General features: G+C 50.8%; 2 protein-coding genes, 3 non-coding genes and 2 pseudogenes across 5 annotated transcripts; 6 read left to right on the top strand and 1 right to left on the bottom strand.

Moving 5' to 3' along the window:
* Positions 1–4,617: 4,617 nt before the first annotated feature.
* Positions 4,618–26,120, bottom strand: LOC120028166 (retinol dehydrogenase 10-A). Its single transcript, XM_038973371.1, has 6 exons — positions 25,296–26,120; positions 23,916–24,151; positions 12,158–12,256; positions 9,534–9,679; positions 7,247–7,378; positions 4,618–7,046 (listed from the first exon to the last, which is right to left on the bottom strand). The coding sequence occupies exons 1-6, from the start codon at positions 25,594–25,596 to the stop codon at positions 6,923–6,925; spliced, it is 1,038 nt and encodes a 345-aa protein (XP_038829299.1). The 5' UTR covers positions 25,597–26,120; the 3' UTR covers positions 4,618–6,922.
* Positions 26,121–31,631: 5,511 nt separating this feature from the next.
* Positions 31,632–36,973, top strand: LOC120028167 (60S ribosomal protein L7-like). Its single transcript, XM_038973372.1, has 7 exons — positions 31,632–31,684; positions 32,172–32,271; positions 32,692–32,858; positions 33,514–33,651; positions 34,914–35,023; positions 35,634–35,852; positions 36,904–36,973. The coding sequence occupies exons 1-6, from the start codon at positions 31,671–31,673 to the stop codon at positions 35,840–35,842; spliced, it is 738 nt and encodes a 245-aa protein (XP_038829300.1). The 5' UTR covers positions 31,632–31,670; the 3' UTR covers positions 35,843–35,852; positions 36,904–36,973.
* On the top strand, positions 32,423–32,515 carry LOC120028180. Its single transcript, XR_005473407.1, has one exon. It is a non-coding gene; the product is annotated as a small nucleolar SNORD12/SNORD106 (small nucleolar RNA).
* On the top strand, positions 33,326–33,417 carry LOC120028179. Its single transcript, XR_005473406.1, has one exon. It is a non-coding gene; the product is annotated as a small nucleolar SNORD12/SNORD106 (small nucleolar RNA).
* Positions 34,345–34,439, top strand: LOC120028181 (annotated as a pseudogene).
* LOC120028177 lies at positions 35,273–35,366 on the top strand. Its single transcript, XR_005473405.1, has one exon. It is a non-coding gene; the product is annotated as a small nucleolar SNORD12/SNORD106 (small nucleolar RNA).
* Positions 36,223–36,317, top strand: LOC120028182 (annotated as a pseudogene).
* Positions 36,974–71,441: the final 34,468 nt, after the last annotated feature.

Here is a 71,441-nt window from a genome sequence, read left to right on the forward strand (position 1 = left end):
TAGAATGGTGTTTATTATAGACGAGTGTTTACTATAGACTGGTGTTTACTATAGACTGGTGTTTACTATAGAATGGTGTTTACCATAGAATGGTGTTTACTATAGAATGGTGTTTACTATAGAATGGTGTTTACTATAGAATGGTGTTTACTATAGAATGGTGTTTACTATGGAATGGTGTTTACTATAGAATGGTGTTTACTATAGAATGGTGTTTACTATAGAATGGTGTTTACTATGGAATGGTGTTTACTATGGAATGGTGTTTACTATAGACTGGTGTTTACTATAGAATGGTGTTTATTATAGACTAGTGTTTACTATAGACTGGTGTTTACTATAGACTGGTGTTTACTATAGAATGGTGTTTACCATAGAATGGTGTTTACTATAGAATGGTGTTTACTATAGAATGGTGTTTACTATGGAATGGTGTTTACTATAGAATGGTGTTTACTATGGAATGGTGTTTACTATAGAATGGTGTTTACTATAGAATGGTGTTTACTATGGAATGGTGTTTACTATAGAATGGTGTTTACTATGGAATGGTGTTTACTATAGAATGGTGTTTACTATAGAATGGTGTTTACTATAGAATGGTGTTTACTATAGAATGGTGTTTACTATAGAATGGTGTTTACTATAGAATGGTGTTTACTATGGAATGGTGTTTACTATAGAATGGTGTTTACTATGGAATGGTGTTTACTATAGAATGGTGTTTACTATAGAATGGTGTTTACTATAGAATGATGTTTACTATAGAATGGTGTTTACTATGGAATGGTGTTTACTATGGAATGGTGTTTACTATAGAATGGTGTTTACTATAGAATGGTGTTTACTATAGAATGGTGTTTACTATAGAATGGTGTTTACCATAGAATGGTGTTTACTATAGACTGGTGTTTACTATAGAATGATGTTTACTATAGAATGATGTTTACTATAGAATGATGTTTACTATAGAATGGTGTTTACTATGGAATGGTGTTTACTATGGAATGGTGTTTACTATGGAATGGTGTTTACTATAGACTGGTGTTTACTATAGAATGGTGTTTACTATAGAATGGTGTTTACTATAGAATGGTGTTTACTATAGAATGGTGTTTACTATGGAATGGTGTTTACTATAGAATGGTGTTTACTATGGAATGGTGTTTACTATAGAATGGTGTTTACTATAGAATGGTGTTTACTATAGAATGATGTTTACTATAGAATGATGTTTACTATGGAATGGTGTTTACTATGGAATGGTGTTTACTATAGAATGGTGTTTACTATAGAATGGTGTTTACTATAGAATGGTGTTTACTATAGAATGGTGTTTACCATAGAATGGTGTTTACTATAGACTGGTGTTTACTATAGAATGATGTTTACTATAGAATGATGTTTACTATAGAATGGTGTTTACTATGGAATGGTGTTTACTATGGAATGGTGTTTACTATGGAATGGTGTTTACTATAGACTGGTGTTTACTATCAAAGTCCAACTAAAACCGGCATTCAATCTGATCCCGCTATGTCCCCGCACTTGCCGAGACCACCTTCATGTTTAACACTGCGTACGTCGGCTCAATCAAAAAACAAACTTTAAATATCAAGTGCGCTTTAAAACGTGGATCTACTGTTGATTGGATTGAATCACGGTTTGATACTAAGAAATCAGGTCAGCTTAGATTAAAAATGAGCCAAGGGACACACACACACCACATAATAATCTGAAATCACTTTATTAATTTAAGTTAGGTACAGACACTAAACATAGGAACCACATCTGCTCGACTAAAGAGCAGTCTTTCAGAAAGAAGAGGAATATGTCATACTGTCAAACGAATGGCAAACGAAGAGGTAGAGAATTTAGGCTCATCACCGTAGCTGGAGGAATGAGGCCTATTGGAATGTAGTTGTAATACAATACATAACTCTGCAGTTGTGTTCTTCCCTAAAGTAGATCAAATATATAAACAAATAGCAAATACAGTGGAGACTAGGGTTGCAAAATTACAGTACATTTTCCCAAATTCCCAGAAATCCTGGTTGGAGGATTTCCTGCTTCCCCCCCATCTTGATTCCTGGAACCTTTTAACCAAGATTTATAGAAAAATCTGGGAATTTTAGGAACGTTACCGGAAATGTGCAACCCTAGTGAAAAATCATTTCCATGGAGGGAATTGTGGGTAATGTAGTACTGTACTCAAAACAGCTCAACCAACGTTTACATTTTCACCTTCACTGGACGCAAGTAGTGGACGACGAGAGAGAGAGAGACTAATGGATGTAGTGGACGACGAGAGAGAGACTAATGAATGTAGTGGAGGACGATAGAGAGACTAATGAACGTAGTGGAGGACGATAGAGAGACTAATGAACGTAATGGAGGACGATAGAGAGACTAATGAATGTAGTGGAGGACGATAGAGAGACTAATGAATGTAGTGGAGGACGATAGAGAGACTAATGAATGTAGTGGAGGACGAGAGAGAGACTAATGAATGTAGTGGAGGACGAGAGAGACTAATGAACGTAGTGGAGGACGATAGAGAGACTAATGAATGTAGTGGAGGACGATAGAGAGACTAATGAATGTAGTGGAGGACGATAGAGAGACTAATGAATGTAGTGGAGGACGATAGAGAGACTAATGAATGTAGTGGAGGACGATAGAGAGACTAATGAATGTAGTGGAGGACGATAGAGAGACTAATGAATGTAGTGGAGGACGATAGAGAGACTAATGAATGTAGTGGAGGACGATAGAGAGACTAATGAATGTAGTGGAGGACGATAGAGAGACTAATGAATGTAGTGGAGGACGATAGAGAGACTAATGAATGTAGTGGAGGACGATAGAGAGACTAATGAATGTAGTGGAGGACGATAGAGAGACTAATGAATGTAGTGGAGGACGATAGAGAGACTAATGAATGTAGTGGAGGACGATAGAGAGACTAATGAATGTAGTGGAGGACGATAGAGAGACTAATGAATGTAGTGGAGGACGATAGAGAGACTAATGAATGTAGTGGAGGACGATAGAGAGACTAATGAATGTAGTGGAGGACGATAGAGAGACTAATGAATGTAGTGGAGGACGATAGAGACTAATGAACGTAGTGGAGGACGATAGAGAGACTAATGAATGTAGTGGAGGACGATAGAGAGACTAATGAATGTAGTGGAGGACGATAGAGACTAATGAATGTAGTGGAGGACGATAGAGAGACTAATGAATGTAGTGGAGGACGATAGAGAGACTAATGAATGTAGTGGAGGACGATAGAGAGACTAATGAATGTAGTGGAGGACGATAGAGAGACTAATGAATGTAGTGGAGGACGATAGAGAGACTAATGAATGTAGTGGAGGACGATAGAGACTAATGAATGTAGTGGAGGACGATAGAGAGACTAATGAATGTAGTGGAGGACGATAGAGAGACTAATGAACGTAGTGGAGGACGATAGAGACTAATGAACGTAGTGGAGGACGATAGAGAGACTAATGAATGTAGTGGAGGACGATAGAGAGACTAATGAATGTAGTGGAGGACGAGAGAGAGACTAATGAATGTAGTGGAGGACGATAGAGAGACTAATGAATGTAGTGGAGGACGATAGAGAGACTAATGAATGTAGTGGAGGACGATAGAGACTAATGAATGTAGTGGAGGACGATAGAGAGACTAATGAATGTAGTGGAGGACGATAGAGACTAATGAATGTAGTGGAGGACGATAGAGAGACTAATGAATGTAGTGGAGGACGAGAGAGAGACTAATGAATGTAGTGGAGGACGAGAGAGAGACTAATGAATGTAGTGGAGGACGATAGAGAGACTAATGAATGTAGTGGAGGACGATAGAGAGACTAATGAATGTAGTGGAGGACGATAGAGAGACTAATGAATGTAGTGGAGGACGAGAGAGAGACTAATGAATGTAGTGGAGGACGATAGAGAGACTAATGAATGTAGTGGAGGACGATAGAGAGACTAATGAATGTAGTGGAGGACGAGAGAGAGACTAATGAATGTAGTGGAGGACGAGAGAGAGACTAATGAATGTAGTGGAGGACGATAGAGAGACTAATGAATGTAGTGGAGGACGATAGAGAGACTAATGAATGTAGTGGAGGACGATAGAGAGACTAATGAATGTAGTGGAGGACGATAGAGAGACTAATGAATGTAGTGGAGGACGAGAGAGAGACTAATGAATGTAGTGGAGGACGATAGAGAGACTAATGAATGTAGTGGAGGACGATAGAGAGACTAATGAATGTAGTGGAGGACGATAGAGAGACTAATGAATGTAGTGGAGGACGATAGAGAGACTAATGAATGTAGTGGAGGACGAGAGAGAGACTAATGAATGTAGTGGAGGACGATAGAGAGACTAATGAATGTAGTGGAGGACGATAGAGAGACTAATGAATGTAGTGGAGGACGATAGAGAGACTAATGAATGTAGTGGAGGACGATAGAGAGACTAATGAACGTAGTGGAGGACGATAGAGAGACTAATGAATGTAGTGGAGGACGATAGAGAGAGAAAGACTACTGGATGTCTGAACTAAGATGCGAAAACAGTAGAGTTTCTAGATCAGCTAGCTACACAGTTCCTCCACTCATAAATCATTCACTGGTAGATTTGTATTTTACTAGGCAAGTCAGTTAAGAACAAATTCTTATTTTCAATAACAGCGGGTTAACTGCCTTGTTCAGAGGCAGAACGACAGATTTGTACTTTGTCAGCTCGGGGAATTGGAACTTGCAACCTTTCGGTTACTAGTCCAACAGCTCTAACCACTAGGCTACCCTGCCACCCCATAAATAAAAAGGGCTGGTCATTGGTTGGACTGGAAGTATGTCTTATGGAAAAAATGATAGAAGACAGTAGTAATCAATCAATCAATCAGTACTCATATCAGAGTTCAGAAGGGTATTGAGCCTTCAGGCTGATTGACCTCATCAGTTCAACCAGAGGAACTAGGGTTGCAAAATTCCAGTATCTTTCCACAGGTTGAGGTTTGTCATGAATCTTGCCCTGAAGGCAGAACTGAGCCATTTCTGTTAGATTGGGGAAGGTTAGCGTTTTTCACCATGAATCTTGCCCTGGAGGCAGAACTGGGCCATTTCTGTTAGATGGGGGAAGGTTAGCGTTTTTCACCAAGAATCTTGCCCTGGAGGCAGAACTGGGCCATTTCTGTTAGATTGGGGAAGGTTAGCGTTTTTCACCATGAATCTTGCCCTGGAGGCAGAACTGGGCCATTTCTGTTAGATTGGGGAAGGTTAGCGTTTTTCACCATGAATCTTGCCCTGGAGGCAGAACTGGGCCATTTCTGTTAGATTGGGGAAGGTTAGCGTTTTTCACCAAGAATATTGCCCTGGAGGCAGAACTGGGCCATTTCTGTTAGATGGGGGAAGGTTAGCGTTTTTCACCATGAATCTTGCCCTGGAGGCAGATCTGCACAGTGGTCACTATCTGGCATAGCCACAAAATCAGATTTGAACCCTAACTTCAAATTAAGACCAAAAAGCCCATTTGTTTTTATGAACGTTTACAATATAGCCAATTTTGACTTTGCAGCTGGCCCATCTAGCGGAAATTGCTCAGTTCTGCCTCCAGGACAGGACTCATCCCAATAAACGTCAACTAGTTGGGCGAGCTGCAAAGTCAAAATTTGCTATATTGTAAAAATGCCTGAAAACAAAAAAAAAGTGTGCTTTTTGATCTAATTTAAGGTTAGGCATTAGGGTTATCAGTGTGGTTAAGGTAAAAGATTTCATGACTTTGTGGCAGATTCATGACATAAAAACCTGTGATTCCAGGAATCTTTCAACCAGGATTTCTGTAAAACCAGGAAATTTAGCAAAATTTGTATAATTCTTTTTTTTTTACCAGAATTTGTCAACCCTAAGTTGAACTCAGACAGGACGATTCATCCAACGGACTTGGTTGAATTCACACAACCCTTATATTTACATTACATCTGGATGTTCTGAAATGTGTCACCCGATTGGATAAGCCTCAGGTAAGCCAGCCAATATGCTATCTAAGATTCCAATATTCTGTACCACTATTCTCGCAGGAGGTAAATAGAGCATACAGCTGGGAAACTGAATAGAAACATTCTCTAGAAGAAAAATAAAAAATAACACGATCTACAATTCAATGATTTCCTGTTTTGGATTTTCCATGGTGACAAAAACAAATAAAAAAGTGAATACAAAAACGGAATGTTGTGATCTTAGGACAACGTTAAAAGGAACAGTTTGAAATAAATGGAATCATCGGAATATCTTCAAGAGATCTGCGGAATTAAAATACATAAAAAGGCAAGCTAAGATCGCTACAGTATGATTGGATAACCATTTGGAGCATCACGTTGTGATTGGTTAGACTGAGCCTCGGGGGTTGCTGGGTAGTGTATTTCTGGAAAATGCCATGTTGAACCGTTGTTTCGACAGAGAGACTTGGTCATATAGAGAGAGTCAGTATTACAGTGCATGTCTACAAATTAAAACAACTAAAAGTGACAAGATTTTACTGTACAGTAACATACTGTATATTTTCCACCAAGACGCTACATAAAAAGCTGGTGACTACATTATGTAAATAGTTAATTATTGAATACCTTTTTTTTTTATCATATGATTTCAAAAAAAAAACTATTGACACAGTATATAGATAATTGGTTTCTTTAAACAAACGAATCCGTTGTGTAGTACACAGCTGGCATTGTTCCAGAGGAACGATATGGTCAACCTTTGTATCTGTTCAATGCAAGTGCACCAGTCTAGATTCAGTCTTATTTCTCTTCATCCATGCACCCTCAGTGGTCTATCCTGGTGCCTCCAGGCCATGTGCCCCGCCCGGTCCCGACAGCGCCACCCCCCACCACCCCTTAGATGTCCTCCTTAGCCTCGTTGTTGTTCATCAGCTCCTTCCTCTGGGCAAGGAAGGGATACATACACTTATCAGCACCCAGGAACCTGTACATACAAACGATGGCCTCGAAGGGCAGGATGCTGGAGAGAGAGAGAACAGAGGTCAGAGTTTAGATCCACACAGTTAATTCACAACACAGAGAGAGAGAGAGAGAGAGAGAGAGAGAGAGAGAGAGAGAGAGAGAGAGAGAGAGAGAGAGAGAGAGAGAGAGAGAGAGAGAGAGAGAGAGACAGAGAGACAGAGAGAGAGAATCAGTTCATTCGTAGAAAGAAGGACTGACCTTTTCATGATGTTGACCATATATACGATACGTGGCGTGCAGATCATAGCCTGATCGGTGAGAATGGCCCTCATAGACTGTGTTACGCAGAACTCTGGCTTCAGGGGAGGCAGGAAGGGCTCAATCTCTTTCCTGTACAGACAGGAAGTGACATAAGTTGGAGACAAGGCGAACACGGACCGATCAGAATACACACACACAGGGAAAGATATCCAGGGGGCTGTTCGGTGGCTCGCAACGAACAGTGTTAAGGCTGTAAACAGACAATCATGTCTGACCATTTCTTTCTCGACAAGCTCCTAGAACAGGGCAGCACACACACACACAGTGGGGGGGGAGGGGGGGCATTGAAACTGAGGAGGGGAACAGTATCCAGGGTGCACCTGTTTAGCAGAGGGAGGGGATTCCTTGTGAAAGTGGAGCTCTGTAAAGCATTCATTGTTTAGGTGAAACACTGAGATTAAAACAGACAGGTCCGGGCACTAATCAACAGACAGGTCCGGACACTAATCAACAGACAGGTCCGGGCACTAATCAACAGACAGGTCCGGACACTAATCAACAGACAGGTCCGGGCACTAATCAACAGACAGGTCCGGGCACTAATCAACAGACAGGTCCGGGCACTAATCAACAGACAGGTCCGGGCACTAATCAACAGACAGGTCCGGGCACTAATCAACAGACAGGTCCGGGCACTAATCAACAGACAGGTCCGGGCACTAATCAACAGACAGGTCCGGGCACTAATCAACAGACAGGTCCGGGCACTAATCAACAGACAGGTCCGGGCACTAATCAACAGACAGGTCCGGGCACTAATCAACAGACAGGTCCGGGCACTAATCAACAGACAGGTCCGGGCACTAATCAACAGACAGGTCCGGGCACTAATCAACAGACAGGTCCGGACACGAATCAACAGACAGGTCCGGGCACTAATCAACAGACAGGTCCGGGCACTAATCAACAGACAGGTCCGGGCACTAATCAACAGACAGGTCCGGGCACTAATCAACAGACAGGTCCGGGCACTAATCAACAGACAGGTCCGGACACTAATCAACAGACAGGTCCGGACACTAATCAACAGACAGGTCCGGACACTAATCAACAGACAGGTCCGGGCACTAATCAACAGACAGGTCCGGGCACTAATCAACAGACAGGTCCGGGCACTAATCAACAGACAGGTCCGGGCACTAATCAACAGACAGGTCCGGGCACTAATCAACAGACAGGTCCGGACACTAATCAACAGACAGGTCCGGGCACTAATCAACAGACAGGTCCGGGCACTAATCAACAGACAGGTCCGGACACTAATCAACAGACAGGTCCGGGCACTAATCAACCGACAGGTCCGGGCACTAATCAACAGACAGGTCCGGACACTAATCAACAGACAGGTCCGGGCACTAATCAACAGACAGGTCCGGGCACTAATCAACAGACAGGTCCGGGCACTAATCAACAGACAGGTCCGGACACTAATCAACAGACAGGTCCGGGCACTAATCAACAGACAGGTCCGGGCACTAATCAACAGACAGGTCCGGGCACTAATCAACAGACAGGTCCGGACACTAATCAACAGACAGGTCCGGGCACTAATCAACAGACAGGTCCGGGCACTAATCAACAGACAGGTCCGGGCACTAATCAACAGACAGGTCCGGGCACTAATCAACAGACAGGTCCGGGCACTAATCAACAGACAGGTCCGGGCACTAATCAACAGACAGGTCCGGACACTAATCAACAGACAGGTCCGGGCACTAATCAACAGACAGGTCCGGACACTAATCAACAGACAGGTCCGGGCACTAATCAACAGACAGGTCCGGGCACTAATCAACAGACAGGTCCGGGCACTAATCAACAGACAGGTCCGGGCACTAATCAACAGACAGGTCCGGACACTAATCAACAGACAGGTCCGGGCACTAATCAACAGACAGGTCCGGGCACTAATCAACAGACAGGTCCGGGCACTAATCAACAGACAGGTCCGGGCACTAATCAACAGACAGGTCCGGGCACTAATCAACAGACAGGTCCGGGCACTAATCAACGCAGTAGAACAGTGCAGTACATCACTAAACTAAGGGCATCTCTCTCGCTGTACAGTCCCATTACTGCACTGTTAACTGTAGATTCCCTGGTGCATTTGATCTAATTATTAACCTCAAAGTATATTTATAACGGAGCATGTTAGATTGATTGGTTGATGGATTGAAAATATATGATGGATCACGTCTGTCTGATTGATTGATTGATTTCTCACCTTATCCTGCAGCCTTTGAACATGCCCGTATCCACCAGGTAGGGACACACCAGCGTCATCTTAATGCCGTCCTTATCCGACGCCTTGATCTCGTGGCTCAGCGACTCGTGGAAGCCGATGGCCCCAAACTTACTGGCGCAGTAGTCCTATAGGGGTTATGAGAGGAAAAGGTGTCCCTGTTAAATCCTGTGTAGCTATCACAACCGTAGAATTACACGGAATAGAACGGGCGTCACCATTTAGGTCAATGACGCCATAATGAGTGGACTGGCGGCCATTCTGACTGTCCATATGGGTTTACTAGTCAAATTGCCAAGGTCAGAGGTTCCGAGTCTGTTCTATTCATTCTCTCTCTATGGACACAACAGGTACCCCCTTTAAAACCCTGCAGCAACAGCTTGGCTTCCGTTGTGGCGATCGTGCTGCAAGTGGTTGTCTGGCTAGGTTCTTCCAACCGGGCCCAAACTGGTTGATTCAACGTTGTTTCCATGTCATTTCAACCCCCCCCCCCCCCCCCCCCCCCCAAAAAAAAAAATCTGACGCCGTTGAATCAACATGGAAAACTGATTGGCTTTGAATTTTTTTCCTTTTTAAAAAAAAATCGGTTTATATATTTTATTAATTATTTCACCCAACTTTTAAACCTAAATCCAATAACATGGTGACATTTGCTGATTTCACGTTAGTTGACCAACACAACCAGATGTACATCAAAACTAGACGTTGAACTGACGTCTGTACCCAGCGGGTTATAGCTCCACAGGTCCCTCTGCTTCTAAACAGAGTGTATTTAACTGCTACACCTGACCGCACTGCAGTAATGACAGAACGTGATCACCGTCTCCCTCGCAGGCCGGATTCTACTTCCTGTTAGCTACACAGATACGTCCCAAAAAGGGTGCCCTAGTCCCTATATAGTGCACTACTTTTGACCAGAGACCTATTGGACTCCCTATGAGGCCCTAGTGAAAAGTAGTGCACTATATAGGAAATATAATGGCATTTGAAAACACACCACAAAAACCCTCCCCACTCCTCCAAATCTCTACAGTCCTCCTTTCTACAGTTTCATTAGCATTCTTTTGCCCTTCATCAGACAGACCAGCGTTGGGTTAGGGTATGGGCCCTGCAGGCGCTAGGCTGGGAAGGTTTGATGTGGTTCAACCAGGAACTAATCTTTAAAAAACAAAACAGCTTGGGCCAACACAGATGCGTTGTGGAGAAACACAGAGAGGATATGGGAGATGTGACTGTGCCCACGTGACAAGCCTGGCAGACTATGGCTCCTAAATAAATACTCTCTCCATGCCACAAAAAGCACGTTCAAGACATTTCTAGGAAGTATAATAGGGGTAGCAAGAACCTGGACTGTGTTCCAGTCTCTTTTGAAGAGAGACTTAATCATTAAGGACGAGAACCTGGACTGTATTCCAGTCCCTTTTGAAGAGAGACTTAATCATTAAGGACGAGAACCTGGACTGTATTCCAGTCCCTTTTGAAGAGAGACTTAATCATTAAGGATGAGAACCTGGACTGTGTTCCAGTCCCTTTTGAAGAGAGACTTAATCATTAAGGACGAGAACCTGGACTGTATTCCAGTCCCTTTTGAAGAGAGACTTAATCATTAAGGATGAGAACCTGGACTGTGTTCCAGTCCCTTTTGAAGAGAGACTTAATCATTAAGGACGAGATCCTGGACTGTGTTCCAGTCCCTTTGTAGAAAAACTAAATAATTAAGAATGAGTGCCAGCCCACGCATTACAAAGAGGGAGTCCATGTGTTCTAGAATATTAAACACCATTCTAGAAGGCTTCTCTGGAACACGTCACAGAGTGACGGCTACAGCCTCTTCCTATTGTCCCCAGGACAAATGACCACAGAAAATCCTTTTAACACTGACTCAGATAACACACAAAAAGAAAACGGTGAGGGGCCTGGATGAAAGAGAACCAGAAAATGTAAAAAAATATATATATAAAAAAAAAGCGAAAACAAAATCACCTCCATTTACAGTGAATTGACGTGATTACTGAGAGAGCTGCGATGGTTTCACAAAGAGCCTGATGAAGATGTCTCTCTCCCGCAGAGACCTGTCAGCTTGTTCTTCACTCAGAGCCAAGGGCCCTATGGGGGCCCGCCCACACCCCCCCCAGCTACAGACAGAGGGCCCCGTAACAGGCCCCCCACACCCCCCCAGCTACAGACAGAGGGCCCCGTAACAGGCCCCCCAGACCCCCCCAGCTACAGACAGAGGGCCCTGTAACAGGCTCATCTGTTACTTTATTTTCCGGCGGTGGGAGGGGGGGATGCTACGAGAAAGGCAAATCTCCCTGTGTGAGGGTCAGTGTGAGTGAGGGTGAGGGTCAGTGTGTGTGTGTGTGTGTGTGTGTGTGTGTGTGTGTCTGTGTGTCTGTGTGTCTGTGTGTGTGTGTGTGTGTGTGAGCAGTTGCGCATGTAATTGAATCTGCTCGCCAAACTGTGCTAGCTAGGATACGGAGTGTCCAAAGTGTGTTTTCCACCCGGGTTCCTGGTTGTGTAGACTAGAGCGATACTGTAGATGCAACTGCCACTATATAGTATCCCTAACTGCAGAGAGTGTGTCTCCATCATGTGTAGTAACTCACCTCCACGCCAGCTGTGCTGAATAGCCCCAGAGAGCTGGCAACCGTCACAATGTGACCGTGGTTCAGCTCCAACATCTTGGGAAGGAATGCCTTGGTGGTCTGCAGCAAGGAGAGGGGAGGGGGAAGAGGAGAGGGGAGGAGGGAGAGGGAGGGGGAAGAGGGAGAGGGGAGGAGGAAGAGGAGAGGGGAGGAGGGAGAGGGGAGGGGGAAGAGGAGAGGGGAGGAGGGAGAGGGAGAGGGGAAGGGGAGAGGGGAGATGGGAGGGGGAAGAGGAGAGGAGAGGGGAGGAGGGAGAGGGAGAGGGAGAGGGAAGAGGGAGAGGGGAAGGTTAGTTTACTGGTGCAGTTTGTCTCTGCCAAAGCCCTTTGATCCTCACCCTCTCTCTCTCTCCCCATGGTGATCAGAGAAAGAGAGAGACTTTTTGAATTGACTTTCATAAAACAGGCAGAGTGATGTCACTAGAGCTGTAACTTAGTGAGTTTGGGTATTAACGGCTTCCCTGTGAATTTAATGTAGAGAGAGACAGATATTCAACGACAAGGAGAGAGAGGAAAACAGGAGAAAAGAGAGAAACACACCCACAGAGGAGAGAGACACAGATCACACACCCACAGAGAGAGATACACAGATCACACACCCATAGAGAGAGATATACAGATCACACACCCACAGAGAGAGATACACAGATCACACACCCATAGAGAGAGATATACAGATCACACACCCACAGAGAGAGACACACAGATCATACACCCACAGAGAGAGACACACAGATCACACACCCACAGAGAGAGACACACAGATCACACACCCACAGAGAGAGACACACAGATCACACACCCACAGAGAGAGAGACACAGATCACACACCCACAGAGAGAGAGACACAGATCACACACCCACAGAGAGAGACACACAGATCACACACCCACAGAGAGAGACACACAGATCACACACCCACAGAGAGAGACACACAGATCACACACCCACAGAGAGAGACACACAGATCACACACCCACAGAGAGAGATACACAGATCACACACCCACAGAGAGAGATACAGATCACACACCCACAGAGAGAGACACACAGATCACACACCCACAGAGAGAGATACACAGATCACACACCCACAGAGAGAGACACAGATCACACACCCACAGAGAGAGACACACAGATCACACACCCACAGAGAGAGATACAGGTCACACACCCACAGAGGAGAGAGAGAGAGACAAGAGAAGAGAGATGGTTTACTGTACGAGTCTGTTCTTTTCCCACACAGATCCAGTACCCAACGCCGTGCCCAGCTTTAAAAACCTCGCTGACAGAACCAATCACAGGCCCCCCCCCGTTCACTCACCAAGGACCACAATGCAATTCAACCTCTGTCCACGCTCTGCAGCGGTCCGGGGGAACAATACTCAGAGCGATAGGGGACAGAGAGTGAACAGACTATTGCCACGTCAAGGTCTCAGTAGGTACAGAAGCTAATTCAATGACAGTCAGTGAGGTGCTGTGATGGGGGAGTAGGATTAAGTTGCCCCCTAGAAGCTGATCTCAGGTCAGTTTCCGATACTTCCCTCTAACGTCTAAGGTTAGGATTTAAGGATTAAACTGATCCTAGATCTGTGCCTGGGAGGCCGGGTCTCAAATAGCATCCTATTTCATTCATAGCGCAACGGGCCCTGCTCAACAGTAGTGCACTATATATAGGGAATAGGGTGCCATAGGGCCCTGCTCAACAGTAGTGCACTATATATAGGGAATAGGGTGCCATAGGGCCCTGCGCCACAGTAGTGCACTATATATAGGGAATAGGGTGCCATAGGGCCCTGCTCAACAGTAGTGCACTATATATATATACACACTGCTCAAAAAAATAAAGGGAACACTTAAACAACACAATGTAACTCCAAGTCAATCACACTTCTGTGAAATCAAACTGTCCACTTAGGAAGCAACACTGATTGACAATAAATGTCACATGCTGTTGTGCAAATGGAATAGACAAAAGGTGGAAATTATAGGCAATTAGCAAGACACCCCCAAAAAAGGAGTGATTCTGCAGGTGGTGACCACAGACCACTTCTCAGTTCCTATGCTTCCTGGCTGATGTTTTGGTCACTTTTGAATGCTGGCGGTGCTCTCACTCTAGTGGTAGCATGAGACGGAGTCTACAACCCACACAAGTGGCTCAGGTAGTGCAGTTCATCCAGGATGGCACATCAATGCGAGCTGTGGCAAAAAGGTTTGCTGTGTCTGTCAGCGTAGTGTCCAGAGCATGGAGGCGCTACCAGGAGACAGGCCAGTACATCAGGAGACGTGGAGGAGGCCGTAGGAGGGCAACAACCCAGCAGCAGGACCGCTACCTCCGCCTTTGTGCAAGGAGGTGCACTGCCAGCGCCCTGCAAAATGACCTCCAGCAGGCCACAAATGTGCATGATTTGGTCCAGCAGTACAATGACTGGGCCTACCTATCATCAGGACAGGAAAATAAGACATGACTGGTAAACTCATTTTGAAAAAGATCTGGCTTTCAAGGCAGAACTGTGAGGTCAGAGATGTAAGTTAGACGAGCTGACGTGAGGTCATCCTGAGTTGACTGTCATTGATAGTTCCAAGACTTCTGATTTTATATCTAGTTAGGTTAAATGTGCATGAAGGAAAACCTCCTGGCTCTACGTATAGCAGGCAAAACAGAGACCACTCTCCGCCCAAACCCCCAGCCCTCCCATGATGCCCTGCTTCTCAGGAGTGTCGGCCGCGACCTCCATCGACCTCTGACACGAAACGTGTGAAAGCGACCAGGGGCTCATGTCTTACATCAGAGAGGTCCGTAATTGGGCCTCAACGCTCTCAGTTCCGCTTAATTACCCCCACCAACAGAGCCACTCGGCCTACCGGGCCCCTTTGGGGGGGGGGGGTCCTGCCCGCTGCCTGCCTCTAATTGCTGCATACCCCTAAGACAATCTTGCCCACACAAAGCTGCTCGCAGCTGGGGTGTCAGAGTGCATTAGTGCTAGCGCCTGGCCAACAGGAATATAAACAAATGCTAGAGAAAGGCCAGATGGTCGTTTAATTAGAAGGACCAACCTTAACCCGGAGGCTGGAGACAGAACCACAATGTCCTTGGTCAAAGAAAACACCCATAAGGACATTTTGTTTTGATTGCTGTATTGATTGAGGCTTGAAAAAGTGGAGGGTTTGTGTAGTCATAGCGACAGAAGCGGATTCCTAAAGTAGGAGAAGGACAGTCAGGTGTGTCTGGGATCATGGGATGAGAATGATTCAAACGGTCATCCAAAAAGGGAATCATCCTTAATTTGCTTCATTATGAAATCATGTATGCATAGAAAACCCATAAAACCCTTAATAGTGCTATAGTCAATTCCCTTCCAGCACAGACTTCCTGAATAGGACACCAGTACTCTCCCCTTCCTGAATAGGACACCAGTACTCTCCCCTTCCTGAATAGGACACCAGTACTCTCCCCTTCCTGAATAGGACACCAGTACTCTCCCCTTCCTGAATAGGACACCAGTACTCTCCCCTTCCTGAATAGGACAACAGTGTTTAGCCAGCGTAGCGTAGCCCAGCCAGCGTAGCCCAGCCTAGCCTAGCCCAGCCAGCCTAGCCTACCCCAGCCAGCGTAGCCCAGCCAGCCTAGCCTAGCCTACCCCAGCCAGCATAGCGTAGCCCAGCCAGCCCAGCCTAGCCTACCCCAGCCAGCGTAGCGTAGCCCAGCCAGCCCAGCCTAGCCTACCCCAGCCAGCGTAGCGTAGCCCAGCCAGCCCAGCCTAGCCTACCCCAGCCAGCGTAGCGTAGCCCAGCCAGCCCAGCCTAGCCTACCCCAGCCAGCGTAGCGTAGCCCAGCCAGCCCAGCCTAGCCTACCCCAGCCAGCGTAGCGTAGCCCAGCCAGCCCAGCCTAGCCTAGCCTACCCCAGCCAGCGTAGCGTAGCCCAGCCAGCCCAGCCTAGCCTAGCCTACCCCAGCCAGCGTAGCGTAGCCCAGCCTAGCGTAGCCCAGCCAGCCCAGCCTAGCCTAGCCTACCCCAGCCAGCCTACAGGTGCCCTGAGCCCAGGGAAGGCTCATATAAAACCAGTCAAGTACGACCCTTCTGCCTGGCTGCCTCCTTTCTCCGGGCCGGGCAGGAATGCAGGGAGGGGAACTTGGCTCCTGTCGCTTGGCATCACGTCAAGCCCATTATCCTTAGACAATAAACCAATTGTCACATTAAGTGTTTCAGACAGGAGCTGACCATTAGCCTCTCGTCTAATCTAGCCTGGAGGAAGTGACGGCCTTCCTTTTCCTATCCCGCTCCTGTTTGGTTTCCCACCATGCCATTCTCCACGGAGCGTCCCACGACATGGGTACTGAGATAGGAGGGACACTGCATCACACACACACACACCTATTGAATACCCTGATTAAGATAGTGTCAGTGACACTATCTATAGTTATTTTTCACTACTTAAACTTAATTCACAAGAAGAATGAATCAAGGCGGAAAACTCTGTACCTCCTCTCTGTACACCAGCCAGAACATTCCATATCCACTTACTCTGTGTGTGTGTGTGTGTGTGTGTGTGTGTGTGTGTGTGTGTGTGTGTGTGTGTGTGTGTGTGTGTGTGTGTGTGTGTGTGTGTGTGTGTGTGTGTGTGTGTTTACTCCCATTTCCTTAACACTACCAGGCCAGCTGTTGAGTTATCAGGCATCATCAAGTCAATGAAGAAGTACCCCCCCCCCCCCCCACCCCCCCCCCACAGCCCCACCCCTCCTCCACCTCCTCTCCCTTCAACACAGGAAAGTGAAAGCGCCAGGGATCTGAGTCAGCGCCGGCTGATCCGTGACCGAATGGTCAGAGCTGGACCCGGTGACTCCCATCCTGGGCCGGGCCGTCTGAATCAGGCCTCGGGGATCACAGGAGCCACCAGGGGCCCAAGGAGGAGGAGCACTGCGTGTTAACAGACTCATCCTGAGATAACCACCCACTTCCTGTTCACGTCACTATCGGAGCTGCATTCCCACAACAACACGCAGGCAAACCCTCCTGCTCAGACACACTTTCAAGACATAGCCTCTCCTTCTCCCATCTGGATTTGCCCTTCCCCTTTAGTCTCCCTCTCCAGTTTCTACACTCGGAGCGTTTCAGATGGAGTCAGAGCAGCGAACCACCTGCCAGGTCGCGTGGGATCGGAGAGGGGAGGAAGAGATGGGAAGAGGAGGAGACGGGAGGTCGGTGCTGGTTGAGAGGCCAGCGAGAGAGAGGAAGACTTCAAACTTCACTCTTAAGGGCCAGACTTGAGCGTTATTCAGAGTGCAGAGACGCAGAGATGTGTTGGCTGTCACAAAGGAGAGGCCAGACTATGTGCTTTAGGGGCAGCAGTTATCTGGTAATCATTCACAACTGTTACCCTGGGTGGGCCAAGCTACTGCCACCCTGCAGGATATTAGTTGGCTTTAATAATAAGCAAAATGTTAGACAAGTCGTAGAAAGAAAATATACAAAATGGAGGCTTCTGGAGAATTTCTTCCTTGTTTTCCTCTTCAGAAAACATCCAACTTAGAATAGACAACAGACGGTTTATGACCAAAGCAGAGAGATGACAAGCTTGAGAAAGCAGCAGAGGAGCAAACTCCCACAATCCCTCTGTAAACTAAAACTGACAGGAACTGGACCTCTCTCCCGGATTTTAATCTGTTCTTTCTGGCAGTAGAAGAACCACTGAGTTTAAAGTTTTAAAAGCAACAAACTAGTTTTAACGTCCTACTCGACTAATATATATATATCTATATATATATATATATGACTAGCCCAAAATCACATTAGTGGTTAGTTGTTGTCTCATGGTATGGATGACTACAATATACCTGTAGCCTAGCAACCCAACACACAGGAAAATCTGTACCCTACCAGCCCAACACACAGGAGAATCTGTACCCTACCAACCCAACACACAGGAGAATCTGTACCCTACCAGCCCAACACACAGGAGAATCTGTACCCTACCAACCCAACACACAGGAGAATCTGTACCCTACCAGCCCAACACACAGGAGAATCTGTACCCTACCAGCCCACAGGAGAATCTGTACCCTACCAGCCCAACACACAGGAAAAGCGGTGTGTGATCGCTCCCTACATGCAGGTGGTCTACAGCAGCAGCGGTTTAGCACGCGTTCGTGTAAGAGAGGAGCTCTGCGTCCCACGCGACACCCTATCCCCTATGTAGTGCACTACTTTTGACGAGAGCCTTACGGGGAGAGCAGATAGAGAGCAGATAGAGAGCAGATAGAGAGCAGATAGAGAGCAGATAGAGAGCAGATAGAGAGCAGAGGGCCATTTGGGACTCAGTCGACAGGTCCCATGCTGGTCCAAGCTCTATTCATCCAGCTGGCATCTTTAATGAACCACATCCTCCATTCTGACATACTGGTCTGTCCATATTCATTAGGCCCTGCTTTCATCTCCCCTCCTCACTCCCCTCCTCCCTCCCCTCCCCTCCTCCCTCCCCTCCTCCCTCCCTTCCTCCTCTCCTCCTCCTCCTCCCTCCCTCCCCTCCCCCCTCCGCACAGAACAAGAGAAAACAGAAGCAGGAGAATCTAGACTACTACACCACTGGATTCGAAGGGCACCCTATTCCCTATATAGTGCACCCTATTCCCTATTTTGTGCACCCTATTCCCTATATAGTGCACCCTATTTATAGAGAATAGGGTGCAAGTTGAGACATACCCTAACAGTAACAGAGCTGAGGAGGAGTGTGGCTGGGGAGAGGAAGTCTATAACCCGTCTCCTACATAACCCAGGGACTCTTCACTGAGTTCATGGGTCAGTCCTAGATAACCCGTCCCCTACAGTACATTGGACAGACAAGAGACTCGTTCGTGCTGAAATGTATAGCATCACATCATATGGGGTGATTGATAACGAAACGGACCGTTTTCTCCACTCTAAGCCCTGTGGCAAACAAACACTCCATTCAATCAGCGTGTCATTCGTCACCCCCGCATGAAACAAACAAATATGGCCGATTGTGATTGTAACGCAACCTAGTCAAGCTGTGCTATAAAAGAGCTTCCTGGTTCTTCAGGGGGGGGGGGAGTCGGCTTTCTGCAGGTTTCTGAACAAATTGCCCCCCCCCCCATCACAACTGCCCCACCACAGGTGATCTCAACAATGCTCTAGGCACCCCTCAGAATAGACTCGTTTACTAACATGAGCTTAATTAGAGGGGGGGGGGGGTCATGGGGCCTAATACAAACAAGCGACCCCCCCCCTCACATCCCCACCCTGCAGACAGGATGTACCCTTTCAAATGGGCTTTTAATTAACTACTCTGGTCAAGCAGATTGTGTGTGTGTGTGTGTGTGTGTGAAGACGGTACAGATCGTTTGCCTGCGTACGTTTTCTAAAATATCCCGTTCGTCAACCACCACTACAACAGGACAGAGACGTGTGCATTCTCCGTCATCTCCGAGGTTCATCTAGTCTTGCAGATAAATATTCATGTTGGCAGGCGAGGAAGAGGGAAAACAAATGGAGAAGTCTCTCTGTTCCAAATGGTTCCCCTATAGAGTGCACTACTTTTGACCAGGGTCCCATAGGGCTCTGGTTAAAAGTAGTGCACTACATAGGGAATAGGGTGCCATTTTGGAACACTACCTCTTTTTCTGCCTGCCAAACAGCTGTCTTCAGTTGTAACATCAAACCAAACCCAGCCCCACCACTCTCTCTCGCTCTCTGAGGCTGGGAGAGGAGAGCTGTCTGCACAGACTGAAGATACAGGGTAACTATTTATGGTCATTTACTTTCCACACATAGACAGACATGCTTCCCTAAATTAACACGCACCCCTAAATTAACCAGAGTTTGGCACACACACATTATGAAGAAACATCCATATAGAAGCTGTCAAGAGCAGTACACATCAGGATAAACAGGTGGTCATGGACGGAAGATGAGAGCTTCTGGAGAACCGATGATGTCACTTTGTTATTACAGTGTAATCCACAGACTGGAGTAGATTTAGTAGTAAACACTTTCAGATGACTAAATGGATGTTTAAACTATGTGGGTCCTTATGCTTGACAACATGGCCGAGTTATTTCAATTAATCATACAGCGATCACAGAAAAAAAAACTATAAAATACCCATTGATGACAAAGGGACTTTAAACACCATTTTACCACCCATTGATGACAAAGGGACTTTAAACACCATTTCACCACCCATTGATGACAAAGGGACTTTAAACACCATTTCACCACCCATTGATGACAAAGGGACTTTAAACACCATTTCACCACCCATTGATGACAAAGGGACTTTAAACACCATTTTACCACCCATTGATGACAAAGGGACTTTAAACACCATTTCACCACCCATTGATGACAAAGGGACTTTAAACACCATTTCACCAGGTCAAATTCCTGGTTCATTTTAGTACATTAACATGAAGCAGGAATTTGACCTGGTAAAATGGTGTTTAAAGTCCTTTTGTCATCAGTCACCTTTATTGGGGAATAAAGGTGATATTGATTCAGATGACAGTACAGTAGGTATGGGGGACAGGGATGACAGTAGGTATGGGGACAGGGATGACAGTAGGTATGGGGACAGGGATGACAGTACAGTAGGTATGGGGGGCAGGGATGACAGTAGGGACAGGGATGACAGTAGGTATGGGGGACAGGGATGACAGTAGGTATGGGGGGCAGGGATGACAGTAGGTATGGGGACAGGGATGACAGTACAGTAGGTATGGGGGACAGGGATGACAGTACAGTAGGTATGGGGGACAGGGATGACAGTAGGTATGGGGACAGGGATGACAGTAGGTATGGGGGACAGGGATGACAGTAGGTATGGGGGACAGGGATGACAGTAGGTATGGGGACAGGGATGACAGTAGGGACAGGGATGACAGTAGGTATGGGGGACAGGGATGACAGTAGGTATGGGGGACAGGGATGACAGTAGGGACAGGGATGACAGTAGGTATGGGGGACAGGGATGACAGTAGGGTAGGTATGGGGACAGGGATGACAGTAGGTATGGGGACAGGGATGACAGTAGGTATGGGGGACAGGGATGACAGTAGGTATGGGGGACAGGGATGACAGTAGGTATGGGGGCAGGGATGACAGTAGGTATGGGGACAGGGATGACAGTAGGGACAGGGATGACAGTAGGTATGGGGACAGGGATGACAGTAGGGACAGGGATGACAGTAGGGACAGGGATGACAGTAGGTATGGGGGGCAGGGATGACAGTAGGGACAGGGATGACAGTAGGTATGGGGACAGGGATGACAGTAGGTATGGGGACAGGGATGACAGTAGGTATGGGGACAGGGATGACAGTAGGTATGGGGACAGGGATGACAGTAGGTATGGGGACAGGGATGACAGTAGGTATGGGGACAGGGATGACAGTAGGTATGGGGACAGGGATGACAGTAGGTATGGGGACAGGGATGACAGTAGGTATGGGGACAGGGATGACAGTAGGTATGGGGACAGGGATGACAGTAGGGACAGGGATGACAGTAGGTATGGGGACAGGGATGACAGTAGGTATGGGGACAGGGATAACAGTAGGTATGGGGGACAGGGATGACAGTAGGTATGGGGACAGGGATGACAGTAGGTATGGAGGACAGGGATGACAGTAGGTATGGGGGGCAGGGATAACAGTAGGTATGGGGGACAGGGATGACAGTAGGTATGGGGGACAGGGATGACAGTAGGGACAGGGATGACAGTAGGTATGGGGGACAGGGATGACAGTAGGGTAGGTATGGGGACAGGGATGACAGTAGGTATGGGGGACAGGGATGACAGTAGGGTAGGTATGGGGACAGGGATGACAGTAGGTATGGGGGACAGGGATGACAGTAGGGTAGGTATGGGGACAGGGATGACAGTAGGTATGGGGGACAGGGATGACAGTAGGTATGGGGACAGGGATGACAGTAGGTATGGGGGACAGGGATGACAGTAGGTATGGGGGACAGGGATAACAGTAGGTATGGGGACAGGGATGACAGTAGGTATGGAGGACAGGGATGACAGTAGGTATGGGGGACAGGGATGACAGTAGGTATGGGGGACAGGGATGACAGTAGGTATGGGGACAGGGATGACAGTAGGTATGGGGACAGGGATGACAGTAGGTATGGGGACAGGGATGACAGTAGGTATGGGGACAGGGATGACAGTAGGTATGGGGGACAGGGATGACAGTAGGTATGGGGGACAGGGATGACAGTAGGTATGGGGGACAGGGATAACAGTATGTATGGGGGACAGGGATGACAGTAGGTATGGGGACAGGGATGACAGTAGGTATGGAGGACAGGGATGACAGTAGGTATGGGGACAGGGATGACAGTAGGTATGGGGGACAGGGATGACAGTAGGTATGGGGACAGGGATAAGAGTAGGTATGGGGGACAGGGATGACAGTAGGTATGGGGGACAGGGATGACAGTAGGTATGGGGGACAGGGATGACAGTAGGTATGGGGACAGGGATGACAGTAGGTATGGGGGACAGGGATGACAGTAGGTATGGGGGACAGGGATGACAGTAGGTATTGGGGACAGGGATGACAGTAGGTATGGGGGACAAGGATGACAGTAGGTATGGGGGACAGGGATGACAGTACAGTAGGTATGGGGGACAGGAGTGACAGTATGTATGGGGGACAGGGATGACAGTAGGTATGGGGGACAGGGATGACAGTAGGTATGGGGACAGGGATGACAGTACAGGTGGCGTGGGGGACAGGGATGACAGTACAGTAGGCGTGGGGGACAGGGGACAGGGATGACAGTACAGTAGGCGTGGGGGACAGGGGACAGGGATGACAGTACAGTAGGCGTGGGGGACAGGGATGACAGTACAGTAGGCGTGGGGGACAGGGGACAGGGATGACAGTGCAGTAGGCGTGGGGGACAGGGGACAGGGATGACACTACAGTAGGCGTGGGGGACAGGGGACAGGGATGACACTACAGTAGCCGTGGGGGACAGGGATGACAGTACAGTAGGCGTGGGGGACAGGGGACAGGGATGACACTACAGTAGGCGTGGGGGACAGGGATGACAGTACAGTAGGCGTGGGGGACGGGGATGACAGTACAGTAGGCGTGGGGGACAGGGATGACAGTACAGTAGGCGTGGGGGACAGGGATGACACTACAGTAGCCGTGGGGGACAGGGATGACAGTACAGTAGGCGTGGGGGACAGGGGACAGGGATGACACTACAGTAGCCGTGGGGGACAGGGATGACAGTACAGTAGGCGTGGGGGACAGGGGACAGGGATGACAGTACAGTAGGCGTGGGGGACAGGGATGACAGTACAGTAGGCGTGGGGGACAGGGATGACACTACAGTAGGCGTGGGGGACAGGGATGACAGTACAGTAGGCGTGGGGGACAGGGATGACACTACAGTAGCCGTGGGGGACAGGGATGACAGTACAGTAGGCGTGGGGGACAGGGATGACAGTACAGTAGCCGTGGGGGACAGGGATGACAGTACAGTAGGCGTGGGGGACAGGGATGACAGTACAGTAGGCGTGGGGGAGAGGGATGACAGTACAGTAGGCGTGGGGGACAGGGATGACAGTACAGTAGGCGTGGGGGACAGGGATGACAGTACAGTAGGCGTGGGGGACAGGGATGACAGTACAGTAGGCGTGGGGGACAGGGATGACAGTACAGTAGGCTCGGGGACTCACCCAGAAGTGTGCGTGGCAGTTGACCACCATGGTGCGTTCGATCAGCTCGTCAGGACACTCCAGGAGATGGTGACCAGAGACCACGCCGGCGTTGTTTATCAACATGTCCACGTTGCCCACCTCCCGACGCACCTTCTCCGCCGTGGAGTACACACTCTCCCGCTTGCCCACGTCACACACGTACGTGTACACCTGCGGCTGGAAGGGAGGAATCTCTTCTAACCCTCCAACTGCTCCTGGAGAGAGGGGGGGGGGGGGGGGAGTGAGAATGGACTACAGCACAGCGGCACTGGGGTGCAGACAGACAGTCAGAACAGTGCAAATCAAAGTAATAAAAAAACATTTCAAATCAAGCCATCGAAAATCATTGTAAAGGTTTATGGGAAAGTCGGACCGTTAGATTGCTATGCAGCAGTTGTGAAATGTATAATTGTCAGCCCTCTATAGCTGTTCTGTGCACACTGCATGTGGTGGTAGGTAGACTAAAATAAGACCCAATATATTGTATCCCCTTGTGCTATACTAGTATCCTGACATTGCCTATGGGGATGTGTGAAACGTACACTGCCCGAAGTGTCCCCACTTGCGCCAGTGACTAGATAACTTTTCGCGTTGCGCCGACTGGTAAGATGCCCCTCAGGAGGGCGGTTACGTGCTAGCAAGGCAGAGGTAACGTTATATGGTTCGAGAGTTTGTGTACCGAATCAGGACGAAGTGGTACTCGCTAAGCAAGCAGCGTGACGTCCTTTACACTAATACCGCATAGACCCACAGAGAGAGAGAGAGAGAGAGAGAGAGAGAGAGAGAGAGAGAGAGAGAGAGAGAGAGAGAGAGAGAGAGAGAGAGAGAGAGAGAGAGAGAGAGAGAGAGAGAGACAGAGAGAGAGAGAGAGAGAGAGACAGAGAGACAGAGAGAGAGAGAGAGAGAGAGAGAAGAGAGAGAGAGAGAGAGAGAGAGAGAGAGAGAGAGAGACAGAGAGACAGAGAGACAGAGAGAGAGAGAGAGACAGAGCGAGAGAGAGAGAGAGAGAGAGCTCCCTGCCAATGACCATAGTTATCGGACCTTAGTGCCAGAGCAGGCTACTGATTTAAGTTAACTTCTCCGCAGAATTATGCAGCCCAGCTACGGATCTAATAGACTACAGCAATGCGCTATTATAAATAAACTAAAGTCGACAGTAAATAGTTGGTTTAAAAACATTCATGTTTAAACAAGATACAATCTTGTTAGTACAATGTTGCGATCAATAGAATACACAATGTCATCTAGGGTGACCCTGACCAGACTTTATCAAGCTGACGAGCTCTATACACTAACCTACAGGAGGAAAATAAGTGCTGCAAGGATCGGGTGACAGATATTTTCAGGCAACGAACTCACCATCTTTGGACATCGGGGATTCACTGTCCAGTTCTCGGTAGATTTCCCGTACCAACTCCGCCGTTTCTTCGTTGCTTTGGCTGTTGATGTCCCACAGCACCAATACTGCCCGTCTCCGAGCGAACTCCTTGGCGAACAGCCGACCCAGACCGCTTCCAGCCCCGGTGATAAGACACACCTGTCCCGCCACACTCTTCTCCTTCGGCCGCACCACCCATTTCGCCCCGGCGGTAACAAAAGCCCAGAGTACTTTCAAGATTACCACAAAGAACTCCGCAAAAATTACCATCGCATTCATCATCTTGAGAAAGATATTTAAATAAATTAAAAAACGGGAGATAAAACTTTTATAGAATGCGCACGCACAGTTCTTTCGTCTTTTATGGTTTGAATGACAAGTCAGTTATAGCAGCAAAAGTTGTGATATGTTCGGCTATGTACCGAACTGACTAGTAAACGAATTAAACTAATATAGCCAGTGTTGTTTATGAAACAAAACGGTCAGAATACTGTCAATTCCAAACGCTTTAAATAGAAGGTCTATTAGACTGCTTTTTGTTAAATAAATTATCCCAAGACTGCAAAAAGAAATCAGCTAATAATTGAAACAATAAACGCAAACCTAAAAAATAAATGTAGGCTATCTGCTTTTCTAAAGTTGCTTCTCGATCGAGCAGAGTCCCAGCTTTCACAAGTCCGCAAAGATTCCGTGAGAACGGAGTCGCGAATAGACACACTGTCAGTGTGTTGCGCCCTTCCCTCTGCTGCAGTGACAGCCCTTCACCTCTCTCATAACATAACAGTGGCTGAAGCGCTTTTGTACCAGTCTGCTCATCAATGGACCCTTATAGGACCGGGGCCGGAGCGCCTGACAGAAATACGACGCGTCAGAACACGTCAGATCATCACTGAGATTATAGCAAAAGGCGCGTCGTGGAAACTGGAGGATGACTAGCGCTCTTGTGCCACCTGTGGGAAATTTTGCATAAGTGTTGTCAGATGAATGAAAGTAGAGGGAAAACGTTGTAACAAATGTGTTATTCAACAATTAGCCATTGTTTTAGAAATGTTTTTCTCATTTTTTCCCTCATTTTTTTGTTGTTGAAAATAAAATAACATTCAAACCTTTTGGGGCGGCAGGTAGCCTAGTGGTTAGATGAGGCTGGTAGCCTAGTGGTTAGATGAGGCTGGTAGCCTAGTGGTTAGATGAGGCTGGTAGCCTAGTGGTTAGATGAGGCTGGTAGCCTAGTAGTTAGATGAGGCTGGTAGCCTAGTGGTTAGATGAGGCTGGTAGCCTAGTGGTTAGATGAGGCTGGTAGCCTAGTGGTTAGATGAGCTGGTAGCCTAGTGGTTAGAGGAGGCTGGTAGCCTAGTGGTTAGAGGAGGCTGGTAGCCTAGTGGTTAGATGAGGCTGGTAGCCTTGTGGTTAGATGAGCTGGTAGCCTAGTGGTTAGAGGAGGCTGGTAGCCTAGTGGTTAGAGGAGGCTGGTAGCCCAGTGGTTAGAGGAGGCTGGTAGCCTAGTGGTTAGAGGAGGCTGGTAGCCTAGTGGTTAGAGGAGGCTGGTAGCCTAGTGGTTAGATAAGGCAGGTAGCCTAGTGGTTAGATGAGGCTGGTAGCCTAGTGGTTAGATGAGGCTGGTAGCCTAGTGGTTAGAGGAGGCAAGTAGCCTAGTGGTTAGATGAGGCTGGTAGCCTAGTGGTTAGATGAGGCTGGTAACCTAGTGGTTAGATGAGGCTGGTAGCCTAGTGGTTAGATGAGGCTGGTAGCCTAGTGGTTAGATGAGGCAGGTAGCCTAGTGGTTAGATGAGGCTGGTAGCTAGTGGTTAGAGGAGGCTGGTAGCCTAGTGGTTAGATAAGGCTGGTAGCCTAGTGGTTAGAGGAGGGAGGTAGCCTAGTGGTTAGATGAGGCTGGTAGCCTAGTGGTTAGATGAGGCTGGTAGCCTAGTGGTTAGAGGAGGCAGGTAGCCTAGTGGTTAGATGAGGCTGGTAGCCTAGTGGTTAGATGAGGCAGGTAGCCTAGTGGTTAGAGGAGGCTGGTAGCCTAGTGGTTAGAGGAGGCAGGTAGCCTAGTGGTTAGATGAGGCTGGTAGCCTAGTGGTTAGAGGAGGCTGGTAGCCTAGTGGTTAGATAAGGCTGGTAGCCTAGTGGTTAGAGGAGGCAGGTAGCCTAGTGGTTAGATGAGGCTGGTAGCCTAGTGGTTAGATGAGGCTGGTAGCCTAGTGGTTAGAGGAGGCAGGTAGCCTAGTGGTTAGATGAGGCTGGTAGCCTAGTGGTTAGAGGAGGCTGGTAGCCTAGTGGTTAGAGGAGGCAGGTAGCCTAGTGGTTAGATGAGGCTGGTAGCCTAGTGGTTAGAGGAGGCTGGTAGCCTAGTGGTTAGATGAGGCTGGTAGCCTAGTGGTTAGAGGAGGCAGGTAGCCTAGTGGTTAGATGAGGCTGGTAGCCTAGTGGTTAGATGAGGCTGGTAGCCTAGTGGTTAGAGGAGGCAGGTAGCCTAGTGGTTAGATGAGGCTGGTAGCCTAGTGGTTAGATGAGGCTGGTAACCTAGTGGTTAGATGAGGCTGGTAGCCTAGTGGTTAGAGGAGGCTGGTAGCCTAGTGGTTAGAGGAGGCAGGTAGCCTAGTGGTTAGATGAGGCTGGTAGCCTAGTGGTTAGAGGAGGCTGGTAGCCTAGTGATTAGATGAGGCTGGTAGCCTAGTGGTTAGAGGAGGCAGGTAGCCTAGTGGTTAGATGAGGCTGGTAGCCTAGTGGTTAGATGAGGCTGGTAGCCTAGTGGTTCCGGGAGGCAGGTAGCCTAGTGGTTAGATGAGGCTGGTAGCCTAGTGGTTAGAGGAGGCAGGTAGCCTAGTGGTTAGAGGAGGCAGGTAGCCCAGTGGCTAGATGAGGCAGGTAGCTTAGTGGTTAGAGGAAGCTGGTAGCCTAGTGGCTAGATGAGGCTGGTAGCCTAGTGGTTAGATGAGGCTGGTAGCCTAGTGGTTAGATGAGGCTGGTAGCCTAGTGGTTAGATGAGGCAGGTAGCCTAGTGGTTAGATGAGGCAGGTAGCTTAGTGGTTAGAGGAGGCAGGTAGCCTAGTGGTTAGAGGAGGCAGGTAGCCTAGTGGTTAGAGGAAGCTGGTAGCCTAGTGGCTAGATGAGGCTGGTAGCCTAGTGGTTAGAGGAGGCAGGTAGCCTAGTGGTTAGAGGAGGCAGGTAGCCTAGTGGTTAGAGGAGGCAGGTAGCCTAGTGATTAGATGAGGCTGGTAACCTAGTGGTTAGAGGGGGGCAGGTAGCCTAGTGGTTAGAGGAGGCAGGTAGCCTAGTGGTTAGAGGAGGCTGGTAGCCTAGTGGTTAGATGAGGCTGGTAGCCTAGTGGTTAGAGGAGGCAGGTAGCCTAGTGGTTAGAGGAGGCAGGTAGCCTAGTGGTTAGAGGAGGCAGGTAGCCTAGTGATTAGATGAGGCTGGTAACCTAGTGGTTAGATAAGGCTGGTAGCCTAGTGGTTAGAGGAGGCAGGTAGCCTAGTGGTTAGATGAGGCTGGTAGCCTAGTGGTTAGATGAGGCTGGTAGCCTAGTAGTTAGATGAGGCTGGTAGCCTAGTGGTTAGAGGAGGCAGGTAGCCTAGTGGTTAGAGGAGGCAGGTAGCCTAGTGGTTAGATGAGGCTGGTAGCCTAGTAGTTAGATGAGGCTGGTAGCCTAGTGGTTAGATGAGGCTGGTAGCCTAGTGGTTAGAGGAGGCTGGTAGCCTAGTAGTTAGATGAGGCTGGTAGCCTAGTGGTTAGATGAGGCTGGTAGCCTAGTGGTTAGATGAGGCTGGTAGCCTAGTGGTTAGAGGAGGCAGGTAGCCTAGTGGTTAGATGAGGCTGGTAGCCTAGTGGTTAGATGAGGCTGGTAGCCTAGTGGTTCCGGGAGGCAGGTAGCCTAGTGGTTAGAGGAGGCAGGTAGCCAAGTGGTTAGATGAGGCTGGTAGCCTAGTGGTTAGATGAGGCTGGTAGCCTAGTGGTTAGAGGAGGCAGGTAGCCTAGTGGTTAGATGAGGCTGGTAGCCTAGTGGTTAGATGAGGCTGGTAACCTAGTGGTTAGATGAGGCTGGTAGCCTAGTAGTTAGATGAGGCTGGTAGCCTAGTAGTTAGATGAGGCTGGTAGCCTAGTGGTTAGAGGAGGCTGGTAGCCTAGTGGTTAGAGGAGGCTGGTAGCCTAGTGGTTAGATGAGGCTGGTAGCCTAGTGGTTAGAGGAGGCTGGTAACCTAGTGGTTAGATGAGGCTGGTAGCCTAGTAGTTAGATGAGGCTGGTAGCCTAGTAGTTAGATGAGCTGGTAGCCTAGTGGTTAGAGGAGGCTGTTAGCCTAGTGATTAGATGAGGCTGGTAGCCTAGTGGTTAGATGAGGCTGGTAGCCTAGTGATTAGATGAGGCTGGTAGCCTAGTGGTTAGATGAGGCAGGTAGCCTAGTGGTTAGATGAGGCTGGTAGCCTAGTGGTTAGATGAGGCTGGTAGCCTAGTGGTTCCGGGAGGCAGGTAGCCTAGTGGTTAGATGAGGCTGGTAGCCTAGTGGTTAGATAAGGCTGGTAGCCTAGTGGTTAGAGGAGGCAGGTAGCCTAGTGGTTAGATGAGGCTGGTAGCCTAGTGGTTAGATGAGGCTGGTAGCCTAGTAGTTAGATGAGGCTGGTAGCCTAGTGGTTAGAGGAGGCAGGTAGCCTAGTGGTTAGAGGAGGCAGGTAGCCTAGTGGTTAGATGAGGCTGGTAGCCTAGTAGTTAGATGAGGCTGGTAGCCTAGTGGTTAGATGAGGCTGGTAGCCTAGTGGTTAGAGGAGGCTGGTAGCCTAGTAGTTAGATGAGGCTGGTAGCCTAGTGGTTAGATGAGGCTGGTAGCCTAGTGGTTAGATGAGGCTGGTAGCCTAGTGGTTAGAGGAGGCAGGTAGCCTAGTGGTTAGATGAGGCTGGTAGCCTAGTGGTTAGATGAGGCTGGTAGCCTAGTGGTTCCGGGAGGCAGGTAGCCTAGTGGTTAGAGGAGGCAGGTAGCCAAGTGGTTAGATGAGGCTGGTAGCCTAGTGGTTAGATGAGGCTGGTAGCCTAGTGGTTAGAGGAGGCAGGTAGCCTAGTGGTTAGATGAGGCTGGTAGCCTAGTGGTTAGATGAGGCTGGTAACCTAGTGGTTAGATGAGGCTGGTAGCCTAGTAGTTAGATGAGGCTGGTAGCCTAGTAGTTAGATGAGGCTGGTAGCCTAGTGGTTAGAGGAGGCTGGTAGCCTAGTGGTTAGAGGAGGCTGGTAGCCTAGTGGTTAGATGAGGCTGGTAGCCTAGTGGTTAGAGGAGGCTGGTAACCTAGTGGTTAGATGAGGCTGGTAGCCTAGTAGTTAGATGAGGCTGGTAGCCTAGTAGTTAGATGAGCTGGTAGCCTAGTGGTTAGAGGAGGCTGTTAGCCTAGTGATTAGATGAGGCTGGTAGCCTAGTGGTTAGATGAGGCTGGTAGCCTAGTGATTAGATGAGGCTGGTAGCCTAGTGGTTAGATGAGGCAGGTAGCCTAGTGGTTAGATGAGGCTGGTAGCCTAGTGGTTAGATGAGGCTGGTAGCCTAGTGGTTCCGGGAGGCAGGTAGCCTAGTGGTTAGATGAGGCTGGTAGCCTAGTGGTTAGAGGAGGCTGGTAGCCTAGTGGTTAGAGGAGGCAGGTAGCCTAGTGGTTAGATGAGGCTGGTAGCCTAGTGGTTAGAGGAGGCTGGTAGCCTAGTGGTTAGAGGAGGCTGGTAGCCTAGTGGTTAGAGGAGGCAGGTAGCCTAGTGGTTAGAGCGTTGGACTAGTAACCGAAAGGTTGCTAGTTAGAATCCCCGAGTGGACAACGTAGAAATCGGTCGTTCTGCCCCTGAACAAAGCAGTTAAACACACTGTTCCTAGGCTGTCATTATAAAGAAGAATTTGTTCTTAACTGACTTGCCTATTTAAATAAAACATTGTAAAGATAACTTAGTGGATAACCTGTTGATGAAGATTGTACTGTTTTTGTTTATTACATCAACAAAATGATTTAAAGTTATGAAACGAAAGTGAATTCATCCAAAATCTTATAATACCATGAACACATAATGTCAACATGTACACATCAGTTATAATTATATTCAATAACTATATATTTCTGGTAAAAGTTATATTTTTATTGTAAAATAAAACAATATTTATACTTTTAAAAAAAAAATTTTTTTGGGGTGCACTGTCAAAATCACCAAATATACTGGAAGATGTATTGAAATATATGTATAACTAATCTTTCTATCTGTGATATAGTGGATACAGTCTTCTTTATCAATGGCAGGAGCAAATTCTGTTCAGGCAGTTTAATAGACAACGACCGGTGTCCTACAATCTTTAACTCACACATGCGCATCAGAGATATTCTCTTTCTCGGTGGACACAATGGCGGACGTAGAGTGAGTGATTTGTGCTCTGCCAGAATCTAAGTCCATCTACCGATTTAACGAATATCATAAGTTATTTGACATAAAATTGTTTATCTACTGTTAAAAAACATGTTGGTCGTATCAGTAGTGTTGAGAATGTCGTTTTCTGCTCGACGATATTTGGGTTCATTTGGATGTGGGCCGAAAAACACGTCCGGCTAGCGATTGCATCTGCACGTTTCACGCTAACGTTATATGCATGGCTTTTAGTGTTACGGATATATTGTCGATGGGTAGCGAATGATTTCTGACTATTTTGCGGTTTGGTCCCCCACAATATCACAAAATGCATTTGTCTCCGTCCGTTGTCTGATTACGTTAACTAACTTAGTTAACGTTACCAAGTCAGGCTCACGTTTCGGAAATGGCTAGGTAACGTTAGCGGTGATGTTGCTAGCAGTCTTGACATGAGTTTTCTCCGTTTTTAAAAAAACGTTCCTTTGAATCTGGGTTGCAGAAAAAAGGTTCCGGCGGTCCCGGAGAGCCTTTTAAAAAGGCGAAAGGCCTTCGCCACCATGAAGACCATGCGCATCAAGAAGATGCTTGCCGATAAAAAAGTAAGTTTGAGCTAGTTAACTAGCAGGTTTCCACATTGACGATGTTTTTAGAATATGTAGTTGATCTACTGGCATTGGCCTACTGTTGGTTGTGGGGAAAATGGCTAACCTTACTGGTTTTAAGGATGCCCCGTAATTCAAACTTCTATACAATGTGGTTAATGATGCTCAACTTTTTTCCCCATCTTATCGACTCTGGTGAAACCAATCTGAAAAAATAAGCCAATTTGTCTGAAATCACATTGATTAGAAACTACTGGCAATGTCCAAAATAAGCTTTCCCCCCCCCAGCTGTAATATTTAGCGATCCACTATCAGATTAAACAATTGCATCAGGCACTAAACAACGTGTAAAGGTTAACTACACGTGTTACCCAGCTTTAGTGCTCTGACTCATACTTGATGTTTTGCATCCCCCAGACTCGCAAGGTGACCAGGCACCTGATCTACAAGAGGGCTGAGAAGTACCACAAGGAGTACAGGGAGATGTACCGGCGTGAGATCCGCATGGGGCGGACAGCCCGCAAGGTTGGAAACTTCTACGTTCCAGCTGAGCCCAAACTGGCCTTCGTCATCAGGATCAGGGGGTAGGTTTCTGTTTGGATGAAAGTGCCTGCTAAATGACATTGTCAGAAATTGTCTCTCTCAGTGGCTTGTTCTCCATTTTCACTCAGCTGCTGGGTAAAAAAGACGCATGTAATATTAAATCTACGGTCACATTGTTTTTTTTATTCGTGTTGTCACTTGGGATTAGACAATGAATGTCACTTTCCTGTCTTTGTAACGTCTACACCCCTCAAACTCAACTCTGGATCTCTAAGCCAGTTCCACTGTGTTCCCCTCTAATCAGGGACTGATTTAGACCTGGGAGACATAGTGGGTGATTCCCCTCTAATCAGGGACTGATTTAGACCTGGGACACATAGTGGGTGATTCCCCTCTAATCAGGGACTGATTTAGACCTGGGACACAAGGATATGCAATGAATTATCAGGTAGAACAGAAAACCATCAGGCTCAGGACCTCGTAGGGTAATACTACGTCATGTTTACACAATGTGGTTAATGATGCTCAACTTTTTTCCCCATCTTATCGACTCTGGTGAAACCAGTCTGAAAAAATAGCCAATTTGTCTGAAACCACATTGAGTGTAAACTAAAACTGACTGAAAAATGAAGTAATGACACGTTTCTGAAAACACAAGTGTAACTACCTTTCCCCGCCCCCCCCCCCCCCTCTCAGTATCAACGGTGTCAGCCCCAAGGTGCGCAAGGTCCTCCAGCTCATGCGTCTGCGTCAGATCTTCAACGGAGTGTTCGTCAAACTGAACAAGGCTTCCATCAACATGCTGAGGATCGCTGAGCCCTACATCGCTTGGGGGTAAGGCTGCCGTGACCATCTGCTTGAATGTGGACACCCAGTTCCAGGAGTATCGGGGCCAGTGCCACTAATTTTCATTTCCCCCTAATCAGGGACTGATTTAGACCTGGGACACATAGTGGGTAATTCCCCTCTAATCAGGGACTGATTTAGACCTGGGACACATAGTGGGTAATTCCCCTCTAATCAGGGACTGATTTAGACCTGGGACACATAGTGGGTAATTCCCCTCTAATCAGGGACTGATTTAGACCTGGGACACATAGTGGGTAATTCCCCTCTAATCAGGGACTGATTTAGACCTGGGACACATAGTGGGTAATTCCCCTCTAATCAGGGACTGATTTAGACCTGGGACACATAGTGGGTAATTCCCCTCTAATCAGGGACTGATTTAGACCTGGGACACATAGTGGGTGATTCCCCCTCTAATCAGGGACTGATTTAGACCTGGGACACATAGTGGGTGATTCCCCCTCTAATCAGGGACTGATTTAGACCTGGGACACATAGTGGGTGCAATTAATTCAGGTAGAACAGAACCAGCAGTACTCTGGACCTCCAGGCTTGGATTTGATTACCCCCTTCCCTATTTTTTGGGGCTCTGTTTCGTATATATTGATTTATTTGGCAGTGATTTAAGGTAAGATGGTACAATTTGAAACTGCTGTCATTGTCCCAGAAGTTTTACACAATGTGGTTAATGATGCTCAACTTTTTTCCCCATCTTATCGACTCTGGTGAAACCAGTCTGAAAAAAAATAAGCCAATTTGTCTGAAACCACATTGAGATATTACTAATGGCACTCACTTAACTGCAGTAAACCAGTCACACGCGTCTGTGGCATGCCCGGTATAAATGACCCATTGATGTTTTGATTGGGTGCAGAAATATGTCTCTGGTTTAATGAGACTACACAACCTAATGCATGTCATTTGTTTAATGTTTTTCAGTAGGTTTCTCAAAGCTCACAAAAAAAAATGTTATATATGTATTTTTGAAATGAAGATGGGTAAAATGGCAACGATAAACTAGGTGTTAACCTGTCTGGGCGGAACCCCTCGCCAACAGCCAAAAAAAACCTCAGTTTACATCTGGCTTTGCCTCCAAAACATCCCGTGAATTTGCACAGAGCCACGTCAATTTACAGAAATACTCATAATAATAAACTTTGATAAAAGATACAGGTATTATGCATATAATTAAAGATATACTTCTCCTTAACTACACAACTGATAGTGTTTGTTCTCTTGTCTCCCAGGTACCCCAACCTGAAGTCTGTGCGTGAGCTGATCTACAAGCGTGGCCATGGCAGGATGACCAAGCAGCGTATCGCCCTCACAGACAACGCCCTGATCGATAAGGCTCTGGGTATGCTTTTACGCTACTTCTGTACGGCTGTGTTTACACAGGCAGACCAATTCTGATCTTTTGCCCAGTTATTGGCAAGAGCTCATCTGGTTGGTTAAAAGGTCAATTGGAGGACAATGATCTGAATTGGGCTGCCGGTCCTATATGGGACTGGATAGAGATAGATCTATCTCTGAGAAGTGAAAGCCAGTTTTAAATACTAAGCTAGGGCAGGATGCCCCCTTACTCCTGTCTTATAAACTTCTATACAATGTGGTTAATGATGCTCAACTTTTTTCCCCATCTTATCGACTCTGGTGAAACCAGTCTGAAAAAATTAGCCAATTTTGTCTGAAATCACATTGAGAAACCGACTGCATTTGGATAATGTTTAATTTAATGGACCTAGATATCCCATTACGGTACACAAACCTTTATCCATTAAAGGGGTGATCTACACAGACCGTTGTCCATTTAAAGGGGTAATTTGAGTCGTTACATTTCTCCATCCCTCAGCTGTTTACTAAAACCGTGGCGGGGTGAAGGCTTAGTAGTTTGAGCTGTAGATTACCTCTCTGAAAAATCATGCCGTCTCTTCACTCTGGCTTTGTCCTCGTCCCTCCCTCCCCAGGTAAATACAGCATCATCTGTGTGGAGGACCTGATCCATGAGATCTACACAGTCGGGAAGAACTTCAAACCCGCCAACAACTTCCTGTGGCCCTTCAAACTGTCCTCACCTCGCGGCGGCATGAACAAGAAGACGACTCACTTTGTGGAGGGAGGAGATGCTGGAAACCGAGAGGACCAGATCAACAGACTCATCAGGAGGATGAACTAGAGAAGCTATGGTGAGATAAGACGTTTGTGCCAGGGGCTCTCAACTCCGTTCCTGGGGAGCTACCCACCTGTATGTGTTGTAGCAAACCTGATTTCAGCTTATCAACCAGCTAATTAAATGATCTAGTATTGGGATGCCACGTCTGATGTCAGTAAATGCAGGTCCTGAAGATGAGTAGGCGAGACAATTTCCACCTTTTAAGTTTTATTGAATCGTCAAGGTCTCGATTTAGCTGAATTGGGTGTTTCAGTGCTGTGTACCTCCGGCATCAGGACTGTCTTCTGGGCCTACAGTCTCGGGGCCAGTTTCTCAGCTTGATCCAATTCAATCATTTTGAATGTCGTTGTTTCTACTTAAGTGTCCAGTTACTAGTTTTACGAAATGTGGTTAATGATGCTCAACTTTTTTCCCCATCTTATCGACTCTGGTGAAAACCAGTCTGAAAAATAAGCCAATTTTTGTCTGAAACCACAAGTAAACTTACTGTCATTCCAAATATGAAGTGAAAACGGTATTTTACACCGTCACAAAACCTGGTAATTCTGGACCGGATTGTATTCCACTGAGATTTAATTTCCTATTTCGATGGGGAACAATTATGAACTCTCTGGATTAAACGACCAGGCTCTGTTAAAATCATATACATAAAAAATGTAAATCCATTGATTTTGCCAGCGGCACATTATTTGTTTATGTAGAGCAGCTTGTCCTGATATTTCCCAACATCCCAGGTTGTGTCCCTTATGGGCTCCCTTTTTGGCGCCCTCTGTGGGGCGTGGGGGCGCCCTCTGTGGGCCACTAAAAAGCAGCTTGTTGTGTCTGGATATACGACACACTAGTTTAAGCATGCTGTTACCAAAGACGAATCGACGTCCTGAAAGTGAAACTTGGATTACAATGGGTTTTTTTTTTGTTATCACGTGGTATCAAGGAAACCCTTGACTAGATTACTGGAGTCTTTAGTATTTTTATGTAAATCTGACTACACAAACTATTGGAAGTGTTTATTTGCTGTAAGAAACTGATTTCTGGTATTAATGTTGTGAATTTCTGTCCTTCAGGTGTTTCACGGGATTCTGAGCTCTGTACAATAAAGAAACATCTGAAGAAATGGATTTGTTTTTAACTCTGGTCTGAAGTCGTTATTTTTGTGGTTCTGCTGCCATCTAGTGTAGAATGTTGGACCATCCAACTTTAAAACAACCTTTAATCCACTATGCTCTACATTATTTTTTATCAATATTCATTTCGCAATTATATTAAAAATGTGTAGATGGTCCTGGAATTCAAGTCACTTTTGATGCTGTACAGTCATATCGAGTTTTATTGGTCACGTACACGTGGTTAGCAGATGTTAATGCGAGTGTAGCGAAATGCTTGTGCTTCTAGTTCCGACCGTGCAGTAATATCTAACAAGTAATCTAACATTCACAACAACTACCTTATACACACACACAAGTGTAAAGGAATGATTAAGAATATGTAAATATATGGATGAGCGATGGCCGAACGACAGGCAGGATGCAGTAGATGGTATAGAGTACAGTATATACATATGAGACGAGTAATGTAAACATATAAAGAGGCATTGTTTAAGTAACTAGTGGTACATTACATCCAAATGACAATTATAAAAGTGTATTCAAATGTATTTTACAGTACATTTTTTGGGTAATTTGAGTTTTATTTTAGCATGAGGTGTGTTAAGACTGACAAAATATAAACGCAACATGTAAAGTGTTGGTTTTCATGAGCTGAAACAAAAAATCACAGACATTTTTATATGCACTAAAATTGTATTACTCAAATGAGCTGCACAAATTTGTTTAAATCCCTGTTAGTGAGCATTTCTCCTTTACCAAGACAATCCATCCACCTGACAGGTGTGGCATATCAAGAAGCTGATTAAACAGGATCATTACATAGGTGCTCCTTGTGCTGTGGACAAAGGTCACTTTAAAACGTCTGGTTTTGTTTCACTAGAAGAGAGACCCACATGTGAAAAAGGATCCGAAACTGAGGCTTGAATGCAAAGATGTTTATTGAAACATGGTGCCCAAAGTATATACTTAACTGAAAGGTCAAAACAAAGATTTGGCCTCTGGTCATTAGCAGTGTCACAACGCAATGGTGCCAGCGGGGATGGCTGTTTTATGGGCTCCTAACCAATGGTGCCAGCGGGGATGGCTGTTTTACGGGCTCCTAACCAATGGTGCCAGCGGGGATGGCTGTTTTATGGGCTCCTAACCAATGGTGCCAGCGGGGATGGCTGTTTTATGGGCTCCTAACCAATGGTGCCAGCGGGGATGGCTGTTTTATGGGCTCCTAACCAATGGTGCCAGCGGGGATGGCTGTTTTACGGGCTCCTAACCAATGGTGCCAGCGGGGATGGCTGTTTTATGGGCTCCTAACCAATGGTGCTATTTTGTGGTGTTTCACATTAACTTATTGTGTACATAATGTTGATGCTGCCGTCTCATAACCGAAAAAAGCTTCTGGACATCAGAACAGCGATTACTCTTAACTGGACAAAGGATTTTTTTCTTTAATGAGTCGGACGGGAAGGATGTAATGTTGCCCCCAGACCAGGCCCAAATCCCCATCATTCACATGAAGGAAATACAGGGGGTGGAGATCAGGGTGCCTTGTGAGAGTTAGTCGGGTGGATAACCTGCCTCGACCATCCGTTCTTTTAGCCAACGTGCAATCACTGACTGTTCTAACATAGAGACATTAAAAACCAATATCTCTTGTGTTTCACCGAGTCGTGGCTAAACGACAATGATAATATACAGTTGGCTGGGTTTCCCGTGTATCGGCAGGACGGAACGGCTACGTCTGCTAAGACGAAGGGGTGGGGGGGTCGTCTATTTGTCAATAACAGCTCGATGTCTAAGGTAGTCAAGGTTTTGCTCGCCCGAGGTAGAGTACCTCATGATAAGCTGTAGACCACACTACCAAGAGCGTTTTCATTTATATTTTTCGTAGACTTCTATTTACCACCACAAACCGACGCTGGCACTAAGACCGCACTCAACCAGCTGTAAGACCGCACTCAACGAGCTGTAAGACCGTACTCAACGAGCTGTAAGACCGCACTCAACCAGCTGTAAGACCGCACTCAACCAGCTGTAAGACCGCACTCAACCAGCTGTAAGACCGCACTCAACCAGCTGTAAGACCGCACTCAACGAGCTGTAAGACCGCACTCAACCAGCTGTAAGACCGCACTCAACCAGCTGTAAGACCGCACTCAACCAGCTGTAAGACCGCACTCAACCAGCTGTAAGACCGCACTCAACCAGCTGTAAGACCGCACTCAACCAGCTGTAAGACCGCACTCAACCAGCTGTAAGACCGCACTCAACCAGCTGTAAGACCGCACTCAACCAGCTGTAAGACCGCACTCAACCAGCTGTAAGACCGCACTCAACCAGCTGTAAGACCGCACTCAACCAGCTGTAAGACCGCACTCAACGAGCTGTAAGACCGCACTCAACCAGCTGTAAGACCGCACTCAACCAGCTGTAAGACCGCACTCAACGAGCTGTAAGACCGCACTCAACGAGCTGTAAGACCGCACTCAACCAGCTGTAAGACCGCACTCAACCAGCTGTAAGACCGCACTCAACCAGCTGTAAGACCGCACTCAACCAGCTGTAAGACCGCACTCAACGAGCTGTAAGACCGCACTCAACCAGCTGTAAGACCGCACTCAACCAGCTGTATAAGGTCATAAGCAAACAAGAAAATGCTCACCCAGAAGCGGCGCTTATAGTGGCCGGGGACTGAAATGCAGGGAAACTTAAATCTGTTTTACCTAATTTCTACCAACATGTCACATGTGCAACCAGAGGAGAAAAACTAGACCATCTCTACTCCACACACAGATGTGTACAAAGCTCTCCCTCGCCCTCCATTTGGAAAATCTGACCATAATATTAACTTCTCGATTCTTGCTTACAAGCAAAAACTAAAGCAGGAAGTACCAGTGACTTGCTCAATATGGAAGAGGTCAGATGACGCGGCTGCTACGCAACAGGACTGTTTTGCTAGCACAGACTGGAATATGTTCTGGGATTCATCCAATGCCATTGAGGAGTTTACCACCTCAGTCACCGGCTTCATCATCAATAAGTGCATCGATGACGTCCCCATTTGATTTGATGTACATATCCCAACCAGAAGCCATGGATTACAGGCAACATCCGCATCGAGCTAAAGGCTAGAGCTGCCGCGTTCAAGGAGCGGGACACTAATCCGGACGCTTATAAGAAATCCAGTCTGATCACACTCTCTGTAGCCGATGTGAACAAGATTTTAAAACAGGTTTACATTCACAAGGCCGCAGGGCCAGACGGAATACCAGGACCTGTACTCAAAGCATGCGCGGACCAACTGGCAAGTGTCTTCACTGACCTTTTCAACCTCTCCCTGATCGAGTCTGTAATACCTACATGTTTCAAGCAGACCACCATAGTCCCTGTGCCCAAGGAAGCGAAGGTATTCTGCCTAAATGATTACCGCCCCGTAGCACTCAGGTCTGTAGCCATGATGTGCTTTGAAAGGCTGGTCATGGCTCACATCTACACCATCATCCCAGAAACCCTAGACCCCCTCCAATTTGCATACCGCCCCAACAGATCCACAGATGACGCAATCTCTATTGCACTCCAAACTGCCCTTTCCCACCTGGACAAGTGGAACACCTATGTGAGAATGCTATTCATTGACTACACCTCAGCGTTCAACACCATGATGCCCAAAAAGCTAATCACTAAGCGAAGGACCCTGGGACTAAACACCTCCCTCTGCAACTGGATCCTAGACTTCCTGACGGGCCGCCCCCAGGTTGTAAGGGTAGGTAACAACACATCTGCCACGCTGATCCTCAACACTGGGGCCCCTCAAGGGTGCGTGCTCAGTCCCCTCCTGTACACCCTGTTCACCCACGACTGTGTGGCCAAGCACGACTCCCAACACCATCATTAAGTTTGCTGACGCCCCCAAAAAAGAGCCATATTACAAACCATGTGTTGTGATAATTGCATCGTTTTTTTCTATAAATCCTTTTAATTCATATGCCTTGTGACTAATATATTATATATTTACATTTAAGTCATTTAGCAGACGCTCTTATCCAGAGACGCTCTTATATATAGGACTATAGCCGAGACAATAAGAAGACACAGTGGCAGAATAAATTCAACCACTACTTTGTTTTATATTAAAAAAAACGTAGAGCGACCTCTGTCCCGTGTAACAGATAGTTACATGACCTATGGCAAGTTAATGTGACATTGATTTAGATCCACACAGAGAGTTACCGCAAGTCCCAGAGAAAACAGGAGCTGCCTCCACTATTCCAGCACCATTTCAACATCATCAAATCACCTCTGCTTAGTCTAAAAAGATACAAAAAAAAACTATTTAGTCCAATTAGCTAAATATGATGTGGCTGTCCATGGTTCTGATTTCTGTGTGTGTGTTAGTGTAAGTAGAAACACATGTTGACTCACCCTACTTGTAGAGAAACACCAATGCCATTCTTCTCTCTTTCATGTTGACAAAACTTGTATTTTTTGTTGTCCGAGGCTACCTGGCTAAAATGATTGCTCTCTTGCCTAACTTCCATTCATGGGTAATGTTAGCTAGTTAACATTAGTCTTCTACATCTAGCTACATATAGAACTAACATCCTCTCAGGCCAAGAGGCACAACAATGTATGAACTAACGGTTGGATCAGAGTCGCCGTTATAATCATTGGTCAGTACAGAGAATTAGGTAAAACCACAAGTCCAAATCCCTATCTCCATCCATAGCTAGTTTAGGAAAGGGACAATTTTAGCTAACTAGCCACCGGAGGACAACAACACAACGAGATCCAACAATTCAACTTGTTTCTGTCAATGACGTATCTCAAAGCGATTTGGTGCGCCAGGACCAATCACAGTTAAGTTCGCTCACGTTTAGCTCAACCCTGATTGGCTAAGTTTTTATACTTTTTTATCATCAAGGGAATGCCAAATGCTCGCTGGCTTCCCTTGCGTTCAACGGTACGGGTCATCCACGTTTGGACCAGACACCATCAGATAGATGGCCTACAGAGGGGCGGTGTTTTCCTTGCTTGGATCTCCTGTCAAATACATTCAGCCTCTTGCGAATTGAAGTAAAAGTATGAAACAGAGAGAAAAGATAAATTGTATTTTTATTGTTACATTTTTCAGGGAAGCCAGGCTTCCCTTGGCATCCGTACATACACGCCACTGCTGCCCAGTCATGTGAAATCCATAGTATAGGGACTTATGCATGTATTTCAATTGACTGATTTCCTTATAGGAACTGTAACTCAGTAAAATCTTTTAAAATGGTTGCATGTTGCGTTTATATTTTTGTTCAGTATAATATATAGTTATATATTATTAATATATATACAGTTGAAGTTGGAAGTTTACATACACTTTGGTTGGAGTCATTAAAACTCGTTTTTCAACCACTCCACAAATGTCTTGTTAACAAACTATAGTTTTGGCAAGTCGGTTAGGACATTTACATTGTGCGTGACACAAGTAATTTTTCCAACAATTGTTTACAGACAGATTATTTCAGTTATAACATAATTTGAGTCAATTGGAGGTGCGCCTGTGGATGTATTTCAAGGCCTACCTTCAAACTCAGTGCCTCTTTGCTTGACATCATGGGAAAATCAAAAGAAATCAGCCAAGACCTTAGAAAAAAAATTGTAGACCTACACAAGTCTGGTTCATCCTTGGGAGCAATTTCCAAACGCCTGAAGGTACCACGTTCATCTGTACAAACAATAGCACGCAAGTATAAACACCATGGGACCACGCAGCCGTCATACCGCTCAGGAAGGAGATGTGTTCTGTCTCCTAGAGATTAATGTACTTTGGTGTGCGAAAAGTGCAAATCAATCCCAGAACAACAGCAAAGGACCTTGTGAAGATTCTGGAGGAAACAGGTACAAAAGTATCTATCCACAGTAAAACAAGTCCTATATCGACATAACCTGAAAGGCCTCTCAGCAAGGAAGAAGCCACTGCTCCAAAACCACCGTAAAAAAGCCAGACTACAGTTTGCAACTGCACATGGGGACAAAGATTGTACTTTTTGGAGAAATTTCCTCTGGTCTGATGAAACAAAAATAGACCTGTTTGGCCATAATGAGCATTGTTATGTTTGGAGGAAAAAGGGGGAGGCTTGCAAGCCAAAGAACACCATCCCAACCGTGAAGCACGGGGGTGGCAGCATCATGTTGTGGGGGTGCTTTGCTGCAGGAGGGACTGGTGCACTTCACAAAATAGATGGCACCATGAGGGAGGAAAATTATGTGGATATATTGAAGCAACATCTCAAGACATCAGTCAGGAAGTTAGAGCTTGGTTGCAAATGGGTCTTCCAAATGGACAATGACCCCAAGCATACTTCCAAAGTTGTGGCAAAATGGCTTAAGGACAACAAAGTCAAGGTATTGGAGTGGCCATAACAAAGCCCTGACCTCCATCCTATAGAACATTTGTTGGCAGAACTGAAAAAGCGTGTGCGAGCAAGGAGGCCTACAAACCTGACTCAGTTACACCAGCTCTGTCAGGAGGAATGGGACAAAATTCACTCAACTTATTGTGGGAAGCTTGTGGAAGGCTACCCGAAACGTTTGACCCAAGTTAAACAATTTAAAGGCAATGCTACCAAATACTAATTGAGTGCATGTAAACTTCTGACCCACTGGGAATGTGATGAAAGAAATAAAAGCTGAAATAATTCCTTCTCTCTACTATTATTCTGACATTTCACATTCTTAAAATAAAGTGGTGATCCTAACTGACCTAAGTCAGGGAATTTTTACTAGGATTAAATGTCAGGAATTGTGAAAAACTGAGTTTAAATGTATTTGGCTAAAGTGTATGTAAACTTCTGACTTCAACTGTATATGGCTGCGAGTCCCGACAGAACATTGCGGCGCGGTCTGAATTTTTCCCTGTGGGAGTGAGCGGTCAGATCACATTATTTGGAAAGGGTCGTCTTTTTGCTTTGTATGTGTTGGCTTACCCATTGTATTAAAAACACATATTTGTCGCATTATTCACTCAGAATTCGCTGCTTGCAAGTTAAGTAGCCTACCTCAGGTACGCCGAGTATATGTGTGGTCTCCATGAAGTGGAGTAGGCTGCCTATGCATCAATGAGCAGATAGCACAAGACTTTATTTTTTTACAAGGAAATGTATTTCCTAAATATGATTAGGCCCAGATAGCACACACATATCGCACCGACGTTGGCCGGATGTATACATGTTACATCGGGACGATTTAGTATGGAGAGCATTGGCAAGATGTCGCCGAGACTTCGGCATTAGATCGCTGTTCGGACGACGCATGTCAAAGCAGCAGGCTGTCTCGACAGACGACATTAAACATATTGTAATGAAACAGCCTTTATTTGAGGTCGGATCATTACAGCAAGTGTTTCACTACACGATTTGAATTACCCATTACAAATGACTGTAAAGATCATTTGCTAAATTATACTGGCAATAATAATAAAAAAACCCATATGCTTTACTAGAAGACATGTGATTTTGTTTGTGGGTAAAATGGAGAAGATTCAACTGAATATTCCTCTTCCTACCTTACTGTATCAGCTGAATATTCCTCTTCCTACCTTACTGTATCAGCTGAATATTCCCCTTCCTACCTTACTGTATCAGCTGAATATTCCTCTTCCTACCTTTCTGTATCAGCTGAATATTCCTCTTCCTACCTTACTGTATCAGCTGAATATTCCTCTTCCTACCTTACTGTATCAGCTGAATATTCCTATTCCTACCTTACTGTATCAGCTGAATATTCCTCTTCCTACCTTACTGTATCAGCTGAATATTCCTCTTCCTACCTTACTGTATCAGATTAATATTCCTCTTCCTACCTTACTGTATCAGCTGAATATTCCTCTTCCTACCTTACTGTATCAGATTAATATTCCTCTTCCTACCTTTCTGTATCAGCTGATTATTCCTCTTCCTACCTTTCTGTATCAGCTGAATATTCCTATTCCTACCTTACTGTATCAGCTGAATATTCCTATTCCTACCTTACTGTATCAGCTGAATTTTCCTATTCCTACCTTACTGTATCAACTGAATATTCCTCTTCCTACCTTACTGTATCAGCTGAATATTCCTCTTTCTACCTTACTGTATCAACTGAATGTTCCTCTTTCTACCTTACTGTATCAGCTGAATATTCCTCTTCCTACCTTACTGTATCAGCTGAATATTCCTCTTCCTACCTTACTGTATCAGCTGAATATTCCTCTTCCTACCTTATGGTATCAGCTGAATATTCCTCTTCCTACCTTACTGTATCAGCTGAATATTCCTCTTTCTACCTTACTGTATCAGCTGAATATTCCTCTTCCTACCTTACTGTATCAGCTGAATATTCCTCTTCCTACCTTACTGTATCAGCTGAATATTACTCTTCCTACCTTACTGTATCAGCTGAATATTCCTCTTCCTACCTTACTGTATCAGCTGAATATTACTCTTCCTACCTTACTGTATCAGATGAATATTCCTCTTCCTACCTTTCTGTATCAGCTGAATATTCCTCTTCCTACCTTACTGTATCAGCTGAATATTCCTCTTCCTACCTTACTGTATCAGCTGAATATTCCTCTTCCTACCTTTCTGTATCAGCTGAATATTCCTCTTCCTACCTTACTGTATCAGCTGAATATTCCTCTTCCTACCTTTCTGTATCAGCTGAATATTCCTCTTTCTACCTTACTGTATCAGCTGAATATTCCTCTTCCTACCTTACTGTATCAGCTGAATATTCCTCTTCCTACCTTACTGTATCAGCTGAATATTCCTCTTTCTACCTTACTGTATCAGCTGAATATTCCTCTTTCCACCTTTCTGTATCAGCTGAATATTCCTCTTCCTACTTTTCTGTATCAGCTGAATATTCCTCTTCCTACCTTACTGTATCAGCTGAATATTCCTCTTCCTACCTTTCTGTATCAGCTGAATATTCCTCTTCCTACTTTTCTGTATCAGCTGAATATTCCTCTTCCTACCTTACTGTATCAGCTGAATATTCCTCTTTCCACCTTACTGTATCAGCTGAATATTCCTCTTCCTACCTTACTGTATCAGCTGAATATTCCTCTTCCTACTTTTCTGTATCAGCTGAATATTCCTCTTCCTACCTTACTGTATCAGCTGAATATTCCTCTTCCTACCTTTCTGTATCAGCTGAATATTCCTATTCCTACTTTTCTGTATCAGCTGAATATTCCTATTCCTACCTTACTGTATCAGCTGAATATTCCTCTTCCTACCTTTCTGTATCAGCTGAATATTCCTCTTCCTACTTTTCTGTATCAGCTGAATATTCCTCTTCCTACCTTACTGTATCAGCTGAATATTCCTCTTCCTACCTTTCTGTATCAGCTGAATATTCCTATTCCTACTTTTCTGTATCAGCTGAATATTCCTATTCCTACCTTACTGTATCAGCTGAATATTCCTCTTTCTACCTTACTGTATCAGCTGAATATTCCTCTTTCTACCTTACTGTATCAGCTGAATATTCCTCTTCCTACCTTACTGTATCAGATTAATATTCCTCTTCCTACCTTACTGTATCAACTGAATTACAAGACATGCCTTTTTATTTGAAATTTTCAACTCTGGTATTGTAGAGGGGGAAGAGAATGTTGATGTCCCGAATGGCGCCATATTCCCCATTATAGTGCATTACTATAAACCCTATGGAAGTAGTGTACTGTTTAGTTATTAGGCACTACTCCATTCAGTTGAAGGCATATTAATGTTGGCCTCATATTGAATGTTATTTACGTGTTGTACGGGTCTACGTCCTCTTACCTGGGCAGAGAGGTGTCTATTTTGTCTGGGCTGGGCACCTCAGAGAGTAACTGTCTGTGGGAGACACTTTCTGTTCCATCAGAAATGGAAGAACGACAGCAGGATACATTTTCAGAGGTAATGGTTGTGAGTCATTACTGACTCATGCCATGGGGTGTAGGAGATAAGATTCTAACCCTAAAGCCCTATGACACAGGACACCACCAGATGCAATGCAATGTAAAATGTCAGGAAACGTTAGGAGAGTGTGACTACACAATGTCACCAGTAGATGGCGACCTCAGCATTTTTATTTTCCCAGGGCCAAGCTTTTGCTATTGTTAAGGCTTGTTCGTGCTTGATTGCAGGCCTGCTATTGGAATAAGAACATAACATGGTCATTTAGCAGCAGTTGTTTATTGTGTGTTAACCTTTCCACAGTTGTGTGGACCTGCAACACATTATTCTGTGGCTTTACCTTCTATAATCTGAGCCAATGTAGTTTCCCACACAATCTTGTTGACATTAGGATATTTTCCCCCAGATGAGCATCCCCTGAAGCCCACCGGCGCCGTCCCTCCCCTGCCCAGGGACTATCAGGCCCACCAGTTGGGCCACCCCCGCAAGGAGCTTTCCCATGCCCCCGCTCACGGCTGGGCCTTAGGGTCAGCAGCCCCCGCTCACGCTGGGCCTTAGGGTCAGCAGCCCCCGCTCACGCTGGGCCTTAGGGTCAGCAGCCACCGCTCACGCTGGGTCTTAGGGTCAGCAGCCCCCGCTCACAGCTGGGTCTTAGGGTCAGCAGCCCCCGCTCACAGCTGGGTCGTAGGGTCAGCAGCCCCCGCTCACGCTGGGCCTTAGGGTCAGCAGCCCCCGCTCACAGCTGGGCCTTAGGGTCAGCAGCCCCCGCTCACAGCTGGGTCGTAGGGTCAGCAGCCCCCGCTCATGGCTGGGTCTTAGGGTCAGCAGCCCCAGCTCACGCTGGGCCTTAGGGTCAGCAGCCCCCGCTCACGCTGGGTCTTAGGGTCAGCAGCCTCCGCTCACGGCTGGGTCGTAGGGTCAGCAGCCCCCGCTCACGTTGGGTCTTAGGGTCAGCAGCCCCCGCTCACGCTGGGCCTTAGGGTCAGCAGCCCCCGCTCACGCTGGGCCTTAGGGTCAGCAGCCCCAGCTCACGCTGGGCCTTAGGGTCAGCAGCCCCCGCTCACGTTGGGTCTTAGGGTCAGCAGCCCCAGCTCACGCTGGGCCTTAGGGTCAGCAGCCCCCGCTCACGCTGGGCCTTAGGGTCAGCAGCCCCCGCTCACGCTGGGCCTTAGGGTCAGCAGCCCCCGCTCACGCTGGGCCTTAGGGTCAGCAGCCCCCGCTCACGCTGGGTCTTAGGGTCAGCAGCCCCCGCTCACGCTGGGCCTTAGGGTCAGCAGCCCCCGCTCACGCTGGGCCTTAGGGTCAGCAGCCACCGCTCACGCTGGGTCGTAGGGTCAGCAGCCACCGCTCACGCTGGGTCTTAGGGTCAGCAGCCCCCGCTCACGGCCTGGGCCTTCAGGTCAGCAGCCACCGCTCACGCTGGGTCGTAGGGTCAGCAGCCCCCGCTCACGCTGGGTCTTAAGGTCAGCAGCCCCCGCTCAAGGCTGGGCCTTAGGGTCAGCAGCCCCCGCTCACGCTGGGCCTTAGGGTAACTAAGCAGTTTATCAGGAATATTTCAGCCTCACTACTCAGGGTCCAACTGTACTGTCCATAACGCCGGAGTCGGACAGAAAACAGAAGAACTGAAGAGGTATTTTTAGTAGCAGGTTATTAATTATCATAACACTTCATGTATGAGGGAACGTTTCCCTTTTTGGAGGTAAGGGCCCCCCAGTAGCAGTTTGAAACGGGCCCCCAAAAGTCTTCCTGGCATAACTCTTATTACACTGAGGGAGACTAGATGGTAGGTTACAGTCCACAGGGTTTACTTCCCAAATGACACATTATACATATAACCTATGAGACCTGGTAAAAGTAGTGCACTATATAGGACATAGGGTGCCATTCGGGACGGAGCGTCAGATAATAGGAGCCGGCCGAACCCCCTCAGATCAGAGCTCATAGTTGGTGTGTGGGGTACGACCTGACGTCAGTTCCTGCTGCCAGCTGCCCTCCAGCTCCTATGTGGGGTACGACCTGACGTCAGTCCCTGCTGCCCTCCAGCTCCTATGTGTGTTACGACCTGACGTCAGTCCCTGCTGCCCTCCAGTTCCTATGTGGGGTACGACCTGACGTCAGTCCCTGCTGCCCTCCAGCTCCTATGTGGGGTACGACCTGACGTCAGTTCCTGCTGCCCTCCAGCTCCTATGTGGGGTACGACCTGACGTCAGTTCCTGCTGCCCTCCAGCTCCTATGTGGGGTACGACCTGACGTCAGTCCCTGCTGCCCTCCAGTTCCTATGTGGGGTACGACCTGACGTCAGTTCCTGCTGCCCTCCAGTTCCTATGTGGGGTACGACCTGACGTCAGTCCCTGCTGCCCTCCAGCTCCTATGTGGGGTACGACCTAACGTCAGTTCCTGATGCCAGCTGCCCTCCAGCTCTTATGTGGGGTACGACCTAACGTCAGTTCCTGCTGCCAGCTGCCCTCCAGTTCCTATGTGGGGTACGACCTAACGTCAGTTCCTGCTGCCAGCTGCCCTCCAGCTCCTATGTGGGGTACGACCTGACGTCAGTTCCTGCTGCCCTCCAGCTCCTATGTGGGGTACGACCTGACGTCAGTTCCTGCTGCCCTCCAGCTCCTATGTGGGGTACGACCTGACGTCAGTTCCTGCTGCCCTCCAGCTCCTATGTGGGGTACGACCTAACGTCAGTTCCTGCTGCCATCCAGCTCCTATGTGGGGTATGACCTAACGTCAGTTCCTGCTGCCAGCTGCCCTCCAGTTCCTATGTGGGGTACGACCTGACGTCAGTCCCTGCTGCCCTCCAGCTCCTATGTGGGTTACGACCTGACGTCAGTCCCTGCTGCCCTCCAGTTCCTATGTGGGGTACGACCTGACGTCAGTCCCTGCTGCCCTCCAGCTCCTATGTGGGGTACGACCTGACGTCAGTTCCTGCTGCCCTCCAGCTCCTATGTGGGGTACGACCTGACGTCAGTTCCTGCTGCCCTCCAGCTCCTATGTGGGGTACGACCTGACGTCAGTCCCTGCTGCCCTCCAGTTCCTATGTGGGGTACGACCTGACGTCAGTTCCTGCTGCCCTCCAGTTCCTATGTGGGGTACGACCTGACGTCAGTCCCTGCTGCCCTCCAGCTCCTATGTGGGGTACGACCTAACGTCAGTTCCTGCTGCCAGCTGCCCTCCAGTTCCTATGTGGGGTACGACCTGACGTCAGTTCCTGCTGCCCTCCAGTTCCTATGTGGGGTACGACCTGACGTCAGTTCCTGCTGCCCTCCAGTTCCTATGTGGGGTACGACCTGACGTCAGTTCCTGCTGCCAGCTGCCCTCCAGCTCCTATGTGGGGTACGACCTAACGTCAGTTCCTGCTGCCAGCTGCCCTCCAGTTCCTATGTGGGGTACGACCTAACGTCAGTTCCTGCTGCCAGCTGCCCTCCAGCTCCTATGTGGGGTACGACCTGACGTCAGTTCCTGCTGCCCTCCAGCTCCTATGTGGGGTACGACCTGACGTCAGTTCCTGCTGCCCTCCAGCTCCTATGTGGGGTACGACCTAACGTCAGTTCCTGCTGCCAGCTGCCCTCCAGTTCCTATGTGGGTACGACCTGACGTCAGTTCCTGCTGCCCTCCAGCTCCTATGTGGGGTACGACCTAACGTCAGTTCCTGCTGCCAGCTGCCCTCCAGCTCCTATGTGGGGTACGACCTGACGTCAGTTCCTGCTGCCCTCCAGCTCCTATGTGGGGTACGACCTGATGTCAGTTCCTGCTGCCCTCCAGTTCCTATGTGGGGTACGACCTAACGTCAGTTCCTGCTGCCAGCTGCCCTCCAGTTCCTATGTGGGGTACGACCTGACGTCAGTTCCTGCTGCCCTCCAGCTCCTATGTGGGGTACGACCTGACGTCAGTTCCTGCTGCCAGCTGCCCTCCAGCTCCTATGTGGGGTACGACCTGACGTCAGTTCCTGCTGCCCTCCAGCTCCTATGTGGGGTACGACCTAACGTCAGTTCCTGCTGCCCTCCAGCTCCTATGTGGGGTACGACCTAACGTCAGTTCCTGCTGCCAGCTGCCCTCCAGTTCCTATGTGGGGTACGACCTAACGTCAGTTCCTGCTGCCAGCTGCCCTCCAGTTCCTATGTGGGGTACGACCTAACGTCAGTTCCTGCTGCCAGCTGCCCTCCAGTTCCTATGTGGGGTACGACCTGACGTCAGTTCCTGCTGCCCTCCAGTTCCTATGTGGGGTACGACCTGACGTCAGTTCCTGCTGCCCTCCAGTTCCTATGTGGGGTACGACCTGACGTCAGTTCCTGCTGCCAGCTGCCCTCCAGTTCCTATGTGGGGTACGACCTGACGTCAGTTCCTGCTGCCCTCCAGTTCCTATGTGGGGTACGACCTGACGTCAGTTCCTGCTGCCCTCCAGCTCCTATGTGGGGTACGACCTGACGTCAGTTCCTGCTGCCCTCCAGCTCCTATGTGGGGTACGACCTGACGTCAGTTCCTGCTGCCCTCCAGCTCCTATGTGGGGTACGACCTGACGTCAGTTCCTGCTGCCCTCCAGCTCCTATGTGGGGTACGACCTGACGTCAGTTCCTGCTGCCCTCCAGCTCCTATGTGGGGTACGACCTGACGTCAGTTCCTGCTGCCCTCCAGTTCCTATGTGGGGTACGACCTAACGTCAGTTCCTGCTGCCAGCTGCCCTCCAGCTCCTATGTGGGGTACGACCTGACGTCAGTTCCTGCTGCCCTCCAGCTCCTATGTGGGGTACGACCTGATGTCAGTTCCTGCTGCCCTCCAGTTCCTATGTGGGGTACGACCTAACGTCAGTTCCTGCTGCCAGCTGCCCTCCAGTTCCTATGTGGGGTACGACCTGACGTCAGTTCCTGCTGCCCTCCAGCTCCTATGTGGGGTACGACCTGACGTCAGTTCCTGCTGCCAGCTGCCCTCCAGCTCCTATGTGGGGTACGACCTGACGTCAGTTCCTGCTGCCCTCCAGCTCCTATGTGGGGTACGACCTAACGTCAGTTCCTGCTGCCCTCCAGCTCCTATGTGGGGTACGACCTAACGTCAGTTCCTGCTGCCAGCTGCCCTCCAGTTCCTATATGGGGTACGACCTAACGTCAGTTCCTGCTGCCAGCTGCCCTCCAGTTCCTATGTGGGGTACGACCTAACGTCAGTTCCTGCTGCCAGCTGCCCTCCAGTTCCTGCTGCCCTCCAGTTCCTGCTGCCTCCAGTTCCTGCTGCCTCCAGTTCCTGCTGCCCTCCAGTTCGTCAGTTCCTGCTGCCCTCCAGCTCCTATGTGGGGTACGACCTGACGTCAGTTCCTGCTGCCCTCCAGTTCCTATGTGGGGTACGACCTGACGTCAGTTCCTGCTGCCCTCCAGCTCCTATGTGGGGTACGACCTGACGTCAGTTCCTGCTGCCCTCCAGCTCCTATGTGGGGTACGACCTGACGTCAGTTCCTGCTGCCCTCCAGTTCCTATGTGGGGTACGACCTGACGTCAGTTCCTGCTGCCCTCCAGCTCCTATGTGGGGTACGACATGACGTCAGTTCCTGCTGCCCTCCAGCTCCTATGTGGGGTACGACCTGACGTCAGTTCCTGCTGCCCTCCAGCTCCTATGTGGGGTACGACCTGACGTCAGTTCCTGCTGCCAGCTGCCCTCCAGTTCCTATGTGGGGTACGACCTAACGTCAGTTCCTGCTGCCAGCTGCCCTCCAGTTCCTATGTGGGGTACGACCTGACGTCAGTTCCTGCTGCCAGCTGCCCTCCAGCTCCTATGTGGGGTACGACCTGACGTCAGTTCCTGCTGCCAGCTGCCCTCCAGTTCCTATGTGGGGTACGACCTGACGTTAGTTCCTGCTGCCCTCCAGTTCCTATGTGGGGTACGACCTAACGTCAGTTCCTGCTGCCAGCTGCCCACTAGCTCCTATGTGGGGTACGACCTGACGTCAGTTCCTGCTGCCCTCCAGCTCCTATGTGGGGTACGACCTGACGTCAGTTCCTGCTGCCCTCCAGCTCCTATGTGGGGTACGACCTGACGTCAGTTCCTGCTGCCCTCCAGCTCCTATGTGGGGTACGACCTGACGTCAGTTCCTGCTGCCCTCCAGCTCCTATGTGGGGTACGACCTGACGTCAGTTCCTGCTGCCCTCCAGTTCCTATGTGGGGTACGACCTAACGTCAGTTCCTGCTGCCAGCTGCCCTCCAGCTCCTATGTGGGGTACGACCTGACGTCAGTTCCTGCTGCCCTCCAGCTCCTATGTGGGGTACGACCTGATGTCAGTTCCTGCTGCCCTCCAGTTCCTATGTGGGGTACGACCTAACGTCAGTTCCTGCTGCCAGCTGCCCTCCAGTTCCTATGTGGGGTACGACCTGACGTCAGTTCCTGCTGCCCTCCAGCTCCTATGTGGGGTACGACCTGACGTCAGTTCCTGCTGCCAGCTGCCCTCCAGCTCCTATGTGGGGTACGACCTGACGTCAGTTCCTGCTGCCCTCCAGCTCCTATGTGGGGTACGACCTAACGTCAGTTCCTGCTGCCCTCCAGCTCCTATGTGGGGTACGACCTAACGTCAGTTCCTGCTGCCAGCTGCCCTCCAGTTCCTATGTGGGGTACGACCTAACGTCAGTTCCTGCTGCCAGCTGCCCTCCAGTTCCTATGTGGGGTACGACCTAACGTCAGTTCCTGCTGCCAGCTGCCCTCCAGTTCCTGCTGCCCTCCAGTTCCTGCTGCCTCCAGTTCCTGCTGCCTCCAGTTCCTGCTGCCCTCCAGTTCGTCAGTTCCTGCTGCCCTCCAGCTCCTATGTGGGGTACGACCTGATGTCAGTTCCTGCTGCCCTCCAGTTCCTATGTGGGGTACGACCTGACGTCAGTTCCTGCTGCCCTCCAGCTCCTATGTGGGGTACGACCTGACGTCAGTTCCTGCTGCCCTCCAGCTCCTATGTGGGGTACGACCTGACGTCAGTTCCTGCTGCCCTCCAGTTCCTATGTGGGGTACGACCTGACGTCAGTTCCTGCTGCCCTCCAGCTCCTATGTGGGGTGCGACATGACGTCAGTTCCTGCTGCCCTCCAGCTCCTATGTGGGGTACGACCTGACGTCAGTTCCTGCTGCCCTCCAGCTCCTATGTGGGGTACGACCTGACGTCAGTTCCTGCTGCCCTCCAGCTCCTATGTGGGGTACGACCTGACGTCAGTTCCTGCTGCCAGCTGCCCTCCAGTTCCTATGTGGGGTACGACCTAACGTCAGTTCCTGCTGCCAGCTGCCCTCCAGTTCCTATGTGGGGTACGACCTGACGTCAGTTCCTGCTGCCAGCTGCCCTCCAGCTCCTATGTGGGGTACGACCTGACGTCAGTTCCTGCTGCCAGCTGCCCTCCAGTTCCTATGTGGGGTACGACCTGACGTTAGTTCCTGCTGCCCTCCAGTTCCTATGTGGGGTACGACCTGACGTCAGTTCCTGCTGCCCTCCAGTTCCTATGTGGGGTACGACCTGACGTCAGTTCCTGCTGCCCTCCAGCTCCTATGTGGGGTACGACCTGACGTCAGTTCCTGCTGCCAGCTGCCCACTAGCTCCTATGTGGGGTACGACCTGACGTCAGTTCCTGCTGCCCTCCAGCTCCTATGTGGGGTACGACCTGACGTCAGTTCCTGCTGCCCTCCAGCTCCTATGTGGGGTACGACCTGACGTCAGTTCCTGCTGCCCTCCAGCTCCTATGTGGGGTACGACCTGACGTCAGTTCCTGCTGCCCTCCAGCTCCTATGTGGGGTACGACCTGACGTCAGTTCCTGCTGCCCTCCAGTTCCTATGTGGGGTACGACCTAACGTCAGTTCCTGCTGCCAGCTGCCCTCCAGCTCCTATGTGGGGTACGACCTGACGTCAGTTCCTGCTGCCCTCCAGCTCCTATGTGGGGTACGACCTGATGTCAGTTCCTGCTGCCCTCCAGTTCCTATGTGGGGTACGACCTAACGTCAGTTCCTGCTGCCAGCTGCCCTCCAGTTCCTATGTGGGGTACGACCTGACGTCAGTTCCTGCTGCCCTCCAGCTCCTATGTGGGGTACGACCTGATGTCAGTTCCTGCTGCCAGCTGCCCTCCAGCTCCTATGTGGGGTACGACCTGACGTCAGTTCCTGCTGCCCTCCAGCTCCTATGTGGAGTACGACCTAACGTCAGTTCCTGCTGCCCTCCAGCTCCTATGTGGGGTACGACCTAACGTCAGTTCCTGCTGCCAGCTGCCCTCCAGTTCCTATGTGGGGTACGACCTAACGTCAGTTCCTGCTGCCAGCTGCCCTCCAGTTCCTATGTGGGGTACGACCTAACGTCAGTTCCTGCTGCCAGCTGCCCTCCAGTTCCTGCTGCCCTCCAGTTCCTGCTGCCTCCAGTTCCTGCTGCCTCCAGTTCCTGCTGCCCTCCAGTTCGTCAGTTCCTGCTGCCCTCCAGCTCCTATGTGGGGTACGACCTGATGTCAGTTCCTGCTGCCCTCCAGTTCCTATGTGGGGTACGACCTGACGTCAGTTCCTGCTGCCCTCCAGCTCCTATGTGGGGTACGACCTGACGTCAGTTCCTGCTGCCCTCCAGCTCCTATGTGGGGTACGACCTGACGTCAGTTCCTGCTGCCCTCCAGTTCCTATGTGGGGTACGACCTGACGTCAGTTCCTGCTGCCCTCCAGCTCCTATGTGGGGTGCGACATGACGTCAGTTCCTGCTGCCCTCCAGCTCCTATGTGGGGTACGACCTGACGTCAGTTCCTGCTGCCCTCCAGCTCCTATGTGGGGTACGACCTGACGTCAGTTCCTGCTGCCCTCCAGCTCCTATGTGGGGTACGACCTGACGTCAGTTCCTGCTGCCAGCTGCCCTCCAGTTCCTATGTGGGGTACGACCTAACGTCAGTTCCTGCTGCCAGCTGCCCTCCAGTTCCTATGTGGGGTACGACCTGACGTCAGTTCCTGCTGCCAGCTGCCCTCCAGCTCCTATGTGGGGTACGACCTGACGTCAGTTCCTGCTGCCAGCTGCCCTCCAGTTCCTATGTGGGGTACGACCTGACGTTAGTTCCTGCTGCCCTCCAGTTCCTATGTGGGGTACGACCTAACGTCAGTTCCTGCTGCCAGCTGCCCACTAGTTCCTATGTGGGGTACGACCTGACGTCAGTTCCTGCTGCCCTCCAGCTCCTATGTGGGGTACGACCTGACGTCAGTTCCTGCTGCCAGCTGCCCACTAGTTCCTATGTGGGGTACGACCTGACGTCAGTTCCTGCTGCCCTCCAGCTCCTATGTGGGGTACGACCTGACGTCAGTTCCTGCTGCCCTCCAGTTCCTATGTGGGGTACGACCTGACGTCAGTTCCTGCTGCCCTCCAGCTCCTATGTGGGGTACGACCTGACGTCAGTTCCTGCTGCCAGCTGCCCTCCAGTTCCTATGTGGGGTACGACCTGACGTCAGTTCCTGCTGCCCTCCAGTTCCTATGTGGGGTACGACCTGACGTCAGTTCCTGCTGCCCTCCAGTTCCTATGTGGGGTACGACCTGACGTCAGTTCCTGATGCCAGCTGCCCTCCAGCTCCTATGTGGGGTACGACCTAACGTCAGTTCCTGCTGCCAGCTGCCCTCCAGTTCCTATGTGGGGTACGACCTAACGTCAGTTCCTGCTGCCAGCTGCCCTCCAGCTCCTATGTGGGGTACGACCTGACGTCAGTTCCTGCTGCCCTCCAGCTCCTATGTGGGGTACGACCTGACGTCAGTTCCTGCTGCCCTCCAGCTCCTATGTGGGGTACGACCTAACGTCAGTTCCTGCTGCCAGCTGCCCTCCAGTTCCTATGTGGGGTACGACCTGACGTCAGTTCCTGCTGCCCTCCAGCTCCTATGTGGGGTACGACCTAACGTCAGTTCCTGCTGCCAGCTGCCCTCCAGCTCCTATGTGGGGTACAACCTGACGTCAGTTCCTGCTGCCCTCCAGCTCCTATGTGGGGTACGACCTGACGTCAGTTCCTGCTGCCCTCCAGTTCCTATGTGGGGTACGACCTAACGTCAGTTCCTGCTGCCAGCTGCCCTCCAGTTCCTATGTGGGGTACGACCTGACGTCAGTTCCTGCTGCCCTCCAGCTCCTATGTGGGGTACGACCTGACGTCAGTTCCTGCTGCCAGCTGCCCTCCAGCTCCTATGTGGGGTACGACCTGACGTCAGTTCCTGCTGCCCTCCAGCTCCTATGTGGGGTGCGACATGACGTCAGTTCCTGCTGCCCTCCAGCTCCTATGTGGGGTACGACCTGACGTCAGTTCCTGCTGCCCTCCAGCTCCTATGTGGGGTACGACCTGACGTCAGTTCCTGCTGCCCTCCAGCTCCTATGTGGGGTACGACCTGACGTCAGTTCCTGCTGCCAGCTGCCCTCCAGTTCCTATGTGGGGTACGACCTGACGTCAGTTCCTGCTGCCAGCTGCCCTCCAGTTCCTATGTGGGGTACGACCTGACGTCAGTTCCTGCTGCCAGCTGCCCTCCAGCTCCTATGTGGGGTACGACCTGACGTCAGTTCCTGCTGCAGCTGCCCTCCAGTTCCTATGTGGGGTACGACCAGACGTTAGTTCCTGCTGCCCTCCAGTTCCTATGTGGGGTACGACCTGACGTCAGTTCCTGCTGCCCTCCAGTTCCTATGTGGGGTACGACCTGACGTCAGTTCCTGCTGCCCTCCAGCTCCTATGTGGGGTACGACCTGACGTCAGTTCCTGCTGCCTCCAGCTCCTATGTGGGGTACGACCTGACGTCAGTTCCTGCCCTTCCAGCTCCTATGTGGGGTACGACCTGACGTCAGTTCCTGCTGCCCTCCAGCTCCTATGTGGGGTACGACCTGACGTCAGTTCCTGCTGCCCTCCAGCTCCTATGTGGGGTACGACCTGACGTCAGTGCCTGCTGCCCTCCAGCTCCTATGTGGGGTACGACCTGACGTCAGTTCCTGCTGCCCTCCAGCTCCTATGTGGGGTACGACCTGACGTCAGTTCCTGCTGCCCTCCAGTTCCTATGTGGGGTACGACCTGACGTCAGTTCTGCTGCCAGTGCCCTCCAGCTCCTATGTGGGGTACGACCTGACGTCAGTTCCTGCTGCCCTCCAGCTCCTATGTGGGTACGACTGATGTCAGTTCCTGCTGCCCTCCAGTTCCTATGTGGGGTACGACCTAACGTCAGTTCCTGCTGCCAGCTGCCCTCCAGTTCCTATGTGGGGTACGACCTGACGTCAGTTCCTGCTGCCCTCCAGCTCCTATGTGGGGTACGACCTGACGTCAGTTCCTGCTGCCAGCTGCCCTCCAGCTCCTATGTGGGGTACGACCTGACGTCAGTTCCTGAACTGCGTCGGTCGTACCCCACAGTAAGAGCTGGAGGCAGCAGGAACTGACTGCAGGTCGTACCCCACATAGGAACTGAGTGGCCTTGCACAGGAACGACGTCTGTCGTAGGGACCCCATAGGACGCTGGAGGGCACATGAACTGACGTCAGGTCGTACCCCACATAGGAACTGGGTGCAGCTAGCAGGAACTGACGTTCAGTTCGTACCCCACATGAGTACTGGATGGCAGCAGGGAACTGAAGTCAGAGTCGTACCCCACATAGGACTGGAGGGTGGCACCCGCAAAAACAGGAAAGCAACCTGACGTCAGGTCTTACCCCACATAGGAGCTGGAGGGCAGCTGGCAGCAGAACTGACGTCAGGTCGTACCCACATAGGAGCGAGGGCAGCAGGAACTGACGTAGGTCGATACCCCACATAGGAGCTGGAAGGGCGAGCAGGAACTGACGTCAGGTCGACCCCACATAGGAGCTGGAAGGGCAGCAGGAAACTGACGTCAGGTCGTACCCCACTGAGCTGGAGGGCAGCCAGGAACTGACGTCCAGTCGTACCCCACATAGTGAGCTGGACGGGCAGCAGGACTGACGTCATGTCGTAACCCCACTAGGACTGGAGGGCACAGGAACTGACGTCAGTCGTACCCCACAATGAACTGGAGGGCGCAGGAACTGACGTCAGTCTTACCCCACATAGGAGCTGGAGGGCAGCAGAACTGAAGTCAGGTCGTACCCCACATAGGAGCTGAGGGCAGCAGAACTGACTCAGGTCGTACCCACCACATAGGAACTGGAGGCAGCAGGAACTGACGTATGGTCGTACCCCACATAGGAGCTGGAGGGCAGCGGAACTGACGTAGGGACCGCAAACTGAGGCGCAGGAACTGAGGCAGCGACTGGAGGGCACAGAACTGGAGGGCAGCTGGCAGCGGAACTGGACGTTAGGCGTACCCCACATAGGAACTGGAGGGCAGCTGGCAGCAGACTGACGTTAGGTCGTACCCCACATAGAACTGGAGGGCAGCTGGCAGCACAGGAACTGACGTTAGGTCGTACCCCACATAGGACTGGAGGGCAGCAGGAACTGACTGTCAGGTCGTACCCCACATAGGAGACTGGAGGCAGCAGGAACTGACGTCGGTCGTACACCACATAGGAACTGGAGGGCAGCTGCCAGGAACTGACGTCAGGTCGTACCCCACATAGGAGCTGGAGGGCAGCAGAACTGACGTCAGGTCGTACCCCACATAGGAACTGGAGGGCAGCTGCAGCAGAACTGACGTAGTCGTACCCCAAAGTACTGGAGGTCAGCAGACTGACCTCAGTCGTACCCCACTAAGGAGCTGGAGGGCAGCAGGAACTGACGTCAGGTCGTACCCCACATAGGAGCTAGTGGGGCAGCTGGCAGCAGGAACTGACGTCAGGTCGTCCCCCACAGGAACTGGAGGGCAGCAGGAACTGACGTCAGGTCGTACCCACATAGGACTGTGAGGGCAGCAGGAACTGACGTCAGGTCGTACCCCACATAGGACTGTGAAGGGCAGCAGAACTGACGTCAGGTCGTACCCCACATAGGAGCTGGAGGGCAGCAGTGAACTGACGTAGGTCGTGACCCCACATAGGAGCTGGAGGGCAGCAGGAACTGACGTCAGGTCGTACCCCACATAGGACCTGGAGGCAGCTGGCGAGCAGAACTGACGTTAGGGTACCCACAATAGAACTGGTGTGGTAGGCAGCGGAACTCCGTCAGTTCCTTCCTTCCTGGAATCTGGCAGCTGGCAGCAGGAACTGACGTCAGGTCGTACCCCACATAGGAACGGAGGGCAGCTGGACACTGACGTCGGTCGTACCCCACATAGGAACTGAGGGCAGCAGGGAACTGACGTCAGGTCGTACCCCACATAGGAACTGGAGGGCAGCAGGAACTGACGTCAGGTCGTACCCCACATAGGAGCTGGAGGGCAGCAGGAACTGACGTCAGGTCGTACCCCACATAGGAACTGAGGGCAGCAGGAACTGACCAGGTCGTACCCCACATAGAGCTGGAGGGCAGCAGGAACTGACTCATTCGTACCCCACATAGGACTGGAGGGCAGCAGGAACTGACGTCAGTCGTACCCCACATAGGGCTGGAGGGCAGCAGGAACTGACGTCAGTCGTACCCACATAGGGCTGGAGGGCAGCAGGAACTGACGTCAGGTCGTACCCCACATAGGAAGCTGGAGGGCAGCAGGAACTGACGTCATGGTCGTACCCACATAGGAGCTGGAGGGCAGCAGGACCTGACGAACTTAGGGCAGCAGGAACTGGAGCAGGCAGGAACTGGAGGCGCAGCACTGGGGTCAGCAGGAACTGGAGGGCAGCTGCAGCAGGAACTGACGTTAGGTCGTACCCCACATAGGAACTGGAGGCCACTGCAGCGAACTGACGTTCAGGTCGTACCCCCATAGGAACTGGGGCAGTGGCAGCAGGAACTGACGTTAGGTCGTACCCCACATAGGAGCTGGAGGGCAGCGGACTGACGTAGGTCGTACCCCACATAGGAGCTGGAGGGCAGCAGGAACTGACGTCAGGTCGTACCCCACATAAGGAGCTGGAGGGTGCAGCTGGCAGCAGGAACTGACGTTCAGGTCGTACCCCACATAGGATCTGGAGGGCAGCAGGAACTGACGTCAGGTTCGTACCCCACATAGGAACTGGAGGGCAGCTGGCAGCAGGAACTGACGTTAGGCGTCGTACCCCACATAGGAACTGGAGGGCAGCAGGAACTGACTAGGTCGTACCCCACATAGGAACTGGCAGCGGCAGCAGGAACTGACGTCAGGTCGTACCCCACATAGGAGCTGGAGGGCAGCTGGCAGCAGGAACTGACGTTAGGTCGTACCCCACATAGGAACTGGAGGGCAGCAGGAACTGACGTCAGGTCGTACCCCACTATAGGAGCGGAAGGCAGCAGGAACTGACGTCAGGTCGTACCCCACATAGGAGCTGGAGGGCAGCAGGAACTGACGTCAGGTCGTACCCCACATAGGAGCTGGAGGGCAGCAGGAACTGACGTCAGGTCGTACCCCACATAGGAGCTGGGGGCAGCAGAACTGACGTCAGGTCGTACCCACATAGGAGCTGAGGGCAGCAGAACTGACGTCAGGTCGTACCCCACATAGGAGCTGGAGGGCAGCAGGAACTGACGTCAGGTCGTACCCCACATAGGAACTGGGCAGTGGCAGCAGAATGACGTAGGTCGTACCCCACATAGGAACTGGAGGCAGCAGAACTGACGTAGGTCGTACCCCACATGGAACGGAGGGCAGCTGGCAGCAGGAACTGACGTCAGGTCGTACCCCACATAGGAACTGGGGAGGGCAGCAGGAACTGACGTCAGGTCGTACCCCACATAGAACTGGGAGGGCAGCAGGAAACTGACGTAGGTCGTACCCCACATGAACTGGAGGGCAGCTGGCAGCAGGAACTGACTTTAGGTCGTACCCCACATAGGACTGGAGGGCAGCTGGCAGCAGGAACTGACGTAGGTCGTACCCCCATAGGAACCTGGAGGGCAGCTGGCAGCGGAACTGACGTTCAGGTTTCGTACCCCACATAGGAGCTGGAGGGCAGCAGGAACTGACGTCAGGTCGTACCCCACATAGGAGCTGAGGGCAGCTGGACTGACGTCAGGTCGTACCCCATAGGAGCTGGAGGGCAGCTGGAGAACTGACGTCAGGTCGTACCCCCCCACATAGGAGACTGGAGGGCAGCAGGAACTGACGTCAGGTCGTACCCCACATAGGACCTGGGGGCAGCTGGCAGCAGGAACTGACGTAGGTCGTACCCACATAGGAACTGGAGGGCAGCAGGAACTGACGTCAGGTCGTACCCCACATAGGAACTGGAGGGCAGCAGGAACTGACGTCATGTCGTACCCCACTAGGACTGGAGGGCACTGGCAGCGGAACTGACGTCAGGTCGTACCCACATAGGAGCTGGAGGGCAGCAGGAACTGACGTCAGGTCGTACCCACATAGGAACTGGAGGCAGTGCAGCAGGAACTGACGTCAGGTCGTACCCCACATAGGAGCTGGAGGGCAGGAACTGACGTCGGTCGTACCCCACATAGAGACTGGAGGGCAGCAGGAACTGACGTCAGGTCGTACCCCACATAGGAGCTGGAGGGCAGCGGCAGCAGAACTGACGTTAGGGTCGTACCCACATAGGAACTGGAGGCAGCTGGCAGCAGGAACTGACGTTAGGTCGTACCCCACATAGGAGCTGGAGGGCGCTCAGCAGGAACTGACGTCAGGTCGTACCCCACATAGGACACTGGAGGGCAGCAGGAACTGACTTCAGGTCGTACCCCACATAGGAACTGGAGGGCAGCAGGAACTGACTTCAGGTCGTACCCCACACTAGGAACTGGAGGGCAGCTGCAGCAGAACTGACGTAGGTCGTACCCCACATAGGACTGGAGGGCAGCAGGAACTGACGTCAGGTCGTACCCCACATAGGAGCTGGAGGGCAGCAGGAACTGACGTCAGGTCGTACCCACACTAGGAACTGGAGGGCAGCAGCAGGAACTGACGTCAGGTCGTACCCCACATAGGACTGGAGGGCAGCAGGAACTGACGTCAGGTCGTACCCCACATAGGAGCTGGAGGGCAGCAGGAACTGACGTCAGGTCGTACCCCACATAGGAACTGGAGGGCAGTGCAGGGAACTGACGTTAGGTCGTACCCCACATAGGAACTGGAGGGCAGCAGGGAACTGACGTCAAGGTGCGTACCCCACATAGGAACTGGAGGGCAGCTGGCAGCAGGAAACTGACTTAGTCGACCCACATAGGAACTGGAGGGCAGCAGAACTGAGTAGGCACCCCATAGACTGAGGCAGCAGAACTGCGTTAGGTCGTACCCCCCATAGGACTGGAGGGCGCTGGCAGCAGGAACTGACGTCAGGTCGTACCCCACATAGGACTGGAGGGCATCGAACTGACGTAGGTCGTCCCCACAAGGACTGGCAGCTGGCAGCAGGACTGACGTTAGGTCGTACCCACATAGGAACTGGAGGGCAGCAGGAACTGACGTCAGGTCGTACCCCACATAGAGCTGGAGGGCAGCAGGAACTGACGTCAGGTCGTACCCCACATAGGAGCTGGAGGGCGCTGGCAGCAGGCTGACGTAGGTCGTACCCACATAGGAGCTGGAGGGCAGCAGGAACTGACGTCATGGTCGTCCCCACATAGGAACTGGAGGGCAGCTGCAGCGAATGCGTAGTCTACCCCACATAGGACTGGAGGGCAGCAGGAACTGACGTCTAGGTCGTACCCCACATAGGAGCTGGAGGGCAGCAGGAACTGAGTCAGGTCGTACCCACATAGGAAGCTGGAGGGCAGCGGCAGAGAACTGACGTAGGTCGTACCCCACATAGGAACTGGAGGGCTAGCAGAACTGACTTAAGGTCCGTACCCCACATAGGAGCTGGCAGGGCACAGAACTGACGTCAGGTCGTACCCACATAGGAACTGAGGGCAGCAGGAACTGACGTCAGGTGTACCCCACATAGGACTGGAGGGCAGCAGGAACTGACGTCAGGTCGTACCCCACATAGGAACTGAGGGTCAGCTGGCAGCAGGAACTGACGTAGGTCGTACCCCACATAGGAGCTGGAGGGCAGCAGGAACTGACGTCAGGTCGTACCCCACATAGGAACTGGAGGGCAGCAGAACTGACGTCAGGTCGTACCCCACATAGGAGCTGGAGGGGCATGCAGGAACTGACGTCAGGTCGTACCCCACATAGGAACTATGGGCAGCTGGCAGCAGGAACTGACGTTAGTCGTACCCCACATAGAACTGGAGGGCAGCTGCAGCAGGTAACTGACGTTAGGTCGTACCCCACATAGAGCTGGAGGGCGAGCAGGAACTGACGTAGGTCGTACCCCACATAGGAGCTGGAGGGCAAGCAGGAACTGCGTCAGGTCGTACCCCCAAGGAGCTGGAGGGCAGGCAGAGAACTGACGTCAGGTCGTACCCCACATAGGAGCTGAGGGCAGCAGGAACTGACGTCAGGTCGTACCCCACATAGGAGCTGGAGGGCAGCAGGAACTGACGTCAGGTCGTACCCCACATAGGAGCTGGAGGCAGCAGGAACTGACGTCAGTCGCTACCCCACATAGGACTGGAGGGCAGCAGGAACTGAAGTCAGGTCGTACCCCACATAGGACTGGAGGCAGCTGGCAGCAGAACTGAACTCAGGTCGTCCCCACATAGGAGCTGGGGGCCAGGGAAACTGACGCATGGTCGTACCCCACATAGGAAACTGGAGGCGCTGCAGCAGGAACTGACGTTAGGTCTACCCCCATAGGAACTGGAGGCAGCAGGAACTGACGTCAGGTCGTACCCCACATAGGAGCTGGAGGGCAGCAGGAACTGACGTCAGGTTGTACCCCACATAGGCTGGAGGGCAGCTGCAGCAGAACTGACGTAGGTCGTACCCACATAGGCTGGAGGGCAGCAGAACTGACGTCAGGTCGTACCCCACATAGGAACTGGAGGGCAGCTGGCAGCAGGAACTGACGTTAGTGTCGTACCCACATAGGAGCTGGAGGGCAGCAGGAACTGACGTCAGGTCGTACCCCACATAGAGGCTGGAGGGCAGCAGGAACTGACGTCAGTCGTACCCCACATAGGATCGGAGGGCAGCTGGCAGCAGGAACTGCGTTAGTGTCGTAACCCCACATAGGGAACTGGAGGCAGCGGGCAGCAGGAAACTGACGTCAGGTCGTACCCACATAGGAGCTGGAGGGCAGCTGGCATCGGAACTGACGTCAGGTCGTACCCACATAGGAACTGGAGGGCAGCAGGAACTGACGTCAGGTCGTACCCCACATAGGACCTGGAGGGCAGCAGGAAGTGACTTCAGGTCGTACCCACATAGGAAGCTGGAGGGCAGCTGAGGCAGGAACTGACGTCCAGGTCGTACCCCACATAGGCTGGAGGGCAGCAGGAACTGACGATCCGGTCGTACCCCACATAGGGAACTGGAGGGCAGCAGGAACTGACGTCAGTTCGTACCCCATCATAGGAGCTGGAGGGCAGCAGGAACCGGACCGTCAGGTCGTACCCCACATAGGAGACTAGTGGGCAGCTGGCAGCAGGAACTGACGTCAGGTCGTACCCCACATAGGAGCTGGAGGGCAGCAGAACTGACGTCAGGTCGTACCCCACATAGGAACTGGAGGCAGCTGGCAGCAGGAACTGACGTTAGGTCGTACCCCACATAGGAAGCGGAGGGCAGCAGGAACTAACGTCAGTCGTACCCCACATAGGAACTGGAGGGCACTGGCAGCAGGAACTGACGTCAGGTCGTACCCCACATAGGAGCTGGAGGCAGCTGGCAGCAGGAACTGACGTCAGGTCGTACCCCACATAGGAACTGAGGGAGCTGGCAGCAGGAACTGACGTTAGGTCGTACCCACATGAACTGGAGGGCAGCTGGCAGCAGGAACTGACGTCAGGTCGTACCCCACATAGGAGCTGGAGGGCAGCAGAACTGACGTCAGGTCGTACCCCACATAGGACTGGAGGGCAGCAGGAACTGACGTCAGGTCGTACCCCACATAGGAGCTGGAGGGCAGCAGGAACTGACGTCATTCGCACCCCACATAGGAGCTGGAGGGCAGCAGGAACTGACGTCAGGTCGTACCCCACATAGGAACTGGAGGGCAGCAGAACTGACTCAGGTCGTACCACATAGGACTGGAGGGCAACAGCAGGAACTGACGTCAGGTCGTACCCCACATAGGAGCTGGAGGGCAGCAGGAACTGACGTCAGGTCGTACCCCACATAGGAACTGGAGGGCAGCAGGAACTGACATCAGGTCTACCCCACATAGAGCTGGAGGGCAGACTGACGAACTGAGGCGCACTGGACAGCAGGAACTACACACTGGAGGGCGTTGGGAGGCAGCAGGACTACGTAGGTCGTACCCCACATAGGAACTGGAGGGCAATGCAGCAGAACTGACGTTAGGTCGTACCCCACATAGGACTGGAGGGCAGCTGGCAGCAGGAACTGACTCAGGTTCGTACCCACATAGGAGCTGGACGGGCAAGCATGGAACTGACGTCAGGTCGTACCCACATAGGACTGGAGGGCAGCAGGAACTGACGTCAGGTCGTACCCCACATAGGAGCTGGAGGGCAGCAGGAACGACGAACTGGAGGGCAAGCAGGAACTGACAGCAGGAACTGGAGGCAGCAGGAATGGAGGGCAGCAGGAGCTGGAGGGCAGCTGGCAGCAGGAACTGACGTTAGGTCGTACCCCACATAGGACCTGGAGGGCAGCTGGCAGCAGGAACTGACGTTAGGTCGTACCCCACATAGGAGCTGGAGGGCAGCTGGCAGCAGGAACTGACGTTAGGTCGTACCCCACATAGGAGCTGGAGGGCAGCAGGAACTGACGTTAGGTCGTACCCCACATAGGAGCTGGAGGGCACCAGGAATGACGTCAGGTCGTACCCCACATAGGCGGGAGCTGGCAGCAGGAACTGACGTCAGGTCGTACCCCACATAGAGCTGAGGGCAGCAGGAACTGACGTCAGTCGTACCCCACATAGGACTGAGGGCAGCTGGCAGCAGGAACTGACGTTAGGTCGTACCCCACATAGGAACTGGAGGCAGCAAGGAACTGACAGTCAGGTCGTACCCACATAGAGCTGGAGGGCAGCAGGAACTGACGTCAGGTCGTACCCCACATAGGACTGGAGGGCAGCTGGGGCAGCAGGAACTGACTTAGGTTGTTCGTACCCCACATAGGAACTGGAGGGCAGCAGGAACTGACTTCAGGTCGTACCCCACATAGGAGCTGGAGGGCAGCAGGAACTGACGTCAGGTCGTTCCCCCACATAGGAGCTGGAGGGCAGCAGGAACTGACGTCAGGTCGTACCCCACATAGGAGCTGGAGGGCAGCAGGAACTGACGTCAGTGTCGTACCCCACATAGGACTGGAGGGCAGCAGGAACTGACGTCAGGTCGTACCCCACATAGGAAGGCTAGGGCAGCTGGCAGCAGGAACTGACGTCAGGTCGTACCCCACATAGGAACTGGAGGGCAGCAGGAACTACGTCAGTGTCGTACCCCATAGGAACTGGAGGGCAGCGCAGAGGAACTGACGTCAGGTCGTACCCCACATAGGAGCTGGAGGGCAGCTGGCCAGCAGAACTGACAGTCAGGGTCCGTACCCCACATAGGAACTGGAGGGCAGCTGGCAGCAGGAACTGACGTTCAGGTCGTACCCCACATAGGAGACTGGAGGCAGCTGGCAGCAGACTGACGTTAGGGTCGTACCCACATAGGAGCTGAGGGCAGCAGAACTGACCTCAGGTCGTACCCCACATAGGAGCTGGAGGGCAGCAGTGAACTGACTTCATGGTCGTCCCACATAGGAGCTGGAGGGCAGCTGGCAGCAGGAACTGACGTCAGGTCTACCCCACATAGAAGCTGAGGGCAGCAGGAACTGACGTCAGTCGACCCCACATAGGACTGGAGGGCGCAGGCGAACTGACGTAGGTCTACCCCACATAGGAACTGGAGGCAGCAGCAGGACTGACTAGGTCGTACCCACATGGAACTGAGGGCAGCAGGAACTGACGTCAGGTCGTACCCCCACATGGAGCTGGAGGGCAAGCAGGACTGGCACAGAACTGGAGCACAGGACTTAGGTCGTCCCATAGGACCTGGAGGGCAGCAGGAACTGAGCAGGTGTCCCAGCAGTACACTGGAGGCAGCTGGCAGCAAGGAACTGACGTTAGGTCGTACCCCACAGAGACTGAGGGCAGCCAGGAACTGACGTCAGGTCGTACCCCCATAGGAAGCTGGAGGGCAGCTCAGCAGGAACTGACTTAGGTCGTAACCCCACATAGACTGGAGGGCAGCTGAGGAACTGACGTTAGGTCGTACCCCACATAGGAACTGGAGGGCAGCAGGAACTGACGTCAGGTCGTACCCCCATAGGATGGGTGGAGGGCGAAGTCTGGCAGCAGAAACTGACGTCAGGTCGTACCCCACAGTAGGCGCTGAGAGGGCAGCAAGGAACTGACGTCAGGTCGTACCCCACATAGGAACTGGAGGGCAGCTGCAGCAGGAACTGACGTTAGGTCGTACCCCCATAGGAGCTGGAGGCAGCAGAACTGACGTCAGGTCGTACCCCACATAGGAACTGGAGGGCAGCAGGAACTGACGTCGGTCGTACCCCACATAGGAGCTGGAGGCGCCAGCATGGACTGACGTTAGTCGTACCCCACATAGGACTGGGAGGGCAGCAGGACTGACGTCAGGTCGTACCCCACATAGGAGCTGGAGGCAGCAGGAACTGACGTCAGGTCGTACCCACTAGAGCTGGAGGGCAGCAGGAACTGACGTCAGGTCGTACCCCACATAGGAGACTGGGGCAGCAGGAACTGACGTCAGGTCTACCCCACATAGGAAACTGGAGGGCAGCAGGAACTGACGTCAGGTCGTACCCCACATAGGAGCTGGAAGGGCAGCAGGACTAGACGTCAGGTGCGTACCCCACATAGGAACTGGAGGGCAGCAGAGAACTGACGTCAGGTCGTACCCCACATAGGAACTGGAGGGCACGCAGCGAACTGACGTCAGGTTCGTACCCCACATAGGAACTGGAGGGCAGTGCAGCAGAACTGACGTCTAGGTCGTACCCCACATAGACTGGAGGGCAGCATGGCACAGCACTGACGTTAGGGTCGTACCCCACATAGGAGCTGGAGGGCAGGCAGGAACTGACGTCAGGTCGTACCCCACATAGAACTGGAGGGCAGCAGGAACTGACTCAGGTCGTACCCACATAGGAACTGGATGGCAGCTGGCAGCAGGAATGACGTAGAGTCGTACCCCACATAGGAACTGGAGGGCAGCTGGCAGGGAACTGACGTTCAGGTCGTAGACCGCCACATAGGACCTGGAGGGCAGCTGGCAGCAGGAACTGACGTTAGGTCGTACCCCACATAGGAACTGGAGGGCAGGATGACTCTGGTCGTACCCCACATAGGACGGGGCAGCAGGACTGACGTCAGGTCGTACCCCACATAGGAGCTGGAGGGCAGCGCAGCTGACAAACTGACGTTCAGGTCGTACCCCACATAGGAGCTGGAGGCAGCAGGAACTGACGTCAGGTCGTACCCCACATAGGAGCTGGAGGGCAGCTGGCAGAGAACTGACGTGTAGGTCGTACCCACATAGGAGCTGGGGGCAGCAGGAACACATGACAGTCTGAGGTCGTACCAGGTCGTACCCCACATAGGACTGGAGGGCAGCTGGGCAGCAGACACTGACGGTGAGGTCGTACCCCCACATAGGAGCGGGAGGGCAGCAGGAACTGACGTCAGGTCGTACCACATAGGACACTGGAGGGCAGCTGGCAGCAGGAACTGACGTTAGTCGTACCCCACATAGGAACTGCTGAAGGGCAGGCAGGAACTGACGTCAGGTCGTACCCCACATAGGAGCTGGAGGGCGCAGGACTGACGTCAGAGTGTCCCCCATAGGAGCTGGAGGCAGTAAGGAACTGACGTAGGTCGTTACCCCACATAGACTGGAGGGCAGCTGGCAGCAGGAAACTGGACGTTAGGTCGTACCCCACATAGGAGCTGAGGCAGCTGGCAGCAGGAACTGACGTCAGGTCGTAACCCCACATAGGAACTGGAGGGCAGCAGGAACTGACGTCTAGGTGTACCCCACATAGGAACTGGAGGAGCAGGAAACTGACGTCAGGTCGTACCCCACATCGGACTGGAGGGCAGCTGGCGCAGAACTGACTCTAGGTCGTACCCCACATAGGAGCGGGAGGGCAGCAGGGACTGACTTCAGGTCGTACCCCCCATAGGAACTGGAGTGCAGCAGGAACTGACGTCAGGTGGCGCCCCACATAGGAACTGGAGGGCAGCAGGGACTGACGCAGGTCGTACCCCCCCATAGGAGCTGAGGGCAGCAGGAACTGACGTCAGGTCGTACCCCACATAGGAGCCTGGAGGCAGCGGACTGACTCAGGTGTACCCCACAAGGAGCTGGAGGGCAGCAGGGACTGACGTCAGGTCGTACCCCACATAGGAACTGGAGGGCAGCAGGGACTACGTCAGGTCGTACCCCACATAGGAACTGAGGGCAGCTGGCAGCAGAAACTGACGTCAGGTCGTACCCCACATAGGAGCTGGAGGGCAGCAAACTGACGTAGGTCGATCCCCACATAGGAGCTGGAGGGCAGCAGAACTGACGTCAGGTCGTACCCCACATAGGACTGGAGGCAGCTGCAGCAGGAACTGACGTCAGGTCGTACCCCACATAGGAGCTGGAGGGCGCAGACTGACTTCAGGTCGTAACCCACATGAAATGGAGGGCAGCAGCAGGAACTGACGTGGTCGTACGCCCACATAGGAACTGGAGGGCAGCAGGAACTGACCGTCAGGTCGTAACCCCACATAGAGCTGGAGGGCACGCAGGAACTGACGTCAGGTGTGTACCCACATAGTGAGCTGGAGGGCGCTGGCAGCAGGAACTGACGTTAGGTCGTACCCCACATAGGAGCTGGAGGGCAGCAGGAACTGACGTCAGGTCGTACCCCACATAGGAACTGGAGGCATTGGCAAGCAGGAAACTGACGTAGGTCGTACCCCACATAGGAGCTGGAGGGCAGCAGGAAGCTTGACGTCAGGGTCGTACCCCACATAGGGAACGGGAGCTGGCAGCAGGAACTGACGTAGGTCGTACCCCACATAGGAGCTGGAGGGCAGTGGCAGCAGGACTGACGTTAGGTCGTACCCCACATAGGACTGGAGGGCGCAGCAGGAACTGACGTAGGTTCGTACCCCACATAGGAGCTGGAGGCAGCTGGCACAGGAACTGACGTCAGGTCGTACCCCACATGAAATGGAGGGCAGCAGAACTGACGTCAGGTCGTACCCCCATAGGATACTGGAGGGCAGCAGGAACTGACGTCAGGTCGTACCCCACATAGGAACTGGAGGGCACTGGCAGCAGGAACTGACGTCAGGTCGTACTCCCCACATAGGAGCCTGAGGGCAGCAGGAACTGACTGTCAGGAGGTCGTACCCCACATAGGACTGGAGGCAGCAGGAACTGACGTCAGGTCGTACCCCATAGGAGCTGGAGGGCAGCAGGAATTACGTCAGTCGTACCCCACATAGGAACTGGAGGGCAGGACAGGAACTGACGTCAGGTCGTACCCCACATAGGACT

The sequence above is a fragment of the Salvelinus namaycush genome, chromosome 33 (genome assembly GCF_016432855.1).
Source record: "Salvelinus namaycush isolate Seneca chromosome 33, SaNama_1.0, whole genome shotgun sequence".
Lineage (NCBI taxonomy): Eukaryota > Metazoa > Chordata > Actinopteri > Salmoniformes > Salmonidae > Salvelinus > Salvelinus namaycush.

Excerpts from the sequence above, each read along its gene's own strand:
- LOC120028166 (XM_038973371.1), bottom strand. The coding sequence starts at position 25,596 with ATGATGAATGCGATGGTAATTTTTGCGGAGTTCTTTGTGGTAATCTTG. Across the intron at positions 12,257-23,915 it reads ACTGCCACGCACACTTCTGG|ACCACCAAGGCATTCCTTCC; the intron begins GTGAGTCCCCGA and ends TCCTTGCTGCAG. Across the intron at positions 7,047-7,246 it reads ATGGTCAACATCATGAAAAG|CATCCTGCCCTTCGAGGCCA; the intron begins GTCAGTCCTTCT and ends CTCTCTCTCCAG.
- LOC120028167 (XM_038973372.1), top strand. Across the intron at positions 32,272-32,691 it reads AGATGCTTGCCGATAAAAAA|ACTCGCAAGGTGACCAGGCA; the intron begins GTAAGTTTGAGC and ends TGCATCCCCCAG. Across the intron at positions 35,024-35,633 it reads CCTGATCGATAAGGCTCTGG|GTAAATACAGCATCATCTGT; the intron begins GTATGCTTTTAC and ends CTCCCTCCCCAG.